Consider the following 72089-nt stretch of genomic DNA (forward strand, 5'->3'; position numbering starts at 1 on the left):
TGAGGATTAGCTGTCCACACTGAAACATCCACCATGAATCATGGCTTTAGTTAGCGGCCCAATGTTCTTCTCTAACAGTATGCATACTCAAACCATTTGATTGTGAAAACCGCCCTTACTTCAGACAAGACGAACATGCATAGCAACTCACATGATATTCAACAAAGGTAAAAGAGTTGATGGCGTCCCCAGAAAACATGGTTACCGCTCAACAAGCAACTTACTAAGAAATAAGACACATAAGTACATATTCTTCACCACGATAGTTTTTAAGCTATTTTGTCCCATGAGCTATATATTGTAAAGGTAAAGAATAGAAATTTTAAAGGTAGCACTCAAGTAATGTACTTTGGAATGGCGGAGAAATACCATTTAGTAGGTAGGTATGGTGGACACAAATGGCATGGTTATTGGCTCAAGGATTTGGATGCATGAGAAGAATTCCTCTCAATACAAGGCTAGGCTAGCAAGGTTGTTTGAAGCAAACTCAAGTATAAAAGGTGCAGCAAAGCTTACATATGAACATATTGTAGCTATTATAAGACTTTACATTGTCTCCTTGTTGTTCAAACACCTCAACCAGAAAATATCTAGACTTAGAGAGACCAATCATGCAAACCAAATTTTAACATGCTCTATGTAGTTCTTCATTAATGGGTGCAAGGTACATGATGCAAGAGCTTAAACAAGATCTATATGAGCACAACAATTGCCAAGTATCACATTATTCAAGACATTAACCCATTTACCACATGCGGCATTTTCCGTTTCCAACCATATATCAATGAATGAAATAGTTCAAATTTCGCAATGAACATTAAAGATAAAGCTAAGAACATATGTGTTCATACGAAACAGCGGAGCGTGTCTCTCTCCCAAACAAAGAATGCTAGGATCTGATTTATTCAAACAAAAACAAAAAAAAAAACAAACAGACGCTCCAAGTAAAGCACATAAGATGTGACGGAATAAAAATATAGTTTCACTAGAGGAACCTGATAAGTTGTCGATGAAGAAGGGATGCCTTGGGCATCCCCAAGCTTAGACGCTTGAGTCTTCTTAAAATATGCAGGGATGAACCACGGGGGCATCCCCAAGCTTTGACTTTTCACTCTTCTTGATCATATTGTATCATCCTCCTCTCTTGACCCTTGAAAACTTCCTCCACACCAAACTCGAAACAAACTCATTAGAGGGTCAGTGCATAATTCATATATTCAGAGGTGACATAATCATTCTTAATACTTCTGAACATTGCACAAAGCTACTGAAAGTTAATGGAACAAAGAAATCCATCGAACATAGCAAAACAGGCAATGCGAAATAAAAGGCAGAATCTGTCAAAACAGAATAGTCCGTAAAGACGAATTTTAAAGTGGCACCAGACTTGCTCAGATGAAAATGCTCAAATTTAATGAAAGTTGCGTACATATCTGAGGATGACGCACGTAAATTTGCAGATTTTTCTGAGTTACCTACAGAGAATTCTGCCCTGATTCGTGACAGCAAGAAATCTGTTTCTGCGCAGTAATCCAAATCTAGTATTGGCTTTACTATCAAAGACTTTACTTGGCACAACAATGCAATAAAATAAAGATAAGGAGAGGTTGCTACAGTAGTAAACAACTTCCAAGACTCAAATATAAAATAAAGTGCAGAAGTAAAATAATGGGTTGTCTCCCATAAGCGCTTTTCTTTAACGCCTTTCAGCTAGGCGCAGAAAGTGTGTATCAAGTAACATCAAGAGACGAAGCATCAACAACATAACTTGTTCTAATAATAGAATCATAAGGTAACTTCATTCTCTTTCTAGGGAAGTGTTCCATACCTTTCTTGAGAGGAAATTGATATTTAATATTACCTTCCTTCATATCAATGGTAGCACCAACAGTTCGAAGAAAAGGTCTTCCCAATATAATGGGACAAGATGCATTGCATTCAATATCCAAGACAAAAAAATCAACGGGGACAAGGTTATTGTTAACCATAATACGAACATTATCAATCCTCCCCAAAGGTTTCTTTATAGCATTATCAACAAGATTAACATCCAAATAACAATTTTTCAATGGTGGCAAGTCAAGCATATCATAAATTTTCTTAGACAAAACAGAAATACTTGCACCAAGATCACATAAAGCATTACAATCAAAATCATTGACCCTCATCTTAATGATAGGCTCCCAACCATCTTCTAACTTTCTAGGAATAGAGGTTTCAAGTTTTAGTTTCTCCTCTCTAGCTTTTATGAGAGCATTTGTAATATGTTTTGTAAAGGCCAAGTTTATAGCACTAGCATTGGGACTTTTAGCAAGCTTTTGTAAAAACTTTATAACTTCATAGATGTGACAATCATCAAAGTCTAAACCATCATGATCTACAGCAATGGGATCATTGTCCCCAATATTTTGAAAAATTTCAGCAGTTTTATCAATTTCAGTAGTTTTAGCAGTTTCAGGTAATTTTGCACGCTTTGCACTAGGAGTAGTAACATTGCCAACACCAATTATTTTACCATTGATAGTAGGAGGTGTAGCAACATGTGAATCATTAACATTACTAGTGGTGGTAATAGTCCAAACTTTAGCTACATTATTATCTTTAGCTAGTTTTTCATTTTCTTCTCTTTCCCACCTAGCATGCAATTCAGCCATCAATCTTATATTCTCATTAATTCTAACTTGGATGGCATTTGCTGTAGAAACAATCTTATTATCAATATCTTTATTAGGCATAACTTTCAATTTTAAAAGATCAACATCAGAGGCAAGTCTATCAACTCTAGAGGCAAGAATATCGATTTTATCAAGCTTTTCCTCAACAGATTTGTTAAAAGCAGTTTGTGTACTAATAAATTCTTTAAGCATGGCTTCAAGATGAGAGGGTACATTACTATTATTGTTGTAAGAATTCCCATAAGAATTACCATAACCATTACCATTAGCAGAAGGATATGGCCTATAGTTGTTACCAGAATTATTCCTATAAGCATTGTTGTTGAAATTATTGTTTTTAATGAAGTTCACATCAACATTTTCTTCTTGAGCAACCAATGAAGCTAAATGAACATTATTTGGATCAACATTAGATCTACCATTCACAAGCATAGACATAATCACATCAATCTTATCACTCAAGGAGGAGGTTTCTTCAACAGAATTTACCTTCTTACCTTGTGGAGCCCTTTCCGTGTGCCATTCAGAGTAATTTATCATCATATCATCAAGAAGCTTTGTAGCCGCCCCCAAAGTAATGGACATAAAGGTACCTCCAGCAGCTGAATCCAATAGGTTCCGCGAAGAAAAATTCAATCCTGCATAAAAGGTTTGGATGATCATCCAAGTAGTCAGTCCATGGGTTGGGCAATTATTTACCAAAGATTTCATTCTCTCCCATGCTTGAGCAACATGTTCATTATATAATTGCTTGAAATTCATTATGCTACTTCTCAAAGATATAATTTTAGCGGGAGGATAATATCTACCAATAAAAGCATCTTTACATTTAGTCCAAGAATCAATACTATTCTTAGGCAGAGATAGCAACCAATCTTTAGCTCTTCCTCTTAAGGAGAAAGGAAACAATTTCAATTTTATAATATCACCATCTACATCCTTATACTTTTGCATTTCACATAGTTCAACAAAATTATTAAGATGGGCAGCAGCATCATCAGAACTAACACCAGAAAATTGCTCTCTCATAACAAGATTCAGTAAAGCAGGTTTAACTTCAAAGAATTCTGCTGTGGTAGCAGGTGGAGCAATAGGTGTGCATAGGAAATCATTATTACTTGTGCTAGTGAAGTCACACAACTTAGTATTCTCAACAGTACCCATTTTAGCAGTAGTAAATAAAGCAAACTAAATAAAGTAAATGCAAGTAACTAATTTTTTGTGTGTTTTTGATATGGAGAACAAGACAGTAAATAAAGTAAAGCTAGCAACTAATTTTTTGTGTTTTGATATAATGCAGCAAACAAAGTAGTAAATAAAATAAAGCAAGACAAAAACAAAGTAAAGAGATTGGAAGTGGAAGACTCCCCTTGCAGCGTGTCTTGATCTCCCCGGCAACGGCGCCAGAAATTTGCTTGATGCGTGTAGTTGACACGTCCGTTGGGAACCCCAAGAGGAAGGTGTGATGCGCACCGTAGCAAGTTTCCCTCATTAAGAAACCAAGGTTTAATCGAACCAGTAGGAGTCAAGAAGCACGTTGAAGGTTGATGGCGGAGGAGTGTAGTGCGGCGCAACACCAGGGATTCCGGCGCCAACGTGGAACCTGCACAATGATGTCTACGGGTGCTTCTATTCTTGTAGACAGTGTTGGGCCTCCAAGAGCAGAGGTTTGTAGAACAGCAGCAAGTTTCCCTTAAGTGGATCACCCAAGGTTTATCGAACTCAGGGAGGAAGAGGTCAAAGGTATCCCTCTCAAGCAACCCTGCAACCACAAAGCAAGAAGTCTCTTGTGTCCCCAACACACCTAATAGGTGCACTAGTTCGGCGAAGAGATAGTGAAATATAAGTGGTATGAATGAATATGAGCAGTAGTACGGCGCCAGAAAAGTGCTTGCTGGCGTGCAGTTGATGGTAGTAATATTGCAGGCAGTATAAATGCAGTAAAACAGTAAACAAGCAGCGATAGCAGTATTTAGGAACAAGGCCTAGGGATCATACTTTCACTAGTGGACACTCTCAACATTGATCACATAACAGAATAAATAGATAGATGCTAGACTCTACACCCTCTTGTTGGATGATGAACACCACTAACTGTGTAGGATTACATGAACCCTCAATGCCAGAGTTAACAAGCTCCACAATATTCAATGTTCATATTTAAATAACCTTAGAGTGCATAACAGATCAACATAACCAAACCAAGTACTAACATAGCATGCACACTGTCACCATCACACTATGAAGGAGGCATAGATCACATCAATACTATCATAGTAATAATTAACTCCATAACCTACAAGAGATTATGATCATAGACTATGCCAAGTACTACACGATGCACACACTGTCACCATTACACCGTGCAGGAGGAATAAACTACTTTAATAACATCACTAGAGTAGCACATAGATAATATTCAACTAGATCACATGAAGAGAGAGATGAACCACATAGCTACAGCGGAGCCCTCAGCCCCGGGGGTGGATTACTCCCTCCTCATCATGGAGACAGCGATGGCGGTGAAGATGGCGGTGGAGACGGCGGTGGAGATGACTCCGGGGGCAATTCCCGTCCCGGCGGCGTGCCGGAACAGAGACTTCTGTCCCCCGAATTGGAGTTTCGCGATGGCGGCGGCTCTGGAAGGTTTTCTGGTGTTTCGTCGAACGGGATAGGGTTTTCGCGACGGAGACCTTAAGTAGGCGGAAGGGCAGCCTCGGAGGGGGCCTGGTGGGCCCACCCACTAGGGGGGCGCGCCGCCCTGTGGGGTGGGGCCCCCCTGGCTCCTCTCCGGTACTTCTACGATGCTCTGGAACCTTCCGGGAAAAATAGGATGTTGGGCGTTGATTTCGTCCGATTCCGAGAATATTTCCTTACTAGAATTTCTGAAACCAAAAACAGCAGAAAACAGCAACTGGCCCTTCGGCATCTCGTCAAGAGGTTAGTTCCGGAAAACGCATAATAATGACATAAAGTATGCATAAAACATGTAGATATCATCAATAATGTGGCATGGAACATAAGAAATTATCGATACGTCGGAGACGTATCAGCATCCCCAAGCTTAGTTCCTGCTCGTTGATGCGTGCAATTGACACACGTCCGTTGGGAACCCCAAGAGGAAGGTGTGATGCAGACAGTAGCAAGTTTTCCCTCAAAAAGAAACCAAGGTTTATCGAACCAGGAGGAGCCAAGAAGCACGTTGAAGGTTGATGGCGGAGGGATGTAGTACGGCGCAACACCAGGGATTCCGGCGCCAACGTGGAACCTGCACAACACAACCAAAGTACTTTGCCCCAACGAAACAGTGAGGTTGTCAATCTCACCGGCTTGCTGTAACAAAGGATTAACCGTATTGTGTGGAAGATGATTGTTTGCAAAGAACAGTAAAGAACAATTGCAGTAGATTGTTTGCGATGTAAAGAATAGGACCGGGGTCCACAGTTCACTAGAGGTGTCTCTCCCATAAGATAAATAGCATGTTGGGTGAACAAATTACAGTCGGGCAATTGACAAATAGAGAGGGCATGACAATGCACATACATGATATGATAAATATAGTGAGATTTAATTGGGCATTACGACAAAGTACATAGACCGCTATCCAGCATGCATCTATGCCTAAAAAGTCCACCTTCAGGTTATCATCCGAACCCCTTCCGGTATTAAGTTGCAAACAACAGACAATTGCATTAAGTATGGTGCGTAATGTAATAGATAGATGCTAGACTCTACACCCTCTTGTTGGATGATGAACACCACTAACTGTGTAGGATTACACGAACCCTCAATGCCGAAGTTAACAAGCTCCACAATATTCAATGTTCATATTTAAATAACCTTAGAGTGCATGACAGATCAACATAACAAACCAAGTACTAACATAGCATGCACACTGTCACCTTCACACTACGAAAGGAGGAATAGATCACATCAATACTATCATAGCAATAGTTAACTTCATAATCTACAAGAGATCACAATCATAGCCTACGCTAAGTACTACACGATGCACACACTGTCACCATTACACCGTGCAGGAGGAATAAACTACTTTAATAACATCACTAGAGTAGCACACAGATAAATTGTGATACAAAACACATTGCAATCATAAAGAGATATAAATAAGCACTTCACTATGCCATTCATAACAGTGAATAAGTATTCTGTGAAATATAGCCTAAGAGACCCACACGGTGCACACACTGTCACCTTTACACACGTGGGACAAGGGGTCTCCGGAGATCACATAAGTAAAACCCACTTGACTAGCATAATGACATCTAGATTACAAGCATCATCATATGAATCTCAATCATGTAAGGCAGCTCATGAGATTATTGTATTGAAGTACATATGAGAGAGATGAACCACATAGCTACCGGTACAGCCCCGAGCCTCGATGGAGAACTACTCCCTCCTCATGGGAGACAACAGCGTTGATGAAGATGGCGGTGGTGTTGATGGAGGAGCCTTCCGGGGGCACTTCCCCGTCCCGGCGGCGTGCCGGAACAGAGACTCCTATCCCCCAGATCTTGGCTTCGCGATGGCGGCGGCTCTGGAAGGTTTTCTCTGGTTTCGTCGAACGTAATAGGGTTTTCGCGACGGAGACCTTAAGTAGGCGGAAGGGCAGGTCAGGGGGCCACACGAGGGCCCCACACGACAGGCCGGCGCGGCCAAGGCCCAGGCCGCGCCGCCCTGGTGTCTGGCCACCTCGTGGCCCCACTTCGTAAGTCCTCCGGTCTTCTGGAAGCTTCGTGTAAAAATAGGCCCCTGGGCGTTGATTTCGTCCAATTCCGAGAATATTTCCTTACTAGGATTTCTGAAACCAAAAACAGCAGAAAACAGGAACTGGCCCTTCGGCATCTCGTCAATAGGTTAGTTCCGGAAAATGCATAAATATGACATATAATGTGTATAAAACATGTAGGTATCATCAATAAAGTAGCATGGAACATAAGAAATTATAGATACGTTTGAGACGTATCAGCATCCCCAAGCTTAGTTCCTGCTCGTCCCGAGCAGGTAAACGATAACAAAGATAATTTCTGGAGTGACATGCCATCATAACCTTGATCATACTATTGTAAGCATATGTAATGAATGAAGCGACAAAACAATGGTAATGACATGAGTAAACAACTGAATCATAAAGCAAAGACTTTTCATGAATAGTACTTCAAGACAAGCATCAATAAGTCTTGCATAAGAGTTAACTCATAAAGCAATAAATCAAAGTAAAGGTATTGAAGCAACACAAAGGAAGATTAAGTTTCAGCGGTTGCTTTCAACTTGTAACATGTATATCTCATGGATATTGTCAACACAGAGTAATATAACAAGTGCAATATGCAAGTATGTAGGAATCAATGCACAGTTCACACAAGTGTTTGCTTCTTGAGGTGGAGAGAAATAGGTGAACTGACTCAACATAAAAGTAAAAGAAAGGCCCTTCGTAGAGGGAAGCAGGGATTAAATCATGTGCCAGAGCTTTTCAAGTTTTGAAATCATATAGAGAGCATAAAAGTAAAGTTTTGAGAGGTGTTTGTTGTTGTCAACGAATGGTAGCGGGTACTCTAACTACCTTATCAACCAGACTTTCAAGAGCGGCTCCCATGAAGGACGTTATCTCTACCAGCAAGGTAGATCATCCCTCTTCTCTTTTGTTTACACATGTACTTTAGTTTTTCTTTATTTATTTTATGGATGACACTCCTCCCAACCTTTTGCTTACACAAGCCATGGCTAACCGAATCCTCGGGTGCCTTCCAACAATCACATACCATGAAGGAGTGTCTATTTGCAAAATTAAGTTGCTTACTGATGAATCAGAGAAAAACATGTGAAGAGAATTATTAATGCAAGTTAATTAATCGGGGCTGGGAACCCCATTGCCAGCTCTTTTTGCAAAATTATTGGATAAGCGGATGAAGCCACTAGTCCATTGTGAAAGTCTGTCAGTAGTAAATAACAAGATCGAAAGATAAAACACCACATACTTCCTCATGAGCTATAAAACATTGACACAAATAAGAGATAATAGCTTTTGAATTGTTTAAAGGTAGCACATGAGCAATTTACTTTGGAATGGCGGAGAAATACCATGTAGTAGGTAGGTATGGTGGACACAAATGGCATAGTGGTTGGCTCAAGGATTTTGGATGCATGAGAAGTATTCCCTCTCGATACAAGGTTTAGGCTAGCAAGGTTATTTGAAACAAACACAAGGATGAACCGGTGCAGCAAAACTCACATAAAAGACATATTGTAAACATTATAAGACTCTACACCGTCTTCCTTGTTGTTCAAACTCTTTACTAGAAATTATCTAGACCTTAGAGAGACCAATTATGCAAACCAAATTTTAGCAAGCTCTATGTATTTCTTCATTAATAGGTGCAAAGTATATGATGCAAGAGCTTAAACATGAGCACAACAATTGCCAAGTATCAAATTATCCAACACATTTTAGAATTACTACATGCAGCATTTCCCGATTCCAACCATATAACAATTTAACGAAGAAGATTCAACCTTCGCCATGAATACTATGAGTAAAGCCTAAGGACATATTTGTCCATATGCAACAGCGGAGCGTGTCTCTCTCCCGCACAATGAATGCTAGGATCCATTTTATTCAAACAAAACAAAAACAAAAACAAACCGACGCTCCAAGCAAAGCACATAAGATGTGACTGAATAAAAATATAGTTTCAGGGGAGGAACCTGATGATGTTGTCGATGAAGAAGGGGATGCCTTGGGCATCCCCAAGCTTAGACGCTTGAGTCTTCTTAAAATATGCAGGGGTGAACCACCGGGGCATCCCCAAGCTTAGAGCTTTCACTCCTCTTGATCATACTATATCATACTCCTCTCTTGACCCTTGAAAACTTCCTCCACACCAAACTCGAAACAAACTCATTAGAGGGTTAGTGCATAATCAAAAATTCACATGTTCAGAGATAACACAATCATTCTTAACACTTCTGGACATTGCCCAAAGCTACTGGAAGTTAATGGAACAAAGAAATCCATCCCACATAGCAAAAGAGGCAATGCGAAATAAAAGGCAGAATCTGTCAAAACAGAACAGTCCGTAAAGACGAATTTTAAAATGGCACCATACTTGCTCAGATGAAAATGCCCAAATTGAATGGAAGTTGCGTACATATCCGAGGATCACTCACGTAAATTGGCATAATTTTCTGAGTTACCTACAGAGAATTAGGCCCAGATTCGTGACAGCAAGAAATCTGTTTCTGCGCAGTAATCCAAATCTAGTATGAACCTTACGATCAAAGACTTTACTTGGCACAACAATGCAACAAAATAAAGATAAGGAGAGGTTGCTACAGTAGTAACAACTTCCATGACACAAATATAAAACAAAATTGCTGTAGTAAAATAAATACATGGGTTATCTCCCAAGAAGTGCTTTCTTTATAGCCATTAAGATGGGCTCAGCAGTTTTAATGATGCACTCGTAAGAAATAGTAGTTGAAGCAAAAGAGAGCATCAAGAGGCAAATTCAAAACAAATTTAAGTCTAACATTCTTCCTATGCATAGGAATCTTGTAAATAAACAAGTTCATGAAGAGCAAAGTAACAAGCATAGGAAGATAAAACCAGTGTAACTTCAAAAATTTCAGCATATAGAGAGGTGTTTTAGTAACATGAAAATTTCTACAACCATATTTTCCTCTCTCATAATAATTTTCAGAGGCATCATGAAAAAACTCAACAATATAAGTATCACATAAAGCATTCTTATTCACATTCATAAAAGTATCATTACTCTCCACATAAGCATAATCAATTTTATTAGTTGTAGTGGGAGCAAATTCAACAAAGTAGCTATCATTATTATTCTCATTATCAAATATAGGAGGCATATTGTAATCATAATCAAATTTATCCTCCATAACAGGCGGTACTAAAAGACTACTATCATCATCATAAATAGGAGGCAAAGTATCATCAAAGTAAATTTTCTCCTCAATGCTTGGGGGACTAAAAATATCATGCTCATCAGAACCAGCTTCCCCAAGCTTAGAATTTTCTATATCATTAGCAACAATGGTGTTCAAAGCGTTCATACTAATATGTTCCATAGGTTTTTTAATTTTCGCATCAAACCATCCATGTCTTAAATCAGGAAATAGAATAAGAAGCTCACTGTTGTCCATTATGCCAAACTAGTGTAAACAAGAAACAAAAAGATGCAATTGCAGGATCTAAAGGAAATAGCTTCGAGCACACACACAACGGCAACAGAAAAGTACTTTACCTGGGACCGGAGTATGAGTGCCTTTTACCTTTCCTCCCCGGCAACGGCGCCAGAAAAGTGCTTGATGTCTACGGGTGCTTCTATTCTTGTAGACAGTGTTGGGCCTCCAAGAGCAGAGGTTTGTAGAACAGCAGCAAGTTTCCCTTAAGTGGATCACCCAAGGTTTATCGAACTCAGCGAGGAAGAGGTCAAAGATATCCCTCTCAAGCAACCCTGCAACCACAAAGCAAGAAGTCTCTTGTGTCCCCAACACACCTAATAGGTGCACTAGTTCGGCGAAGAGATAGTGAAATACAAGTGGTATGAATGAATATGAGCAGTAGTACGGCTCCAGAAAAGTGCTTGCTGGCGTGCAGTTGATGGTAGTAATATTGCAGGAAGTATAAATGCAGTAAAACAGTAAACAAGCAGCGATAGCAGTATTTAGGAACAAGGCCTAGGGATCATACTTTCACTAGTGGACACTCTCAACATTGATCACATAACAGAATAAATAGATAGATGCTAGACTCTACACCCTCTTGTTGGATGATGAACACCACTAACTGTGTAGGATTACACGAACCCTCAATGCCGGAGTTAACAAGCTCCACAATATTCAATGTTCATATTTAAATAACCTTAGAGTGCATAACAGATCAACATAACCAAACCAAGTACTAACATAGCATGCACACTGTCACCTTCACACTACGAAAGGAGGAATAGATCACATCAATACTATCATAGCAATAGTTAACTTCATAATATACAAGAGATCACAATCATAGCCTACGCCAAGTACTACACGATGCACACACTGTCACCATTACACCGTGCAGGAGGAATAAACTACTTTAATAACATCACTAGAGTAGCACACAGATAAATTGTGATACAAAACACATTGCAATCATAAAGAGATATAAATAAGCACTTCACTATGCCATTCATAACAGTGAATAAGTATTCTGTGAAATATAGCCTAAGAGACCCACACGGTGCACACACTGTCACCTTTACACACGTGGGACAAGGGGTCTCCGGAGATCACATAAGTAAAACCCACTTGACTAGCATAATGACATCTAGATTACAAGCATCATCATATGAATCTCAATCATGTAAGGCAGCTCATGAGATTATTGTATTGAAGTACATATGAGAGAGATGAACCACATAGCTACCGGTACAGCCCCGAGCCTCGATGGAGAACTACTCCCTCCTCATGGGAGACAACAGCGTTGATGAAGATGGCGGTGGTGTTGATGGAGGAGCCTTCCGGGGGCACTTCCCCGTCCCGGCGGCGTGCCGGAACAGAGACTCCTGTCCCCCAGATCTTGGCTTCGCGATGGCGGCGGCTCTGGAAGGTTTTCTCTGGTTTCGTCGAACGTAATAGGGTTTTCGCGACGGAGACCTTAAGTAGGCGGAAGGGCAGGTCAGGGGGCCACACGAGGGCCCCACACGACAGGCCGGCGCGGCCAAGGCCCAGGTCGCGCCGCCCTGGTGTCTGGCCACCTCGTGGCCCCACTTCGTAAGTCCTCCGGTCTTCTGGAAGCTTCGTGTAAAAATAGGCCCCTGGGCGTTGATTTCGTCCAATTCCGAGAATATTTCCTTACTAGGATTTCTGAAACCAAAAACAGCAGAAAACAGGAACTGGCCCTTCGGCATCTCGTCAATAGTTTAGTTCCGGAAAATGCATAAATATGACATATAATGTGTATAAAACATGTAGGTATCATCAATAAAGTAGCATGGAACATAAGAAATTATAGATACGTTTGAGACGTATCAGCAACAAAAAAGAAGATTAAGTTTCAACGGTTGCTTTCAACTTATAACATGTATATCTCATGGATATTGTCAATGTAAAGTAATATAACAAGTGCAATATGCAAGTATGTAGGAATCAATGCACAGTTCACACAAGTGTTTGCTTCTTGAGGTGGAAAGAGATAGGTGAACTGACTCAACATAAAAGTAAAAGAAAGGTCCTTCAAAGAGGAAAGCATCGATTGCTATATTTGTGCTAGAGCTTTTATTTTGAAAACATGAAACAATTTTGTCAACGGTAGTAATAAAGCATATGTATCATGTAAATTATATCTTACAAGTTGCAAGCCTCATGCATAGTATACTGATAGTGCCCGCACCTTGTCCTAATTAGCTTGGACTACCGGGATCATCGCAATACACATGTTTTAACCAAGTGTCACAAAGGGGTACCTCCATGCCGCCTGTACAAAGGTCTAAGGAGAAAGCTCGCATTTTGGATTTCTCGCTTTTGATTATTCTCAACTTAGACATCCATACCGGGACAACATGGACAACAGATAATGGACTCCTCTTTAATGCATAAGCATGTAGCAATAATTAGTGTTCTCATATGAGATTGAGGATATATGTCCAAAACTGAAACTTCCACCATGATTCATGGCTTTAGTTAGCGGCCCAATGTTCTTCTCTAACAATATGCATGCTCTAACCATTAAGTGGTAGATCTCCCTTACTTCAGACAAGACGGACATGCATAGCAACTCACATGATATTCAACAAAGAGTAGTTGATGGCGTCCCCAAGAACATGGTTATCGCACAACAAGCAACTTAATAAGAGATAAAGTGCATAAGTACATATTCAATACTGATGCGTGTGGTTGGCACGTCCGTTGGGAACCCCAAGAGGAAGGTGTGATGCGCACAGCGGCAAGTTTCCCTCAGTAAGAAACCAAGGTTTAATCGGACCAGTAGGAGTCAAGAAGCACGTTGAAGGTTGATGGCGGCGGGATGTAGTGCGGCGCAACACCAGTGATTCCGGCGCCAACGTGGAACCTGCACAACACAACCAAAGTACTTTGCCCCAACGAAACAGTGAGGTTGTCAATCTCACCGGCTTGCTGTAACAAAGAGTTAACCGTATTGTGTGGAAGATGATTGTTTGCAGAAAACAGTAGAACAAGTATTGCAGTAGATTGTATTTCAGTAAAGAGAATTGGACCGGGGTCCACAGTTCACTAGAGGTGTCTCTCCCATAAGATGAACAGCATGTTGGGTGAACAAATTACAGTTGGGCAATTGACAAATAAAGAGAGCATGACCATGCACATACATATCATGATGAGTATAGTGAGATTTAATTGGGCATTACGACAAAGTACATAGACCGTCATCCAACTGCATCTATGCCTAAAAAGTCCACCTTCAGGTTATCATCCGAACCCCCTCCAGTATTAAGTTGCTAACAACAGACAATTGCATTAAGTATTGCGCGTAATGTAACTAGTGACTACATCCTTGAACATAGCACTAATGTTTTATCCCTAGTGGCAACAGCACATCCATAACCTTAGAGGTTCTTGTCACCCCTCGCATTCACGGAGACATGAACCCACTATCGAGCATAAATACTCCCTCTTGGAGTTACTAGCATCAACTTGGCCAGAGCATCCACTAATAACGGAGAGCATGCAAGATCATAAACAACACATAGACATAGCTTTGATAATCAACATAACAAGTATTCTCTATTCATCGGATCCCAACAAACGCAACATATAGAATTACAGATAGATGATCTTGATCATGTTAGGCAGCTCACAAGATCCGACAATGATAGCACAATGGGGAGAAGACAACCATCTAGCTACTGCTATGGACCCATAGTCCAGGGGTAGACTACTCACACATCACACCGAGGAGGCGACCATGGCGGCGTAGAGTCCTCCGGGAGATGATTCCCCTCTCCGGCAGGTGCCGGAGGCGATCTCTGGATCCCCCGAGATGGGATCTGCGGTGGCGGCATCTCTGCAATGTTTTCCGTATCGTGGCTCTCGGTGCGGGGGTTTCGTCACGGAGACTTTTATAGGCGGAAGGGCAGGTCAAGAGGCGGCACGGGGCCCCACACCACAGGCCGGCGCGGCCAAGGGGGGCCGCGCCGCCTATGGTGTGGCCCTCCGTGGCCCCTCTTCGTCTCTCCTTCGGACTTGGAAGCTTCGTGAGAAAATAGGCCCCTGGGCTTTGATTTCGTCCAATTCGAGAATATTTCCTTACTAGGATTTCTGAAACCAAAAACAGCAGAAACAAGAATCGGCACTTCGGCATCTTGTTAATAGGTTAGTTCCAGAAAATGCACGAATATGACATAAAGTGTGCATAAAACATGTAGATAACATCAATAATGTGGCATGGAACATAAGAAATTATCGATACGTCGGAGACGTATCAGCATCCCCAAGCTTAGTTCTGCTCGTCCCGAGCAGGTAAAACGATAACACAGATAATTTCTGGAGTGACATGCCATCATAATCTTGATCATACTATTTGTAAAGCATATGTAGTGAATGCAGCGATCGAAACAATGTATATGACATGAGTAAACAAGTGAATCATATAGCAAAGACTTTTCATGAATAGCACTTCAAGACAAGCATCAATAAGTCTTGCATAAGAGTTAACTCATAAAGCAATAATTCAAAGTAAAGGCATTGAAGCAACACAAAAGAAGATTAAGTTTCAGCAGTTGCTTTCAACTTGTAACATGTATATCTCATGGATATTGTCAACATAGAGTAATATAATAGATGCAATAAGCAAGTATGTAGGAATCAATGCACAGTTCACACAAGTGTTTGCTTCTTGAGGTGGAGAGAGATAGGTGAACTGACTCAACATTGAAAGTAAAAGAATGGTCCTCCATAGAGGAAAAGCATCGATTGCTATATTTGTGCTAGAGCTTTGATTTTGAAAACATGAAACAATTTTGTCAACGGTAGTAATAAAGCATAAGCATCATGTAAATTATATCTTATAAGTTGCAAGCCTCATGCATAGTGTACTAATAGTGCCCGCACCTTGTCCTAATTAGCTTGGACTACCGGATCATCACAATGCATTGTTTTTACCAAGTGTCACAAAGGGGTACCTCTATGCCGCCTGTACAAAGGTCTAAGGAGAAAGCTCGCATTGGATTTCTCGCTATTGATTATTCTTCAACTTAGACATCCATACCGGGACAACATAGACAACAGATAATGGACTCCTCTTTTATGCATAAGCATATACCAACAATTAATAATTTTCTCATTTGAGATTTGAGGATTGTTGTCCAAAACTGAAACTTCCACCATGGAGCATGGCTTTAGTTAGCGGCCCAATGTTCTTCTCTAACATATGCATGCTTAACCATATGGTGGTAGATCTCTCTTACTTCAGACAAGACGGACATGCATAGCAACTCACATGAAATTCAACAATGAAAAGTTGATGGCGTCCCCAGTGAACATGGTTATCGCACAACAAGCAACTTAATAAGAGATAAAGTGCATAATTACATATTCAATACCACAATAGTTTTTAAGCTATTTGTCCCATGAGCTATATATTGCAAAGGTGAATGATGGAATTTTAAAGGTAGCACTCAAGCAATTTACTTTGGAATGGCGGAAAATACCATGTAGTATAGGTAGGTATGGTGGACACAAATGGCATAGTGGTTGGCTCAAGTATTTTGGATGCATGAGAAGTATTCCCTCTCGATACAAGGTTTAGGCTAGCAAGGCTTATTTGAAACAAACACAAGGATGAACCGGTGCAGCAAAACTCACATAAAAGACATATTGAAAACATTATAAGACTCTACACCGTCTTCCTTGTTGTTCAAACTCAATACTAGAAATTATCTAGACCTTAGAGAAACCAAATATGCAAACCAAATTTTAGCATGCTCTATGTATTTCTTCATTAATGGGTGCAAAGCATATGATGCAAGAGCTTAATCATGAGCACAACAATTGCCAAGTATCACATTACCCAAGACATTAATAGCAATTACTACATGTATCATTTTCTAATTCCAACCATATAACAATTTAACGAAGGAGAAACTTCGCCATGAATACTATGAGTAGAAACCAAGGACATACTTGTCCATATGCTACAGCGGAGCGTGTCTCTCTCCCATAAAGTGAATGCTAGGATCCATTTTATTCAAACAAAACAAAAAACAAAAACAAACCGACGCTCCAAGAAAAAGCACATAAGATGTGATGGAATAAAAATATAGTTTCGGGGAGGAACTCGATAATGTTGTCGATGAAGAAGGGGATGCCTTGGGCATCCCCAAGCTTAGACGCTTGAGTCTTCTTGATATATGCAGGGGTGAACCACCGGGTGCATCCCCAAGCTTAGAGCTTTCACTCTCCTTGATCATGTTGCATCATACTCCTCTCTTGATCCTTGAAAACTTCCTCCACACCAAACTCGAAACAACTCATTAGAGGGTTAGTGCACAATATAAATTGACATATTCAGAGGTGACACAATCATTCTTAACACTTCTGGACATTGCATAATGCTACTGGACATTAATGGATCAAAGAAATTCATCCAACATAGCGAAAGAGGCAATGCGAAATAAAAGGCAGAATCTGTCAAAACAGAACAGTTCGTATTGACGAATTTTAAAATGGCACCAGACTTGCTCATATGAAAATGCTCAAATTGAATGAAAGTTGCGTACATATCTGAGGATCATGCACGTAAATTGGCTTAATTTTCTGAGCTACCTACAGGGAGGTGGACTCAGATTCGTGACAGCAAAGAAATCTGGAACTGTGCAGTAATCCAAATCTAGTACTTACTTTTCTATCAACGGCTTAACTTGGCACAACAAAACACAAAACTAAGATAAGGAGAGGTTGCTACAGTAGTAAACAACTTTCAAGACACAAAATAAAAACAAAGTACTGTAGGTAAAAACATGGGTTGTCTCCCATAAGCGCTTTTCTTTAACGCCTTTCAGCTAGGCGCAGAAAGTGTGTATCAAGTATTATCAATAGACGAAGTGTCAACATCATAATTTGTTCTCATAATGGAATCAAAAGGTACCTTCATTCTCTTTCTAGGGAAGTGTTCCATACCTTTCTTGAGAGGAAATTGATATTTTATATTACCTTCCTTCATATCAATAACAGCACCAACAGTTCGAAGAAAAGGTCTTCCCAATATAATGGGACAAGATGCATTGCATTCAATATCCAAGACAACAAAATCAACGGGAACAAGGTTATTGTTAACGGTAATGCGAACATTATCAACTTTACCCAAAGGTTTCTTTGTAGAATGATCAGCAAGATTAACATCCAAATAACAATTTTTCAGCGGTGGCAAGTCAAGCATATTATAAATTTTCTTAGGCATAACAGAAGTACTTGCACCAAGATCACATAAAGCATTACAATCAAAATCTTTAACCTTCATCTTAATGATGGGCTCCCAACCATCCTCTAGCTTTTTAGGAATAGAGGCTTCGCGCTCTAGTTTCTCTTCTCTAGCTTTTATAAGAGCATTTGTAATATGATGTGTAAAAGCCAAATTTATAGCACTAGCATTGGGACTTTTAGCAAGTTTTTGCAAGAACTTTATAACTTCAGAGATGTGGCAATCATCAAAATTCAAACCATTATAATCTAAAGCAATGGGATCATCATCCCCAATGTTGGAAAAAATTTCAGCAGCTTTATCACGAGCAGTTTCAGTGGTTTTAGCGATTTCAGCAGTTTTTCGCGCTTTGCATTAGAAGTGGAAACATTGCTAACACCAATTCTTTTATTAGTATGAGTAGGAGGTGCAGCAACATGTGTAGCATTAGCATTACTAGTGGTGGTAATAGTCCAAACTTTAACTATATTCTTTTCTTTAGCTAGTTTTTCATTTTCTTCTCTATCCCACCTAGCACGCAGTTCAGCCATTAATCTTATATTCTCATTAATTCTAACTTGAATGGCATTTGCTGTAGTAACAATTTTATTATGATGATTCTCATTAGGCAAAACTTTTGATTTTAAAAGATCAACATCAGCAGCAAGACTATCGACTTTAGAAGCAAGTATATCAATTTTCCCAAGCTTTTCTTCAACAGATTTGTTAAAAGCAGTTTGTGTACTAATAAATTCTTTAAGCATGGCTTCAAGTCCAGGGGTGAACTCCTATTATTGTTGTAAGAATTCCCATAAGAATTACCATAGCCGTTGCCATTATTATAAGGATATGGTCTATAGTTGTTACTAGAATTGTTCCGGTAAGCGTTGTTGTTGAAATTATTATTTTTAATGAAGTTTACATCAACATGTTCTTCTTGTGCAACCAATGAAGCTAACGGAACATTATTAGGATCAATATTAGTCCTATCATTCACAAGCATAGACATAATAGCATCAATCTTATCACTCAAGGAAGAGGTTTCTTCGACAGAATTTACCTTCTTACCTTGTGGAGCTCTTTCCGTGTGCCATTCAGAGTAATTGATCATCATATTATCAAGAAGCTTTGTTGCTTCACCAAGAGTGATGGACATAAAGGTACCTCCAGCAGCTGAATCCAATAAATTCCGTGAAGAAAAATTTAGTCCTGCATAGAAGGTTTGGATGATCATCCAAGTAGTCAGTCCATGGGTTGGGCAATTTTTAACAAAAGATTTCATTCTTTCCCAAGCTTGAGCAACATGTTCAGTATCTAATTGTTTAAAATTCATTATGCTACTCCTCAAAGATATAATTTTAGCAGAGGGATAATATCTACCAATAAAAGCATCCTTGCATTTAGTCCATGAATCAATACTATTCTTAGGCAGAGATAGCAACCAATCTTTAGCTCTTCCTCTTAATGAGAAAGGGAACAATTTTAGTTTAATAATATCACCATCTACATCTTTATATTTTTGCATTTCACATAATTCAACAAAATTATTAAGATGGGCAGCAGCATCATCAGAACTAACACCAGAAAATTGCTCTCGCATAACAAGATTCAGTAAAGCAGGTTTAATTTCAAAGAATTCTGCTGTAGTAGCAGGTGGAGCAATAGGTGTGCATAAGAAATCATTATTATTTGTGGTTGTGAAGTCACACAACTTAGTGTTTTCAGCGTTGGCCATTTTAGCAACAGTAAATAAAACAAACTAGATAAAGTAAATGCAAGTAAACTAATTTTTTTGTGTTTTTGATATAGCAAACAAGATAGCAAATAAAGTAAAACTAGCAACTAATTTTTTTGTATTTTGATTTAGTGCAGCAAACAAAGTAGTAAATAAAACTAAGCAAGACAAAAACAAAGTAAAGAGATTGAGAAGTGGAGACTCCCCTTGCAGCGTGTCTTGATCTCCCCGGCAACGGCGCCAGAAATTTGCTGCTGGCGCAAAGTTGACGTGGGAGTTAGAGATCTCTGTGGTGTAAATTTTCTTCAGGTCCCCGGCAACGGCGCCAGAAATTTGCTTGATGCGTGTGGTTGGCACGTCCGTTGGGAACCCCAAGAGGAAGGTGTGATGCGCACAGCGGCAAGTTTCCTCGATAAGAAACCAAGGTTTAATCGGACCAGTAGGAGTCAAGAAGCACGTTGAAGGTTGATGGCGGCGGGATGTAGTGCGGCGCAACACCAGTGATTCCGGCGCCAACGTGGAACCTGCACAACACAACCAAAGTACTTTGCCCCAACGAAACAGTGAGGTTGTCAATCTCACCGGCTTGCTGTAACAAAGAGTTAACCGTATTGTGTGGAAGATGATTGTTTGCAGAAAACAGTAGAACAAGTATTGCAGTAGATTGTATTTCAGTAAAGAGAATTGGACCGGGGTCCACAGTTCACTAGAGGTGTCTCTCCCATAAGACGAACAGCATGTTGGGTGAACAAATTACAGTTGGGCAATTGACAAATAAAGAGAGCATGACCATGCACATACATATCATGATGAGTATAGTGAGATTTAATTGGGCATTACGACAAAGTACATAGACCGTCATCCAACTGCATCTATGCCTAAAAAGTCCACCTTCAGGTTATCATCCGAACCCCCTCCAGTATTAAGTTGCTAACAACAGACAATTGCATTAAGTATTGCAGTAATGTAACTAGTGACTACATCCATGAACATAGCACTAATGTATTATCCCTAGTGGCAACAGCACATCCATAACCTTAGAGGTTCTTGTCACCCCTCCAGATTCACGGAGACATGAACCCACTATCGAGCATAAATACTCCCTCTTGGAGTTACTAGCATCAACTTGGCCAGAGCATCCACTAATAACGGAGAGCATGCAAGATCATAAACAACACATAGACATAGCTTTGATAATCAACATAACAAGTATTCTCTATTCATCGGATCCCAACAAACGCAACATATAGAATTACAGATAGATGATCTTGATCATGTTAGGCAGCTCACAAGATCCGACAATGATAGCACAATGGGGAGAAGACAACCATCTAGCTACTGCTATGGACCCATAGTCCAGTGGTAGATTACTCACACATCACACCGGAGGCGACCATGGCGGCGTAGAGTCCTCCGGGAGATGATTCCCCTCTCCGGCAGGGTGCCGGAGGCGATCTCCTGGATCCCCCGAGATGGGATCGGCGGCGGCGGCGTCTCTGGAAGGTTTTCCGTATCGTGGCTCTCGGTGCGGGGGTTTCGTCACGGAGACTTTTTATAGGCGGAAGGGCAGGTCAAGAGGCGGCACGGGGCCCCACACCACAGGCCGGCGCGGCCAAGGGGGCGCGCCGCCTATGGTGTGGCCCCTCCGTGGCCCCTCTTCGTCTCTCCTTCGGACTTACGGAAGCTTCGTGAGAAAATAGGCCCCTGGGCTTTGATTTCGTCCAATTCCGAGAATATTTCCTTACTAGGATTTCTGAAACCAAAAACAGCAGAAAACAAAGAAGCGGCACTTCGGCATCTTGTTAATAGGTTAGTTCCAGAAAATGCACGAATATGACATAAAGTGTGCATAAAACATGTAGATAACATCAATAATGTGGCATGGAACATAAGAAATTATCGATACGTCGGAGACGTATCAAATACCACAATAGTTTTTAAGGCTATTTTGTCCCATGAGCTATATATTGCAAGGCGAATGATGGAAATTTAAAGGTAGCACTCAAGCAATTTACTTTGGAATGGCGGAGAAATACCATGTAGTAGGTAGGTATGGTGGACACAAATGGCATAGTGGTTGGCTCAAGGATTTTGGATGCATGAGAAGTATTCCCTCTCGATACAAGGTTTAGGCTAGCAAGGTTTATTTGAAACAAACACAAGGATGAACCGGTGCAGCAAAACTCGCATCAAAGACATATTGTAAACATTATAAGACTCTACACCGTCTTCCTTGTTGTTCAAAACTCAATACTAGAAATTATCTAGACTTTAGAGAGACCAATTATGCAAACCAAATTTTAGCAAGCTCTATGTATTTCTTCATTAATAGGTGCAAAGTATATGATGCAAGAGCTTAAACATGAGCACAACAATTGGCAAGTATCAAATTATTCAAGACATTTTATAATTACTACATGTAGCATTTCCCGATTCCAACCATATAACAATTTAACGAAGAAGATTCAACCTTCGCCATGAATACTATGAGTAAAGCCTAAGGACATATTTGTCCATATGCAACAGCGGAGCGTGTCTCTCTCCCACACAATGAATGCTAGGATCCATTTTATTCAAACAAAAACAAAAACAAAAACAAACAGACGCTCCAAGCAAAGCACATAAGATGTGACTGAATAAAAATATAGTTTCAGGGGAGGAACCTGATAATATTGTCGATGAAGAAGGGGATGCCTTGGGCATCCCCAAGCTTAGATGCTTGAGTCTTCTTAAAATATGCAGGGGTGAACCACCGGGGCATCCCCAAGCTTAGAGCTTTCACTCCTCTTGATCTTAGTATATCATACTCCTCTCTTGACCCTTGAAAACTTCCTTCACACCAAACTTCAAGCAAACTCATTAGAGGGTTAGTGCATAATCAAAAATTCACATGTTCAGAGGTGAAACAATCATTATTAATAATTCTGGACATTGCACAAAGCTACTGGACATTAATGGATCAAAGAAATTCATCCAACATAGCAAAAGAGGCAATGCGAAATAAAAGGCAGAATCTGTCAAAAACAGAACAGTCCGTAAAGACGAACCTGGAAGGGGCACTTAACTTGCTCAAACGGAAAAACTCAAAACTAATGAAAGTTGCGTACATATCTGAGGATCACGCACGTAAATTTGCAGATTTTTTTGATTTTTTTACAGAGACTTCTGTGCGAATTCGTGACAGACAGCAATGCTATTTCTGTGCAGCAATCCAAATCTAGCATCAACTTTACCATAGAGACTTTACTTGGCACAAAAACATGATAAGGAGAGGTTGCTACAGTAGTAAACAACTTCCAAGACGCAAATATAAAACAAAGTACTGTAGTAAAAACATGGGTTGTCTCCCATAAGCGCTTTTCTTTAACGCCTTTCAGCTAGGCGCAGAAAGTGTATATCAAGTGTTATCAAGAGATGAAGCATCGACATCATAATTTGTTCTAATAATAGAATTATAAGGTAACTTCATTCTTTTTCTAGGGAAGTGTTCCATACCTTTCTTGAGAGGAAATTGATATTTAATATTACCTTCCTTCATATCAATAGTAGCACCAACGGTTCGAAGAAAAGGTCTTCCCAATATAATGGGACAAGATGCATTGCATTCAATATCCAAGACAACAAAATCAACGGGGACAAGGTTATTGTTAACCATAATGAGAACATTATCAACTCTCCCCAAAGGTTTCTTTTTTAGCATTATCAACAAGATTAACATCCAAATAACAATTTTTCAATGGTGGCAAGTCAAGCATATCATAGACTTTCTTAGGCATAACAGAAATACTTGCACCAAGATCACATAAAGCATTACAATCAAAATCATTGACCCTCATCTTAATGATAGGCTCCCAACCATCTTCTAACTTTCTAGGAATAGAGGTTTCAAGTTTTAGTTTCTCTTCTCTAGCTTTTATGAGAGCATTTGTAATATGTTTTGTAAAGGCCAAATTTATAGCACTAGCATTGGGACTTTTAGCAAGTTTTTGTAAGAACTTTATAACTTCAGAGATGTGACAATCATCAAAATCTAAATCATTATGAGCTACAGCAATGGGATCATCATCCCCAATGTTGGAAAAAAATTCAGCAGTTTTATCACAGGCAGTTTCAGCAGTTTTAGCAATTTCAGGCAGTTTTGTACGCTTTGCACTAGGAGTAGAAACATTGCCAACACACATTATTTTACCATTGATAGTAGGAGGTGTAGCAACATGTGAATCATTATCATTACTAGTGGTGGTAATAGTCCAAACTTTAGCTACATTATTCTCTTTAGCTAGTTTTTCATTTTCTTCTCTATCCCACCTAGCACGCAATTCAGCCATTAATCTTATATTCTCATTAATTCTAACTTGGATGGCATTTTCTGTAGTAGTAATCTTATTATCAATATCCTTATTAGGCATAACTTTCAATTTTACAAGATCAACATCAGAGGCAAGTCTATCAACCTTAGAAGCAAGAATATCAATTTTATCAAGCTTTTCCTCAACAGATTTGTTAAAAGCAGTTTGTGTACTAATCAATTCTTTAAGCATGGCTTCAAGACCAGGGGGTACACTCCTATTATTGTTGTAAGAATTCCCATAACCATTACCATTAGCAGAAGGATATGGCCTATAGTTATTACTAGAATTGTTCCTATAAGCATTGTTGTTGAGATTATTATTTTTAATGAAATTCACATCAACATTTTCTTCTTGAGCAACCAATGAAGCTAAAGGAACATTATTAGGATCAACATTAGATCTACCATTCAAAAGCATAGACATAATCACATCAATCTTATCACTCAAGGAGGAGGTTTCTTCAACAGAATTTACCTTCTTACCTTGTGGTGCTCTTTCCGTGTGCCATTCAGAGTAATTTATCATCATATCATCAAGAAGCTTTGTAGCCGCCCCCAAAGTGATGGACATAAAGGTACCTCCAGCAGCTGAATCCAATAGGTTCCGCGAAGAAAAATTTAGTCCTGCATAGAAGGTTTGGATGATCATCCAAGTAGTCAGTCCATGGGTTGGGCAATTCTTTACCAAAGATTTCATTCTCTCCCATGCTTGAGCAACATGTTCATTATCTAATTGCTTCAAATTCATTATGCTACTTCTCAAAGATATAATTTTAGCGGGAGGATAATATCTACCAACAAAAGCATCCTTACATTTTGTCCATGAATCAATACTATTCTTAGGCAAAGATAGCAACCAATCTTTAGCTCTTCCTCTTAATGAGAAGGGAAACAATTTCAATTTTATAATATCACCATCTACATCCTTATACTTTTGCATTTCACATAGTTCAACAAAATTATTAAAATGGGCAGCAGCATCATCAGAACTAACACCAGAAAATTGTTCTCTCATGACAAGATTCAGTAAAGCAGGTTTAATTTCAAAGAATTCTGCTATAGTAACAGGCGGAGCAATAGGTGTGCATAGGAAATCATTATTATTTGTGTTTGTGAAGTCACACAACTTAGTATTTTCAGGGGTATTCATTTTAGCAGTAGTAAATAAAACAAACTAGATAAAGTAAATGCAAGTAACTAATTTTTTTTGTGTTTTTGATATAGAGTGCAAGACAGTAAATAAAGTAAAGCTAGCAACTAATTTTTTTGTGTTTTGTTTAAGTGCAGCAAACAAAGTAGTAAATAAAATAAAGCAAGACAAAAACAAAGTAAAGAGATTGGATTGTGGAGACTCCCCTTGCAGCGTGTCTTGATCTCCCCGGCAACGGCGCCAGAAAAAGTTTTGCTGGCGTGTAGTTGACGTGGGAGATAGAAATCTTTGTGGTGTAACTTTTCTTCAGGTCCCCGGCAACGGCGCCAGAAAAAGTGCTTGATGCGTGCAGTTGACACACGTCCGTTGGGAACCCCAAGAGGAAGGTGTGATGCAGACAGTAGCAAGTTTTCCCTCAGAAAAAAACCAAGGTTTATCGAACCAGGAGGAGCCAAGAAGCACGTTGAAGGTTGATGGCGGAGGGATGTAGTGCGGCGCAACACCAGGGATTCCGGCGCCAACGTGGAACCTGCACAACACAACCAAAGTACTTTGCCCCAACGAAACAGTGAGGTTGTAAATCTCACCGGCTTGCTGTAACAAAGGATTAACCGTATTGTGTGGAAGATGATTGTTTGCAAAGAACAGTAAAGAACAAATGCAGTAGATTGTATGCGATGTAAAGAATAGGACCGGGGTCCACAGTTCACTAGAGGTGTCTCTCCCATAAGATAAATAGCATGTTGGGTGAACAAATTACAGTCGGGCAATTGACAAATAGAGAGGGCATGACAATGCACATACATGATATGATAAATATAGTGAGATTTAATTGGGCATTACGACAAAGTACATAGACCGCTATCCAGCATGCATCTATGTCTAAAAAGTCCACCTTCAGGTTATCATCCGAACCCCTTCCGGTATTAAGTTGCAAACAACAGACAATTGCATTAAGTATGGTGCGTAATGTAATCAATAACTACATCCTTGGACATAGCATCAATGTTTTATCCCTAGTGGCAACAACACATCCACAACCTTAGAACTTTTACATCCTTGTCCCAGATTTAATGGAGGCATGAACCCACTATCGAGCATAAATACTCCCTCTTGGAGTTAAGAGCAAAAACTTGGCCAGAGCCTCTACTAATAACGGAGAGCATGCAAGATCATAAACAACACATAGGTAATAGATTGATAATTAACATAACATAGTATTCTCTATCCATCGGATCCCGACAAACACAACATATAGCATTACAGATAGATGATCTTGATCATGTTAGGCAGCTCACAAGATCCAACAATGAAGCACATAAGGAGAAGACGACCATCTAGCTACTGCTATGGACCCATAGTCCAGGGGTGAACTACTCACTCATCACTCCGGAGGCGATCATGGCGGTGAAGAGTCCTCCGGGAGATGATTCCCCTCTCCGGCAGGGTGCCGGAGGTGATCTCCTGAATCCCCCGAGATGGGATTGGCGGCGGCGTCTCAGTAAGGTTTTCCGTATCGTGGCTCTCGGTACTGGGGATTTCGCGACGAAGGCTTTAAGTAGGCGGAAGGGCAACGCGGGGGGCCACACGAGGGCCCCACACGCTAGGGCCGCGCGGCCAAGACCTGGGCCGCGCCGCCCTAGTGTGGCGGCGCCTCGTGGCCCCACTTCCTTTCCCCCTCGGTCTTCTGGAAGCTTCGTGCAAAAATAGGACCCTGGGCGTTGATTTCGTCCAATTCCGAGAATATTTCCTTTGTAGGATTTCTGAAACCAAAAACAGCAGAAAACAACAACTGGCTCTTCGGCATCTTGTTAATAGGTTAGTGCCGGAAGATGCATAAATACGACATATAATGTGTATAAAACATGTATATATCATCAATAATGTGGCATGGAACATAAGAAATTATAGATACGTTTGAGACGTATCACTCGTCTCGAGCAGGTAAACGATAACAAAGATAATTTCTGGAGTGACATGCCATCATAACCTTGGTCATACTATTGTAAGCATATGTAATGAATGCAGCGATCAAAACAATGGTAATGTCATGAGTAAACAAATGAATCATAAAGCAAAGACTTTTCATGAATAGTACTTCAAGACAAGCATCAATAAGTCTTGCATAAGAGTTAACTCATAAAGCAATAAATCAAAGTAAAGGTATTGAAGCAACACAAAGGAAGATTAAGTTTCAGCGGTTGCTTTCAACTTATAACATGTATATCTCATGGATAGTTGTCAATGCAAAGTAATATAACAAGTGCAATACGCAAGTATGTAGGAATCAATGCACAGTTCACACAAGTGTTTGCTTCTTGAGATGGAGAGAAATAGGTGAACTGACTCAACATTAAAGGTAAAAGAAAGGTCCTTCAAAGAGGAAAGCATCGATTGCTATATTTGTGCTAGAGCTTTTATTTTGAAAACATGAAACAATTTTGTCAACGGTAGTAATAAAGCATATTATCATGTAAATTATATCTTACAAGTTGCAAGCCTCATGCATAGTATACTAGTAGTGCCCGCACCTTGTCCTAATTAGCTTGGATTAACACGGATTATCATTGCATAACATATGTTTCAACCAAGTGTCACAAAGGGGTACCTCTATGCCGCCTGTACAAGGGTCTAAGGAGAAAGTTCGCATTGGATTTCTCGCTTTTGATCATTCTTCAACTTAGACACCCATACCGGGACAACATAGGCAACAGATAATGGACTCCTCTTTTAATGCTTAAGCATTCAACAGTTAATATTCTCATAAGAGATTGAGGTTTTATGTCCAAACTGAAACTTCCACCATGATTCATGGTTTTAGTTAGCGGCCCAATGTTCTTCTCTAACAGTATGCATACTCAAACCATTTGATTGTGAAAACCGCCCTTACTTCAGACAAGACGAACATGCATAGCAACTCACATGATATTCAACAAAGTGTTGATGGCGTCCCCAGGAGCATGGTTATCGCACAACAAGCAACTTAATAAGACATAAAGTGCATAAGTACATATTCAATACCACAATAGTTTTTAAGGCTATTTTGTCCCATGAGCTATATATTGCAAAGGCGAATGATGGAAATTTAAAGGTAGCACTCAAGCAATTTACTTTGGAATGGCGGAGAAATACCATGTAGTAGGTAGGTATGGTGGACACAAATGGCATAGTAGTTGGCTCAAGGATTTTGGATGCATGAGAAGTATTTCCTCTCGATACAAGGTTTAGGCTAGCAAGGTTATTTGAAACAAACACAAGGATGAACTGGTGCAGCAAAACTCACATAAAAGACATATTGTAAACATTATAAGACTCTACACCGTCTTCCTTGTTGTTCAAACTCAATACTAGAAATTATCTAGACCTTAGAGAGACCAATTATGCAAACCAAATTTTAGCAAGCTCTATGTATTTCTTCATTAATGGGTGCAAAGTATATGATGCAAGAGCTTAAACATGAGCACAACAATTTCCAAGTATCAAATTATTCAAGACATTTTACCAATTACTGCATGTAGCATTTTCCGTTTCCAACCATATAACAATGAACGAAGCAGTTTCAACCTTCGCCATGAACATTAAAAGCTAAGAACACATGTGTTCATACGAACCAGTGGAGCGTGTCTCTCTCCCACACAAGCATTTATTCAAACAAAAACACAAACAAAAGCACACAGACGCTCCAAGTAAAGTACATATGATGTGACTGAATAAAAATATAGTTTCAAGAAAAGAAACCTGATAAGTTGTCGATGAAGAAGGGGATGCCTTGTGCATCCCCAAGCTTAGATGCTTGAGTCTTCTTGAAATATTCAGGGATGAACCACCGGGGCATCCCCAAGCTTAGACTCTTCACTCTTCTTGATCATAGTATATCATCCTCCTCTCTTGACCCTTGAAAACTTCCTCCACACCAAACTCGAAACAAACTCATTAGAGGGTTAGTGCATAATCAAAAATTCACATGTTCAGAGGTGACACAATCATTCTTAACACTTCTGGACATTGCCCAAAGCTACTGGAAGTCAATGGAACAAAGGAATCCATCCCACATAACAAAAGAGACAATGCGAAATAAAAGGCAGAATCTGTCAAAACAGAACAGTCAGTAAAGACGAATTTTAAAATGGCACAAGACTTGCTCAGATGAAAATGCTCAAATTGAATGAAAGTTGCGTACATATCTGAGGATCACTCACGTAAATTGGCATAATTTTCTGAGTTACCTACAGAGAATTAGGCCCAGATTCGTGACAGCAAGAAATCTGTTTCTACGCAGTAATCCAAATCTAGTATGAACCTTACTATCAAAGACTTTACTTGGCACAACAATGCAACAAAATTAAGATAAGGAGAGGTTGATACAGTAGTAACAACTTCCAAGACACAAATACAAAATAAAAGTACTGTAACAAAATAAACACATGGGTTATCTCCCAAGAAGTTCTTTCTTTATAGCCATTAAGATGGGCTCAGCAGTTTTAATGATGCAATCGCAAGAAATAGTATTTGAAGCAAAAGAGATCATCAAGAGGCAAATTCAAAACAAATTTAAGCCTAACATGCTTCCTATGAAAAGGAATCTTGTACACAAATGAATTCATGAAGAACAAAGTGACAAGCATAAGAGGATAAAACACGAGTAACTTCAAGATTCTCAACATAAAGAGGGGAAACTTAATATTATTAAGATGCATATACCCATGTTTCCCTCTCTCATAATAACTTTCAGTAGCATCATTGATGAATTCCACAATATACCCATCACTTAAAACATTCTTATCATGGTTCATATGCATAGAAGTATCATTAATTTTGGCATAAGAAGAATTCTTCTCATTAATAGTAATTGGAGCAGGATTATTATCAAGAATTTGAACATGGTAAACAAGTTGCATATTAAGGGAATTGTTTTTGGCAATCCAATCATAACTATGACAAGTTTCATAAGGATAGTTATAACCTATATCATAGCATTCTTTATAATAATCATCAAAGGTCGGAGGCACAGTGTCATCATAAGAAATAGAATAGTTATCTTTCACAGTCGGTTTATCTGTAACCATACCATCATTGTTATTAGAAGGAGATGTATCAAACACATAATGATCAGTAGCAAAAGGATTTTCAAACACCTCTTCCCCAAGCTTAGAGCTTTCTATATCATTATGGGAGGAAGCATGGATAGCACTGATACTATGGCAATTATTATCATCATCATTTTCAGAATTAGTTTCCCAGAGATTTGCAATATCAAAAGTAGTGTGCTCATTCGAATCATGATCACTAATGTATGTAAAGGGCATAGGAAGATCATTGTATTCAGATTCATTATCATAATAATCATTAGGAGCAACATACTTACGGTTACCTAGCGTTATCTCATTCACGCGGGGATATGCCGTTACCTCTTTCTCTTTATTCTCCTTCTTGTTCTTGTTCTTCTTCTTCGTTCCCTTCTTCTTCTTCTTCTTCTCCTCCTTCTCCTCGTTCCCTTCTTTAGGAGGAAGAGGCTTGAAGGGTGGCTTGTCCGCATAACCTGATTTACTTTCAGAAACAATAGAAGAAACTTGGGAGGATTCCTCCTTTTCATTAATTAGTTCAAAACACACAGCGGTCCTATCATATTTTGGCAAGGTGTCATCTTCTAAAATATTTTGTATGTAAGTATTTGTATGGCTATTATCAATGCAATCAGAAAAACACCCATGCAGGACATCATCAATATCGAGACCATTAATATCTAACAAAGAAATTTTCCTTGATAACTCTTCACACCACAAAAATAAAGTGAGTTCATCATGCTGATTAGGGGTAATTTCATCATCACAATACAAATTTGCAGCATTCATTGGGTTCAAATTATCATTGGTGGAGCATTGAAAATTAAAATGACCCACTTCATGGCAAACTTCACAAATAAAAGGATAGAGGGCACAAACTTTTTTACCAAGATCATCTAGAGCCCTAGCCCACTTTCTAGTTTTTTCATTAATATGATGGATACAATATTCATCTTTGATTTGATTAATTCCACAAGGTCTATGCATTCCACAAAAATTAACATGCTTATAGGAAATAGTATTCTTAGGAGTTTGAGCATGCTTATTGCAATCATCAACAACAATTTCATCCTTCATGCAAGCCTCTTTAAAAGGTTCATGATACTTGTCAAAATTCTTTTTAGGCAATTCAAAATGAGAAGCAAAGGCTTTATAAAGATTTGCAGCAACTTGAGAGTCAAGACCATAAGTAGCACTCATATCTCGAAATTTATCAGTATCCATAAAAGCTTCAATGCATTCATAATCATAATTTATACCTGACTCTTCACCTTTGTTGTTCTCCCATCCTTCAGCATTCTCCTCAATCCGATCAAGAAGATCCCACCTAGCTTCAACCTCCTTGCTTGTGAAAGATCCCTCTGAACAGGCATCCAGATAGTCCTTGTGTTGTCCTGAAAGCCTCGCATAAAAATTGTTAACAATAACATTACGGGGGAGCTCATGAATGGGACATTTGAGCATTAGTGACTTCAATCTCCCCCATGCTTGAGAAATACTCTCTCCATCACGAGGATAAAAGTTATAAATATAATTCCTATCAATATGCACTTCATGAGGAGGACAAAATTTAGAATAAAAGAGAGGACAATTTCCTCCCAGCCAAGAGAATGACTATTCTTCAACAATTTATACCAATGCGCCGCTTTACCAGACAGCGAAAAAGAGAATAGCTTCTTCCTCACTTCATCCATAGAGATACCTGCACACTTGAATAACCCGCATAATCCATGCAAAAACAGTAAATGATCTCCAGGATGGACAGTTCCATCCCCTTCATAGCGGTTATCAATAACACGTTCAATAGTTTTCATGGGTATCTTGAAAGCAGTACTTGCAGTTGGTGAACAAGCATCATTAGAGTTATCGCATATGGGAGATAAAGCATTATCAGAACAAATTTTCTCCCCTAAAGATGGGAAACTAAAAAGATCACAAAAACTAGCTTCCCCAAGCTTAGACTTATCCATAGCATTAGCAGTGATTGCGTTCATACTAATAACATTGCTACTAGCATGCAATTGAGGCTCCATAGGTTCTTTAATTTTCGCATCACACAATTCATGTCTTAACTTAGGAAATAAATTAAAAAGCTCATAGTTGTATTCCATTATGCCTTACTAGTGTAAAACAAGAAACAAAAAGATGCAATTGCAGGATCTAAAGGAAATAGCTTCGAGTACTTACAACGGCGAAAATAGCTTAGTAGCCGAGATCCGGAGTGTGAGTACCTTTTACCTTTCCTCCCCGGCAACGGCGCCAGAAAAGTGCTTGATGTCTACGGGTGCTTCTATTCTTGTAGACAGTGTTGGGCCTCCAAGAGCAGAGGTTTGTAGAACAGCAGCAAGTTTCCCTTAAGTGGATCACCCAAGGTTTATCGAACTCAGGGAGGAAGAGGTCAAAGGTATCCATCTCAAGCAACCCTGCAACCACAAAGCAAGAAGTCTCTTGTGTCCCCAACACACCTAATAGGTGCACTAGTTCGGCGAAGAGATAGTGAAATACAAGTGGTATGAATGAATATGAGCAGTAGTACGGCGCCAGAAAAGTGCTTGCTGGCGTGCAATTGATGGTAGTAATATTGCAGGCAGTATAAATGCAGTAAAACAGTAAACAAGCAGCGATAGCAGTATTTAGGAACAAGGCCTAGGGATCATACTTTCACTAGTGGACACTCTCAACATTGATCACATAACAGAATAAATAGATAGATGCTAGACTCTACACCCTCTTGTTGGATGATGAACACCACTAACTGTGTAGGATTACACGAACCCTCAATGCCGGAGTTAACAAGCTCCACAATATTCAATGTTCATATTTAAATAACCTTAGAGTGCATAACAGATCAACATAACCAAACCAAGTACTAACATAGCATGCACACTGTCACCATCACACTATGAAGGAGGCATAGATCACATCAATACTATCATAGTAATAATTAACTCCATAACCTACAAGAGATTATGATCATAGACTACGCCAAGTACTACACGATGCACACACTGTCACCATTACACCGTGCAGGAGGAATAAACTACTTTAATAACATCACTAGAGTAGCACATAGATAATATTCAACTAGATCACATGAAGAGAGAGATGAACCACATAGCTACAGCGGAGCCCTCAGCCCCGGGGGTGGATTACTCCCTCCTCATCATGGAGACAGCGATGGCGGTGAAGATGGCGGTGGAGACGGCGGTGGAGATGACTCCGGGGGCAATTCCCCGTCCCGGCGGCGTGCCGGAACAGAGACTTCTGTCCCCCGAATTGGAGTTTCGCGATGGCGGCGGCTCTGGAAGGTTTTCTGGTGTTTCGTCGAACGGGATAGGGTTTTCGCGACGGAGACCTTAAGTAGGTGGAAGGGCAGCCTCAGAGGGGGCCTGGTGGGCCCACACACTAGGGGGGCGCGCCCCCCTGGGCCGCGCCTCCCTGTGGGGTGGGACCCCCCTGGCTCCTCTCCGGTACTTCTTCGATGCTCTGGAACCTTCCGGGAAAAATAGGATGTTGGGCGTTGATTTCGTCCGATTCCGAGAATATTTCCTTACTAGGATTTCTGAAACCAAAAACAGCAGAAAACAGCAACTGGCCCTTCGGCATCTCATCAATAGGTTAGTTCCGGAAAACGCATAATAATGACATAAAGTATGCATAAAACATGTAGATATCATCAATAATGTGGCATGGAACATAAGAAATTATCGATACGTCGGAGACGTATCACACAATACAATCACAGAACTTTGCCCCAATGTAACAGCGAGGTTGTCAATCTCATCGGCTTGCTGTAAACAAAGGATTAGATGTATAGTGTGGATGATGATGTTTGTTTGCGAAGAACAGTAAAGAACAATTGCAGTAGATTGTATTTCAGATGTAAAGAATAGGACCGGGGTCCATAGTTCACTAGTGGTGTCTCTCCCATAAGATAGCAGATGTTGGGTGAACAAATTACAGTTGGGCAATTGACAAATAAAGAAGGCATAACAATGCACATACATATATCATGATGAGTACTATGAGATTTAATCAGGGCATTACGACAAAGTACATAGACCGCCATCCAGCATGCATCTATGCCTAAAAAGTCCACCTTCAGGTTATCATCCGAACCCCCTCCAGTATTAAGTTGTAAACAACAGACAATTGCATTAAGTATGGTGCGTAATGTAATCAACACAAATATCCTTAGACAAAGCATCGATGTTTTATCCCTAGTGGCAACAGCACATCCACAACCTTAGAACTTTCTGTCACTGTCCCAGATTTAATGGAGGCATGAACCCACTATCGAGCATAAATACTCCTTCTTGGAGTCACAAGTATCAACTTGGCCAGAGCCTCTACTAGCAACGGAGAGCATGCAAGAACATAAACAACATATATGATAGATTGATAATCAACTTGACATAGTATTCAATATCCATCGGATCCCAACAAACACAACATGTAGGATTACAAATAAACGATCTTGATCATGATAGGCAGCTCACAAGATCGAACATGATAGCACAATTAGGAGAAGACGACCATCTAGCTACTGCTATGGACCCATAGTCCAGGGGTGAACTACTCACACATCGATCCGGAGGCGATCATGGCGATGAAGAGACCTCCGGGAGATGATTCCCCTCTCCGGCAGGGTGCCGGAGGCGATCTCCTGAATCCCCCGAGATGGGATTGGCGGCGGCGGCGTCTCTGGAAGGTTTTCCGTATCGTGGCTCTCGGTACTGGGGGTTTCGCGACAAAGACTATATGTAGGCGGAAGGGTAGGTCAGGGGGCGTCACGAGGGGCCCACACAACAGGGCTACGCGGCCAGCACCTGGGCCGCGCCGCCCTAGTGTGTCGCCGCCTCGTGGCCCCACTTCGTTTCCTCTTCGGACTTCTGGAAGCTTCGTGCAAAAATAGGCCCCTGGGCGTTGATTTCGTCCAATTCCGAGAATATTTCCTTACTAGGATTTCTGAAACCAAAAATAGCAGAAAACATCAACTGGCTCTTCGGCATCTCGTCAATAGGTTAGTGCCGGAAAATGCATAAATATGACATATAATGTGTATAAAACATGTGAGTATCATCATAAAAGTAGCATGGAACATAAGAAATTATAGATACGTTTGGGACGTATCAGTGCACTAGTTCGGCGAAGAGATAGTGAAATACAAGTGGTATGAATGAATATGAGCAGTAGTAACGGTGCCAGAAAAGTGCTTGCTGGCGTGCAGTTGATGGTAGTAATATTGCAGGAAGTAAAGATGCAGTAAAACGGTAAACAAGCGATGATTGCAGTATTTGGAAACAAGGCCTAGGGATCATACTTTCACTAGTGGACACTCTCAACATTGATCACATAAATAAATAAGTTCTCTTCCTTTGTGCTACATATACTCTTGTTTGATAATGAACACCATTCGTTGTGTAGGGCTACAAGAGCACCTCAATGCCGGAGTTACAAGCTTCACAACATTCGATGTTCATATTTAAGTAACCTTTAGAGCATAATAGATCTTTGCAATTTAAACCGAGTACTAACATAGCATACACACTGTCACCTTTACACTATGAAGGGGGAATAAATCACATCAATACTATCATAGTAATAATTAACTCCATAACCTACAAGAGATTATGATCATAACCTACGCCAAGTACGACACGATGCACACACTGTCACCATTACACCGTGAAGGAGGAATAGACTACTTTAATAACATCACAAGAGTAACACATAGATGAATAGTGATACAAAACTCATATGAATCTCAATCATGTAAGGCAGCTCATGAGATCATTGTATTGAAGTACATAGGAGAGAGATTAACCACATAGCTACCGGTACAGCCCTTAGCCTCGATGGAGAACTACTCCCTCCTCATGGGAGACATCAGCGGTGATGAAGATGGCGATGGTGTCGATGGAGATGCCTTCCGGGGCACTTCCCCGTCCCGGCGGCGTGCCGGAACAGAGACTCCTGTCCCCTAGATCTTGGCTTCGCGATGGCGGCGACTCTGGAAGGTTTCTCGTATCGTGGCTTTTCCGTATCGAAGATTTAGGTCAGGGGGCTTCTTATAGGCGAAGAGGCGGAGTCGGAGGGGGTTTGGAGGTTCTACACAACAGGGGGGCGCCCCCCCCTGGGCCGCGCCGCCACCATGTGTGGTGGGCCTGTGGCTCTCCTCTGGCCCCTCTCTGGTGTTCTGGAAGCTTCGTGGAATTATAAGATGCTGGGCGTTGATTTCGTCCAATTCCGAGAATATTTCCTTACTAGGATTTCTGAAACCAAAAACAGCAGAAAACAGGAACTGGCACTTCGGCATCTCGTTAATAGGTTAGTTCCGGAAAAAGCATAATAATGACATAAAGTGTGTATAAAACATGTGTGTATCATCATAAAAGTAGCATGGAACATAAGAAATTGTAGATACGTTTGAGACGTATCAGAAGGCCCGTTCATCATCACTAAAGTGATACCAGGAGGAGCTTATCGGCTCAAGAATCCAACTTCGGGAAAAGATGTTGAAAATCCATGGAACGTTGCACATTTGCGACGCTTCTACACATAGGATATAGCCATCCCCCTTTTGTTATTCAACAGCTTTTAAGGCCTGTCTTATGTTATGAATAAAATTCTAATCAGGTTTTCTACCTTTATTGTTCCAGGCCTCATCATCCGAACAAATTGTTCGGGGCCCCTGTTATTGGCTCTTACTCCCATCGGGAGCTCTGGCCAGAAACATGTGCGCACATTGTCATTAACTAAATACTCCCATCGGGAGTTAAGGTTAATGACACACGACAAACCATCTAGGCCTCGAGAAAATACGCGAGCGCTGCAGACGATGGACCTACTATACCATAAAAAAGAGGCTCAAACCGGTGCACCGCGTGACGAAGCCAAGCGTCTAAATCCCTCGATTACTCGACGGTGTCGCTCTTACAGAACTTACATATCGACTCCGCAATAAATTTGCGATTACAACGGAGTTGTCGGGTGAGCAGGTTGACTTGATCACTCAGCCGCTCCCGACAGAAAATTATTAATCGAACTAACAAGTTCACCAAAAGTACATGGTGTACAAAACGTACATTAAATTTATATGAGATTATCCCATGCAGGTACAAGGTTATTACATATGTTCATGATAGGCCTCTGTGATCCTCTCGGGTCCTCAGATCCCTTTCAATACCTGCTTCCATCCTAGAGTCGGAGGAGGAGGAGGAGGAGGAAGAAGAAGAGGAGGAGGCGGAGCTGGCTGTCGTCGCGCAGACGACGGCCACGGTCGTGTCCTGCGAGGACTACGTCCACGAGGAGGAGGAAGAGGCGGTCGTCGCTCAGGTGGCGGCCGTGTCCGCCGCGGAGGCCCGTCGACGCTGGCGCCGCGAGGAGGCCGACGCCGTCCGGCAAGTCCAGGAATACGAGGCGGCGCGCCGTGAAGAATGCGCCCGCCGCTTCCAGCTGGAGATCGTCGAGCTCGACGACGACTAGGAGCTCCAAGCGTCCGCCGCCTCGCCTTCCACCGCCACCACCGCCGTCGTCGTGCGTAGAGGCCGCTTGGCCGATTTTTGGGCAAAATTAGATCGCGCTGCTGCGGATATTAGTTAATTTAGGTTATTAGTTTGAATTATGTAAAGTTTGGTGCTCAATCAGAGCAACAACTATCGTCTATATGTGTTCATCGATAAATTCTCCCGCGAGATTTCTAATTTCATGTTTTCAGTTCGTCTTTACGGTTTCTGTTCTGCGCCACCGGCAAAAACAGACTAACTCTCGTTTTCGGGAGACTGGATCCTTTCTTTTCGGTTTGCGTTTTTTCGGGCTCTGTTAGAGATGCTCTTAAGATGCTTAACTAAAATAGAGGTCACGCCACTTTGGTAGGCAAGTTTCTTCAAAAAAATTGGTAAAAATGACAAAGTCGTTTGACCAAATGGCATGATCTACATGTTTTTTTTATTACCTAGAAGGTCCACAAATATTCTCACGGGGTCTAAGATCTCTCTAATTAGCCAACCAAAATAGCGTGATCTAGCTATTTTGGGATAAAAAAAGATGAAGTCATTTAAGTCTAGCCAACCCAACTTACAATGTGCTTGAGTTAAGCCGCGTGGCCAAAAGGGTTTTAAAGTTGGCAAAGGGCCATTTAGATCGAAGAACTCTATACATGATTGATACTTCCAGTTTTTTTTTTTTTTTTTTTTTTTTTTTTTTGGCAAACTGTGGGACTCTCACTTTTCCCCCTTTCCTCTCTCAGTCGTCTACAGTAACTCCAAAAGCTCTCATAGAGGACCGGGCTCTCCGATGCCCTCTCCGCCGGAATAGCCGGCCGGAGTTGGACGAGGAGCGGCGCCGGAGTAAATAGGAGTAGTTTAGGTGTAGTTTCTTGTGTTTTGTTCTTGTCCTTTATGGCGTCTGGCGTCTTGCCGTTGTTGGGGATCTTGTCGCCGGCGCACTCGAGCTGCGCCCGGTGGCTGGCGGTTGTTCCTCTCCTGCTCATGATGCTCTGGTGGTCGGAGCTGGAGGTGAGTGGAGGCGGTCTCCTCGCCGTCCCGAAGAATAAGCTCGAGGTCAGGCCTCCTTTCTTGGAGGTCACAGGTGCTCCTCTTTCCGATTTTCTTCCAGGTCTCAGAGGTAGAGGAGGGGAGGAAGTGGAAGAGGAGAAGTTGAGGGCTGGGTCTACATCATCTTCTTCCTGGCCCTGGAGCGCATCACCAGCAGCTCAGCTGTCGGAGCGACGACGACCTCCTCCAGATGGTCGATGGTCGGCCTCTGCCTGTCTGCTGGATCCTCTGACTGAATGGCAGTCAATTCGAGCTACGGTGTGCAACCGGCTCATCTCGTTCCTCCAAGCCGTTGTGCCATTCGGAGGCAGATCTTCTTCCTTGGAGTGGTCGTTCCACCGTCCGGCGAGGCTTCACCTCGCGACGGCCGCGGTGTGGCGGCAATCGTTGCGTCCCAAGTGGTCCGTCCCCGGTGGCGCTGCGGTCAAGCTCTCGAGGAAGATTTTAGGGGCAGGATCGCGTTTCTTTTCGTGGGCTTGGGGTCCTCTTTGCAGTTTGCCAGGTCTGAATTGTATTTTCTTCTTTGTTTTGTGCCTGGATGTAAACTGTACTTGGCCTTATCATAATATAATCTGAGTCAGGGTCCTTCGGGACCCTTCCTGTGTTCAAAAAAAAAAAAAGATACTTCCAGTTTGATACTCGCTTAGATAGCAGGCTGCGTTGTCCAGGATCGTCGGAGCCTCACACGGGCGAGATCACATCAGCTGATGCCGATGTGTGGTTCGTTTTGGTTCGAGAGCCATCGATCCCTATTGGTTCCACAGTTTACCCAACGCGCTACAGTTTTGCTACGTGCAGCGACGTCAGATAAACAGGGCGTGTACCTGGACGGACTTGGCTGCCGCGATCGGTCGATGCTTTCGTTCATTGTAGGACGAAGCAGCATACATAACCAACGGCAGTGCCGCTTATGGGCTGGCTGGGCCTCGTCGTAACATGAAACGGAGTCCTGAAATGATCGGAGGAGACGACGACGTCCTGTAAGAGCATCCTAGCCGTTCGACCACCGGGCGAAAATTCGGATTTAACAAACGCCGGATTAGATGTAAAAAAGGGCGTGGGGGGCAACATTTTCCTAGTCGCACCTCCGGCTTTCGCCCATTCAGCGGCGATAGATTCAAAATATTGTCTTCCCGCTACACAAAAGAATCGTCAATGTCCAGCGATCGGATCAGCCACATTCCGGCGATCGAAACTAGACGACTACAGGCTCATCGGCGGTCCCGTCCTGAGCAACGGCGTCTGGCGCAGCATCGGGCGTTGCATCGGCGTCTGGCGTGACATCGTCAGGTGCAGCATAGGCGTCTGCAGTTGTCGAAGCGGCGGGAGTAGACGTCGAAGCGGAGGACGAAGGAGCCGACAGTGGCCGGAGGATGTCTTGGCGATGGGCGTCGTACCCGCCTATCAGGAATGCCAGGTCGGTGTTCCTCTTCTTCGCCGCGGCTGTTTCCTTGAGCAAGGCAATCCGGACGCCCTGGTTGGCGAGCATCGCCTTCCACCGCACGTTGTGCTTGTCGTCCCTCCCGGCGGCGTGCGCCCTCGCGTCGGCCCAACACTTGTCGAAGGACGCCTGCAACCTGTCGGCTGGATGGCCGGCCTTCTTCTGCTCTTTCAGCTTCTTCTGGCCTTGCTCGGGGCGGCCCGCCGACGCAGCAGGGGCTGGATCGTCGGGGTTGTACTGCTCGCCCTTGTTGTTGGAGAGAATCTTGCGCACCGCCTTCTACTTGTCGCACTCCGAGATGCGGGCGAACACGTTGAGGTACTTGAACATCTGGCCGTCGTTGTCTTCCGCGTACAAGTCGAGCGTCCGCCGCATCTGCAAAAACAAGCCGGCAAACAGGCCCCCGATTCAAGATTAAACCTCGGCGATGTAGGGTCGACGGAGGATCCACGGCGAGTGAGTGTACCTTTGCTTCAAAGTCCTCGCCGCTCACAACATGTTTGACGATCTCATCCTGTACGCCGTGCCACTTGCTGCACGCCGCCTGGACGATCCCCCAATGGGTGCCCATTGCCTTGTCGCCGCGTTCCATCAACGTCTTGTTGAAGTATGGATCGACGAGTTTGCGCTCGTCGAACGCCACCTTGACCCGCTGCCAGTACGTGTCGTAGTTCTGATTCGCGCCGGTGATGCCGTTCATAGACACATCATCCAAGCTTCGGCGAGGCACTCCGCTTCTTTGCCCTTCCATTTGATCCGCGGCTCGGCTGGCGGCGAGTTCTTCTTCCTTCTCTTCTTCTTCCCCTTGGACGGCGCCTCCGGGGCTTCGGGTGCTTCCTCTTCGTCGACGTCTTGGTCGACGTACGTCTGCTCATCTTCTTCATCGACGTATTGGGTACCGCCGTTCTCATCAGCGTGGTGATCGGCCTGGTCGAGGTTGTAGTTGAAGCAGCCCCGCGACACGACGACTTCCGTCGCCCTTGCCTCCTCTTGTGTGAAGCTCGGGCTCGCCGCGGCGGCCATGGAGCCCGACGTGATCACCTCGTGCATCACAGGCTTATTTGGCGGCGGCATCCCGGGGTTGGAGAAGGGGAGCGGCCCACGTCTCAGGGCAGGCAAGATGCCCTCGTACATCACACCGTCGTACGTCGGTGGTGACGGCGTAAACCCGGCCATGCCGGCGGCGGCGTAGGTGTCATGGAACATGGCCGTGGCCGGCGACGCCGGCGAGAAGGAAGGAGATCCAACCATACCTTGGGTAGGCCATGGCCCGGGGAATTGGGCGATGCGCGGGCGGCCGAAGTTGATGGAGATCAGCCTCGCATGTTCCTCCACCGCCGCCGCCACCCTCTTCGCGTTGCACTTCTTCTCCCTCTCCGCCCGGTCGCGAGTTTCGTTCCGCCGCCGCTCCTGATCCGCCGCCCACTCCGCGTTTGACATGCCCGGCGGCCTCTGTTTTGGCGCCCGCGGCTTCCTCGCCTTCGGCGCGCCATCGGCGGCGAGCTTCTTCGGCGGCATGGTGGTGGAAGGGAAGAGGAGGAGCTGCAACTGTGGGGCAAAATGGCGGTAGCTCCGAATTTCGGCGGGGAAATGGTTCTATGCGGCGCAATTTGGAGGGAAAACGAAATTAATGGAGGGAACTACCAGCGGTGTCATCGACAACGCGGGCCCGCTCGACGTTTCGCGCGTTTTTGTTTCGTCCGGAGTCCCCGGCTGGGCATCGGGAATCCGGGGATGGTCTAGGCTCTCCGGACGGATGAAAGGCCTAATCCGGACGAAAACGAGGAGTCGGGGGTACGGCTGGACCCTTTACGTCCATCCGAATGAAAAAAAAACGTTATGGTCCTCGTCCGGAAGACGGCTGGAGATGCTCTAAGTACATGCGGCCAGCCAAACCGATCGGTACACGTGGATCGTGGGGAAGGGCCTACGGTCGACATGACGCATCCGATGACCACCTCGATCCACGGATCGATCCTGCGACTGTGGAGCTTGATCGGCCGCATGTGAGGTGGTCCACCGATGAAAAACGCCAAAAGAAACGCCCCCGAATCAAGCTTGCGTCCGTAGTCGCCGCAATGGAGCTGAGAGAGACGGCATGACACGTACGCACGTACGGGTCTGGCCAAGGTTAGTTACGTTACTTACGTGATACTGTAATAAATAATGATCACAAGTTCACAATACAAGCCTTGCTTTAGCATATGTTGCTTCTGTTAGTGCTGGAGATGATCCAGTGAACGCCTCAAACTTTTAATTTACAGCGGTATGAACTCCGGCCACTTCCGGTGCACAAAGGTACCGCAACAAAATAATGAGGCAGAGAAACGATCGATCGATACAAGCTGAAAATATCATGCGAGAGGCGGAAGACAATGAAAGCGATGGCCGCGCGGCACGGCAATCATATCAGATCAATTGATGTTTTTTTTTCCAGTCGACCCGACCTTGCAACCGAGGCTGAGAGACTCAGTGCTGGAATGCCGCCCTAGATGTCGATCCACACGACAATCCGATGCGGATGGAAGTGTAAATGTGTAATGAGCTTCTGGAAAACAGCAAACACACGGTATAATAACCAGAATAATCTCAAAAAGAAAAGAAAAAGAAATGAAGACAGAGGCGGATAAACTAAACGAAAGTGGCCCGCAACCCCTACACCCTCCAGAGAAATACCACCATGCTCTCGGCAACGGAGCGTCAAGTACCAAACAACACCTTCAGGAAGGAAAGCGACAACGCTTCTATCCGGACCAAATGGTCCTAGGGTTTTCCCGACACATTGGGGGAAGTGGACGAAGGGTAGCCACGACGCCCTCCGAGAAGGAATGGAGCCACCCTCACGCGGTATCGCGTCGGTGTCGAGCAAGTAGACTGATTTCTCCCAAAAAAAACCCCTATCCACGACCCACGGACGATTCGTTGGAGAAGAACCCAGCGATTGCGAGGCTTCGACAACACCAAGCTCGCCATCCACAAATATGCACCACCACGGCCAAGAAGCCACCATCATCGTCTCACCGAGGTTACTGTCACGAGGTCTGCAAGGTGGAGGCAAATATAAGCTTACTTCGGATCAGTTAGCATAATTGTGTCCGCGCGCGAGGGGACTACCTCCACCACACCTCCACCACAACAGCAGTAGTCAAACGAACAAGGCGACAATCATACCAGACTCAGTTGGGTCTAGCCGAGCCTAGCAGGCCCGTCAAGCCCCCCGCAGAGGCACACCGGTCCGAAGAGAGTTTGGCCAGGACGAGATCAAGCTCGTAAAGTCCGCCACTATGCTGCAACAAGTTGGTCCTCACCGTCGCCGCCAACCCCTGCACGGCTCCATCACTTCCGCCTGTCGAACATGATGTGCACAAGGCAGGACCACCCGCCCCCCAGGCAAGATGGGGCCCTAAGGGCCCATATCTGGGCCGAATGGGCTCAACCGCCACCACCCTGCCGCTAGTCGACCCGCGCTGCCCCGCGGAGCCACATCCTGCTGCCTCCATCCTTCCTCCAAGCGAGGGGGAGGTAACTACGGCGCCACCGGAGCCACCCGAGCTTCGCCCAACGGCCCCTGCCGATGGCAGCGGCGGGGGAGGAGGTGGAGGGGGGGGGGGGGGGGGACTAGGCCGGGGTTGGAGGATGCGCCCTCGTCTCCCTCTTGGGAGCGAGAGGGGCGAGACGGGGGAGGTTATTTTTTTGCTAGTCTAATATTTTCGTTTTCAAATGTGTAATGAGCCGTGCACAGCCCGTGCCCTCCATGGCAAAGCTAAGCTCAAGCGGTGGTGGTCTGCGCCGGCTTTGCGAGAAAAATGGGGGCGCGTGGTAGCGACTCACATCGTGTGCGGACGACAAAATGAAACATACTACTTCCTCCGTCCATAAAAATTGTATAAGATTTATTTAAATTCGTATATATCTAGACACTAAATAGTATTTAGATTTATCTAAATTTTAACAAATCTCAAAAAGCTTTATGGGACGGCATGTGCTCCTATTCCTTGATTTCTGCTCGCTCGATCCGAACGGAAACGGGGAGTTCGTAAAGCATGCACGGAGTGCAATCAAAGCCCGTTCGCGGTGCATATGCTGTGTGGGTGAGGCGAACAATGAAGCATTGAAACTCGAATCGATCAGACGCCGACGTGTGCCCCAGCACCGTCGGCAGCGGTTGCGGGGGCCGCCCAGTACGTGCGAGCTCCGTGACGCCAACCTCACGTCATGATCACGTCGACGATTTGATCGGCGCCAAAAACAACAAAATGAAAACGGAAGCCCCAGCAGCACATGCTGGCTAGCGAGCGGTGGCAACAGAAGCACCAGCGCATGCATCGCCAATTTTTTCCCCAGACGTGCCCACGTGAGTCAGTGTGTAGTGAAAGAGTCATGTTGTGAGAGTAGGTTCTTAGTTTTTATGGGCGATGTGCGTGGGTTGGCCAATGGCAGATGTTCGCATCCCTTTCTGGTCTCTTGTAAATTTTGTTGCTCTCTTCTGTAAAGACTAGGACAAAGCCCGTGCGTTGCTACGGTAAAACAAAGTACCCGTGCGTTGCTACGGATTGATTCTTGTAGGCTGTAGTGTACTGGCTTTTATTTTCACCCAATTTTCAGCTAATTGACTGGGCATTTTTTTCAGAATCAATGGATAAGATAAAACTTTTGCCTTCATTTTAACATTTTTTTTGCAAAGTTGTTTGTTTCCACATTATGTACATATTATTTCCGGGTAATCTACTAATCCAGTCTATAAAAGTAAGATTCGCGGTGCAAGTTTGGTATCAGATGAAAGAATAATGCTCCTGGTAGTGGTGTTTTGGAACATGGGAGCATATGCTCCCTCTATTTTGGAATGCATATTACACATATTTTGAATTAAAAAAAAAATAAAAAGTCGCATGTAAATCTTTTCGTGCTACACGCTTACAAAGTTGTTTCTAAAAAATCGACTTATCATGTAACGTGTGTAAAAAAGACAAAACTCAGTGCTAAAAATAATGTTTTTCACAAGATAAGTTTTCTCTTTTTTATATAGACCACAAAAAATATTGGTTTTTCGTGAAACTTGACGAATGAACATATATTATGAAGATGTACATGTAAAAAAAATTATTAAAATTTTCGACATTTTAAAATATGATTTTTTGGTAGAGGGTGCATACACACCCGGGAGCCGAATTGAATTTCCGAATGCTCCTACTCTATATTCTAATATACAAAGACCAGCTAACTTGGAAGAATCGTGCTAGAGGAAGACACAATCTGAGCGTCATTTGGCACTTACATAACCACATATCCGTGGGCATCCATAATGCAGCAACTACTACAACAGCATCTGTTTTTTTTTCCATAGCCATAATCAAAGGTCCATTGGTAAACTGAAATTGGGAGATGCATAAACTTCATCATGTTTTTTTTTTTTTTTTTTTTGCCATTATCAATGGAACCTAGCTGAACATGAAGTTATGAGTAGAATTGTGCAACTAAGAAACTGGATATTTCCTGCTACAAGAGAATCTGCAATACCATTGTCCTTGGCCAGAGCCTCGCACTCCCTTCCGTGGCAAGCTGCCCGAGCAAGGCGCATGCTTATATCCCCATGTTGCCAACGTTATCGTTGTCGATCATAAGGCTCTGCAGGTGACTATGCGGTGAAGGTCATTGTTTCAAAACAACGAAGTAGTTAACTGAATATGCATTTGAATTTGAATAAAACGTCGATAGGTTTCAGAACCATGAAAGTGTACTGAATATTCCATTGAAAAAGAATTAGTTAGTTCAGTTCAGAAAATTTTAGTTGAATTAAGTTCAGATGCAAGCCTGGTACCAATCATGCAAACAAAAATTATTTCATGGCCCAAAGCAAAGGCAACGAAGTACTTATTTTCAGTTCATTAAGTTTAGATGCAAGCTTGATACCAATCCTGCAAAAGAAAATTATTTCACGGAGCAACGCAAATGTTTGCTCGGTTCAGAAGGTGTAGAAATTGTGGTCCAAGTTCTAGAGCTGCTCCAACACCTCGTCACTGTCTCCTCCTCTTCAGACTCCCAACTTTGAATCAGCCTCCTCAAGTGAAACCGATGGGTAGATCAACCCACAGCTATACATAGATTAAAATTGTATTACCTTTGGTCCTGATGATCTAAAGGTAGATAGGGAATTCGGAAGAATACAACAGAGATGCCGATGCCTTCTGAATCCTTCCAATCCTCAATATCTACTCCATGTTTCGCTTGAATCCCTCCTCCTCCCGTAGACGGCCACCTCTTCTACCTCCGGAATGGACCCGGCTGCCGGCGCCCTGTAAATCTCACTCTGATGTTGCCGTACCAAAAAGGAACCGAGATTGAGGCAGTTTGTTTTTCTTTCTGCGAGATCGATTCGGTCCATGGAGATTTTTGCGAACCCCCAAGCGAAAGCTCCATCAATTCGGTCTGTAGATTGTGCTTCGGAAAGATAGTGCCCAGGGAACACGCCTCTGGCTCGAAGCAGTACCTGGCCAATGGCGGTGTAGATGCAACGGTCACGTTGGCCGCCCTTGTCGTCAATGCTTTTCCAGATAATCCAAATAGTCCTTCAGCGCGACTCCGAGCTGCCGCTCGCCGAGCTATCTTCCGTCGAGGAGACCAGCATCTTCCAGGAATCAGGCGTGAGGGAGCAGGGAGGGCAGGGATGCCTGCTAGGTGTAGCGGCGGGGCGTGTAATGTCCTCGGAGAAGAAAAGGATTCGATGGACTCTGCCAGGGAGGAGGCGACCTTGCCCCTGTGTGTGCTGCCGTGCGTGCTCGCGCTCTTCAGAACGCCAGCTTGGACCTCCAGTGATCACCACCCCGACGTCCTCCGCCGTCTCGCACCACGCCCGTGCCCCTCCCCCTCAGCCAAATCTCAGATCTACAGCTTTCTCTTCGTTCCATGGACGGGTATACGAGAGGAAAAATAGACCAACCGCAACCGGTACCGTGGCAAGTCTAGTATTATGTGATTTGGTGGGAGGGTAAAATGGTCCAAATAAAAGTTGGACGAAAATTTTGGCAGAAACCTTAGCTCCTTTATTATTAGGTATAGACTAGTAAATTTGCCCGTGCGTTGCGACGGGTTGTTTCAATGTGACTAACGCTTCGCTCATGACCCTAAATTTGTGTACTAAGAATTTTGATATTACTTTATTCTTTTCTGAAAATCGAGGGAGCACCATATATTTACTTGCATTAGGGATGTACAAATACATTTCCTCATATGAATGCATTAGGAACCACATATTTACTTGCATTAGGAGGCAAATCTTTTCACCATTTAATAAAATGTAGGAAATGTATCACATTGGTATTAATATGATCCCTTTATCAAAAATAAAATAGGAAATGTCCAACAATAGAATTGCAATCCATGAATAGAAAAACATCTCCTGGTTCTAATTAGATAACTTGTTCAAAGTCCACACGTTAAGATTAAAGAAAACCCACTGAATCTAGCATTTTCCAATTACTCACGGCTGAAGCAACATACAATCATCGTTTCTAGGTCGCAGCATATCTAAGCTCAGATCTGAGAAGAGAGCAGCACAAATTATGTACCAGACAAAGTGAACACTGAATCAGTACTAAAGCTAAACTTGCAATACCAGTATGTACGTGTCTGCTTTGGGAAACTACATTTCCATGCCCACGGTAGGGAGATGGTATAGCTGTGTGGCCAAATGCTTCCTTTGCTCAGTCTCGGTTCTGGCGATTGACATTCTTTGACTGGACTGATTGTTTTTTTGTTTCTCCTGTGTTAATTCATGCCCACAAAATGGTTCTTGGCTTCAAGCCCACAACCTGTGTGTTAAAACTTGCGTTTTTGTACGGGAAACAATTGGAAAATCGCAATCTCTTGTTTCTTTTGATGGATTTCCGTATCTGGTGGTGAGAAGAGGCAGCCAGTCAAGCAGAGGCTGGCAGGCTGCAATCCGCGGTTCTTCATACTCGGCCGAGCACCGAGTCTGGAGGCCCTCAGCCCCTCACCGGGTTCTGCTCCATCCATAGCAGTTGATCTGGTCCTCAAATCCTCTCTAGAAGTATCTGAACTGAACCAAGCATACAGATCCAAGGCGCATCTCCCTATCATCAAGTTCAGCCCCAAACCAGCAAAGAAAATCAATCCGTGAAGAGTTCGTCTCTAACCTGTAGTATGCCACATAGGGCGCTCGAGAAGCACGCATCCAGCGCCGGCGCAGCTAGCGTGCGTCTGTCGAGCCTCGGCCACGTACCGCGCGGAAGGATTAGGGGGAGGTGAGCGGTGGAGCATGGAGGATTCTGACGGCGACAGGTGGAGGTTGAGTTTTCCAGCGGCGGACGACGGGAGGTTCACGGTGGAGCAGGGGCCTTCCACCAGCAGCGCGCGGTGGAGCATCGAAGCTTCCGCTGGCGGCGCGCAGCGGCCCAAAATAGGCCGACGGCAGGAAAGCCGTAGGTAACTTACCGGTGGTGGCAGTGCTTGTAATTTACACTGAAACCTAGGGGCAATGCTAAAACGGACGAAAAAAGTGGGGAGAAACCTTACTTCCTTTATTAGTAGGTATAGATATGGCACGACTTTCGCGTGCCCGCGAAAAAGGAAAAAAAGACACACGCAGGACCTCTAACCATGTCTAACCATGCAGACTGACTCAACCGCCCAATCGATCACCCCGTGTGACCTTGGTTAATCGCAACGATTCCGAAGAGAGTTCATAGGCGCCGGCGGCATGGCCGGAGGCGCAGTCTTCCGCGCGGATCTTGGCGCATCCGGGGCAGGCTGGCCGGCGAGGTTCGTGCGTCTCGAGGCGGCCTGGGGTGCGATGCGGACGCCGTCTCCGTGGGCGCGGGGACCGGCGGCTCGTGTGCCTCCCCCGACGTGGTCTGACCCGGCGGCGGTCGGCTCTCCTGGCGATGGTGACTGGAGATGATGACGTGGACGCCTTGGCGCAACAGGCTGATATGGACATATGGTGGGGCGCGAGGGTGCGGTTGGGCGGCCGCGCCACCCGGATCTAGGACAAGGGGCCCGATCTGGTTCTGGCTGCCCTGCTCCGCTCCGCACCTTCCCAGAGGTTGCCATGCCATCCCAGGGGGGATCTGCTGGCACGCTGGGCCGGCGGCACGGAGGGCTGTGTCTGTCGGAGTGCCGTTCCCCTGCTGTCTACTGGCCTCGCCCATCTTCGGCTGTGTCTCAAGTCCTGTCAAGGTGGTGCCTTTCTCTGCGCGGTTGCAAGATCATGGATGCCGGGGCGGCGACCTGATACGTCCAATTTGCATCACTATTTTATATCATAATTTGCTGTTATTCATTGATATATTTCATATTTGGAGATGATACTTATGTTATTTCATCTATTTTGCATGATTCATGATTATTGGAGGATCGCGCACCGGAGTCAGGATTCTGCTGGAAAAAACGCCGTCAGAATGCAATATTTCGGAAGATCAACAATTGACGAAAGTTATATGAAAAATCCTATTTTTCCAGAAGATGACGAGAGCCAGAAGGAGGAGCCGAGGAGGGCCACCATGGGTCCCCCTCACAGGCCGGCGCGGGCCCTGCCCTAGCCGCGCCGCCTTGTGGGGAGGGGGCCCACAGCCCCCTCTGGCCTCCTCTCCTTCACGTATTTCTTCGTCCCGAAAATCTAAGCTCCAGGGAGTAAGTCGCGAAGAGTCACAGCCGCCTCTGCGGGGCGGAGAACACCAGAGAGAAAAGAGCTCTCCGGCAGGCTGAGATCCGCCGGGGAAATTCCCTCCCGGAGGGGGAAATCGACGCCATCGTCATCGCCATCGAGCTGGACATCATCTCCATCACCATCATCATCATATCCATCATCATCACCGCCGTCTCCACCGCTGCACATCGTCACCGCTGTAACAATTTGGGTTTGATCTTGATTGTTTGATAGGGGAAACTCTCCCGGTGTTGATTTCTACTTGTTATTGATGCTATTGAGTGAAACCGTTGAACCAAGGTTTATGTTCAGATTGTTATTCATCATCATATTACCTCTGATCATGTTCCATATGATGTCTCGTGAGTAGTTCGTTTAGTTCCTGAGGACATGGGTGAAGTCTAAATGTTAGTAGTGAAGTATGGTTGAGTAATATTCAATGTTATGATATTTAAGTTGTGGTGTTATTCATCTAGTGGTGTCGTGTGAACGTCGACTACACGACACTTCACCTTTATGGGCCTAGGGGAATGCATCTTGTACTCGTTTGCCAATTCCGGGGTTGCCGGAGTGACAGAAACCTAAACCCTCGTTGGTATATCGATGCAGGAGGGATAGCAGGATCTCAGAGTTTAAGGCTGTGGTTAGATTTATCTTAATTACTTTCTTGTAGTTGCGGATGCTTGCAAGGGGTATAATCACAAGTATGTATTAGTCCTAGGAAGGGCGGTACATTAGCATAGGTTCACCCACACAACACTTATCAAAACAATGAAGATTAATTAGCCGTATGTAGCGAAAGCACTAGACTAAAATCCCGTGTGTCCTCGAGAACGTTTGGTCATTATAAGTAAACAAACCGGCTTGTCCTTTGTGCTAAAAAGGATTGGGCCACTCGCTGCAATTATTACTCTCGCACTTTACTTACTCGTACCTTATTCATCTGCTACATCAAAACCCCCTGAATACTTGTCTGTGAGCATTTACAGTGAATCCTTCATCGAAACTGCTTGTCAACACCTTCTGCTCCTCGTTGGGATCGACATTCTTACTTATCGAAGATACTACGATACACCCCCTATACTTGTGGGTCATCAAGACTATTTTCTGGCGCCGTTGCCGGGGAGTGAAGCGCTATTGGTAAGTGGAATTGGTAAGGGAAATTTCTACTGTTTGTGCTGATTTTATTTACACTTTCTTGCCATAATTCATTATGGAGAGATCTTCTCTTGAGTTTTTATTTGGAAAATCTACTACTACTTCAAAGGTAGTGGATGAGGCGCCAGGTGAGGAAGAAATACCATACAAAATACCTATGAAAATTATTGAACGTGTAGTGGATAACCGTTATACAGGGGATGGAACTGTCCACCCTGGAGATCTTGTTCGGTTCTTACATGAATTATGCGGTTTATTCAAGTGTGCAGGTATTGCTATGGATGAAGTGAGGAAGAAACTATTCTCTATATCGCTGTCTGGTAAAGCGGCGCATTGGTATAAATTATTGGATAATGGGGATTCTCTTGAATGGAATGATATTGTGCCCCGGTTTTATTCTAAGTTCTATCCTCCAAGTGAAATTCACAAAGATCAGAACCGCATATATAATTTTTGGCCTCATGATGGAGAGAGTATTGCCCAAGCGTGGGGGAGATTGAAGTCTTTAATGCTCAAATGCCCCATTCATGAGCTTCCTGGTAATGTTATTATTGATAATTTCTATGCAAGACTTTCTTTTCAAGACAAGACCTTGGTGGATACTTCTTGTTCTGGATCATTTACGCGCAACAAAGAAGAATTTAAAAGGGACCTTCTTAATCGGATCCAGGAAAATACTGAAGGATGGGAGAACGACAAAGATAGAGAATCGGGTATAAATTATGATTACAAATGCATTGAAGCTTTTATGGATACTGATAAATTTCGTAATATGAGCGCTACTTATGGTCTTGATTCTCAAGTTGTTGCAAATCTTTATAAATCTTTTGTCTCTCATTATGACTTGCCTAAGAAGAATTTTGATAAGTATCATGAACCGTATAAAGATAAAATTGATTCATCTATAAATAAATGTGTTGTAGTTGAAACTGTTGATCATGTTATTCCTGAAGCTCATATTGAAAAAACTCCTTTCCCTGCTAAAATGAAGGAGTACTCTGTTATAAATAGTGCGGTTCATAAAAGTGAAAAGAAACCTATAGAACCTGAAGAATAAATAAAAGTTGAACCTGATGTTGCAATAGTTAAAGATCTTGTGACTGAAAGTGTGGAGGATGGTCATATTATTTTCTGTGAAGATGCTTCTAATATTGTTTCACATCCTAATAAGTCTTAGAAAGCTAGTGTTCCTATGTTATCTGTTAGAATTGGAGATCATTGTTATTATGGTTTATGTGATACTGGTGCAAGTATTAGTGTTATTCCTTATGAGCTTTACACGGAGATTATGCACGAAATTGGTTCTTGTGAACTTGAAGATATTGATGTGGTTATTCGGCTAGCTAATATAGAAACTATCTCTCCAATTGGTATTGTTCGAGATGTGGAAGTTCTGTGCGGTAAGATTAAATATCCTGCTGACTTTTTGGTACTTGGTTCTGCTGCTAGTAAATATTGTCCTATCATTTTTGGTAGACCTTTTCTAAATACTTGTGGAGCTGTTATAGATTGCAAGAAAGAGAAAATTTTGACTAAATTTGCTGGTGAATCTTATGAGTTTAACTTCTCTAAATTTACCAAAACTCCTTATGAAGCCGATTTGCCTAATAATGATTTTAGAGTTGAACAGTGTGCATCTATTGCTCTTGCTCCTAATAATCCTTTGCAGCAACATTTGGAAAATAGTGAGAGTGAAGTTTTTAGGGAAGAAAGAAATGAGCTTGATGAAATTTTCCTTTGTCATCCTATTCTTAAGCATGATTTACCGGTAGAAGATCTGGGTACAACACCACCACCAAAGGAAGATCCTGTCTTTGATTTAAAACCATTGCCTGATAATCTTAAATATGCTCATATTGATGATAAGAAAATATATCCTGTTATTATTAGTTCTAAGCTTACAGAGTTTGAAGAAGAAAGGTTATTAGAAGTATTGAAGAAACACCGAGGTGCTATTGGCTACACTCTTGATGACTTGAAGGGGATTTCTCCCTCTATTTGCCAACATGCCATTAATATGGAAGATGATGCGAAGCCTGTTGTTGAACATCAACGTCGTCTAATTCCTAAGATGAAGGATGTGGTAAGAAATGAGGTATTAAGACTTCTTGAAGCTGGTATTATATATCCTATTGCTGATAGTAGATGGGTTAGTCCTGTGCATTGTGTTCCTAAGAAAGGAGGAATGACTGTTGTGCCTAATGATAATGATGAGCTCATACCTCAAAGAGTAGTTGTAGGGTATAGAATGTGCATTGATTATCGAAAAGTTAATAAGGTTACTAAGAAAGATCATTACCCTTTGCCTTTTATTGATCAAATGTTAGAAAGGTTATCTAAAAATACTCATTTTTGCTTTCTTGATGGTTATTCTGGGTTTTCACAAATTGCTATTAAAACTAAGGATCAAGAGAAAACCACTTTCACTTGTCCTTATGGAACTTATGCTTATAGACGTATGCCTTTTGGTTTATGTAATGCCCCTGCTACTTTTCAAAGATGCATGTCTCCTATTTTTCATGGCTTTTGCGAGAGTATTGTAGAAGTATTCATGGACGATTTTTCTGTCTATGGGAATTCTTTTGATAATTGCTTGCGGAACCTTGATAAAGTTTTGCAGAGATGTGAAGAAACTAACCTTGTTCTTAATTGGGAGAAATGCCACTTTATGGTTAATGAAGGAATTGTATTGGGACATAAAATTTTCGAGAGAGGTATTGAAGTTGATAGAGCTAAAGTTGAAGCAATTGAGAAGATGCCCTATCCTAGGGATGTTAAAGGTATTCGTAGTGTTCTTGGTCATGCTTGGTTTTATAGGAGGTTTATTAAAGATTTCTCCAAGATTTCAAAGCCTCTTACTAATCTTCTTCAAAAAGATGTACCTTTTGTTTTTGATGATGATTGTAAGGAAGCTTTTGAAACTCTAAAGAAAGCCTTAACAACTGCTCCTATAGTTGAACCTCCTGATTGGAACTTACCATTTGAAATTATGTGTGATGCTAGTGATTTTGCTGTAGGCGCTGTTTTTGGACAGCGAGTAAATAAAAAATTGAATATTATTCATTATGCTAGTAAAACCCTTGATGCTGCTCAAAAAAATTATGCTACTACTGAAAAAGAATTGTTAGCTGTAGTCTTTGCTTGTGATAAGTTTAGATCCTATATTGTTGATTCAAAAGTTACTATACATACTGATCATGCTGCAATCAGATACCTAATGCAAAAGAAAGATGCTAAGCCAAGGCTTATTAGATGGGTACTTCTGTTGCAAGAATTTGATTTACATATTGTAGATAGGAAAGGTGCTGATAATCCTGTTGCTGATAATTTGTCTAGATTGGAAAATATTGCTTATGATCATGTTCCTGTTAATAATAGTTTTCCGAATGAACAATTTGCTGTAATAAAGGTGAGCTCGCGAGACAGTCCTTGGTATGCTGATTATGCTAACTTTATTGTTTCCAAGTACTTGCCTCCAACCTTTTCAGCCCAGCAAATGAGGAAATTCTTTTATGACTTGAGGCATTATTTCTGGGATGACCCACACTTATATAAAGAAGGAGTGGATGGTATTCTGCGAAGATGTGTTCCCGAATATGAACAGCAAGAGATATTGAGTAAATGTCATGGTAGTGCTTATGGAGGACATCACGCCGGAGATAGAACCGCGCAAAAGGTTCTACAATCAGGTTTTTATTGGCCAACTCTCTTCAAAGATGCAAGGAAGTTTATTTTATCTTGTGATGAATGCCAAAGGGTTGGTAATATCTCCAGAAGCAATGAAATGCCTATGAATTATACTCTTGTTATTGAACCGTTCGATTGGTTGGGATTTGACTTCATGGGACCTTTTCCCTCTTCAGAAGGTAACACTCATATACTTGTTGCTGTTGATTATGTTACTAAATGGGTGGAAGCCATACCTACAAAAAGTGCTGATGGTGAGACCTCTTTAAGAATGCTTTTAGATATTATTTTTCCTAGATTTGGAGTTCCTAGATATATTATGACTGATGGAGGTTCTCATTTTATTCATGGTGGTTTTAGAAAAACTCTTGCTAAATATTGTATTAATCATAGAATTGCTTCCGCTTATCATCCTCAAACTAGTGGGCAAGTAGAACTATCAAATAGAGAAATTAAATCTATCTTGCAAAAGACTGTTAATAAAACTAGAAAGAATTGGGCTAATAAATTAAAGGAAGCACTATGGGCTTATAGAACTGCTTATAAAAATCCCATGGGTATGTCACCTTATAAAATGGTTTATGGAAAAACTTGTCATTTACCTTTAGAACTAGAGCACAAAGCTTATTGGGCTGTAAGATAATTAAATAAAGATCCTAAACTAGCCGGTAAGAAGAGATTGCTACAATTGAGTTCTATAGATGAATGGAGAAGTGAAGCTTATGAAAATGCTGAACTCTTTAAAGAGAAAGTTAAGAAATGGCATGATAGAAGGATTATCAAAAGAGAATTTAATATTGGGGATAAAGTCCTATTGTATCGGTCTCGTCTCAGATTCTTTGTAGGGAAATTACTCTCGAAATGGGAAGGACCATATGTTGTTGAGGAGGTGTATCGTTCAGGAGCAATTAAAATTAGCTCTCTCCAAGGCAATGCCACACAAGTGGTGAATGGACAAAGACTCAAGCATTATATCTCAGGTGATTCTTATAATGTAGATGTTGATGTTATTCGAGTGGAAACACCGGAGGCTTTCATCAAAGGACAAATTGACAGTCCGCCAAAACTCAACTTTGAATAGGTAACAGTACTGGTAATAAAAAGTTCGTGATTTACTTTCCGAACAATGTTTTTGCTATTTTTGGAATATATAAGAAATTACGAGATCGAAACGGTGTGGAGGAGACGCACGAGGGCGTGCCCCCATAGGCCGGCGCGGGCCCCAGCCTGGCCTCGCCGCCCTATGAGGTGGCCACCTCGTCGCCCCTCTTCGACTCTGGTTCGACCTGGTACTTTCCTTATGTCGTGAAAATTCCTGCTATATAACCCCCCGGACCCCTGGAGGTCCGTATATCGTTTTCTCGACGTTTTTTGTTTCGAGCTGTTTCTGCCAGGATCTATTTTCAATCTAGGAGCACCATGGCCTCCAACAACAAGGGCAAGGGGCTTTCGGAGGAAGAAGTGAAGAGGGTGTCGACAAAACAAGAGCAACAAGCCGTTGGGAGTAAGCAAATCTTGGTGGGATCTGTTGACACTCGACGTTCTTTCTCTCATAACTTGCAGGGACCCTTACCACCTGCTCTTAGCCTCGACTCTTTTCCTGTGTTGGAAGAAGCTCTACGGGCTACCGATGAGTTTTGTGATCAATACCGTGCTCTAAGAAGAGAAGTGGAGATACTTCAGGAGGAGAATTACCGACTCCGTAGAATGCTGGAATATTACTCGATCCCCATCACAAGGCCGCCACCGCTAACTTCAGATAACAATGAATCTCTTCGAGTCTTAGTGCAGAACTGCCAAACTGAGAAGCTGAAGCTGAAGGAGATCTGTAAGAATCGCGGGAAGAACTCATCACCACCATCGCCGAAGGAGTAATTCATCATCGGTATTGGCATCCCCTTGGTTTATTCCAAGCTTGGGGGAGTGCCGCGGTATCACATCATCACTACCTTTTACTTTTTACTATCAAGTAGTGTCATATCATGAGTAGGGAAGTTATCATATAAGATGGGTTGCAGTGTGGAAATATCTCTCCTTTAGTTGGTTGTCTATGTATCCCTTGGTGTGAGTTATCGTTATGGAATATTAATGAGAAGTCTTATCATTTACATATTGCACATCTTATTTTAGTTTGCAATCCTTATTATATGATTGATCTTGTTATTAGTATTGGTATCACTTTGGGAGCATTGAATAAATCTATTTGGTTTTGGCAAACTTAGCATTGGTCAATAGCAATAACACTTTGAAGTTTAAGTAGAACAGAGAAATACATGTAGTTGTTTCATTGTCTTCCTTTCTTGTTAGCTCATAGCTTATTATTCTGAAGTTAAAATTGTTTGTGCTTACAAGGAAGATGCATGATTGTTTCTATCACATGTATATTTGTTTGTTTCCCTCAAATCTTGTGCTTGCTAATTAACCTTGCTAGCCAAAGACCTGTACCGAGAGGGAATACTTCTCGTGCATCCAAACCTCAACCCAAACCTATGCTATTTGTGTCCACCATAACTACCTCCTACATGGTATTTCCTGCCATTCCAAGTAAATACTTCGTGTGCTACCTTTAAATAATTCAAAATTTATTATCTCTTATTTGTGTCAATGTTTCATAGCTCATGAGGAAGTATGTGGTGTTTTATCTTTCAATCTTGTTGGGCAACTTTCATCAATGGACTAGTGGCTTCATCCGCTTATCCAATAATTTTGCAAAAAGAGCTGGCAATGGGATTCCCAGTCCGAAATTAATTAACCTAAATAGACACTCCTCCATGGTATGTGATTGTTGGACGGCACCCGAAGGATTCGGTTAGCCATGGCTTGAGAAAGCAAAGGAGGGGAGGAGTGTCATCATAATAAAACTAAAATAAAAAGGGCACTCCTTCATGGTATGAGATTGTTGGCAGGCACCCGATGATTCGGTTAGCCATGGTTTGTGAAAGCAAAGGTTGGAAGGAGTGCCAACCCAAAATAAAACTTTATGGGAGCCGCTCTTCGAGAGTTTGTCTAGCAAGGGGGTTAGAGTACCCGCTACCAGTCGTTGACAACAACAAACACCTCTCAAAATGTTACTTTTATTCTCTTTATATGATTTCAAAATTGAAAAAGCTCTAGCACATGATTTAATCCCTGCTTCCCTCTGCGAAGGGCCTGTCTTTTACTTTATGTTGAGTCAGTAAACCTATTTCCCTCCATCTTAAGCAAGCATTTGAGTTGTTGTGATCAAACCATTATATTGTGATTTACTTCATCATGTCTTTTACTCTTCCCTGTTTAGTATAAGTTTTATCTGAATGAATATAGCTTTGAAAGTTATCAATGATTATGAGGAGATTATTATGATTGAGTATGCAAGTTGTGCCATATAAACTTTAACATAAGAGCGCTGCTCGATAGATAAGTATAACCTGTTAACTGTTCTTTGACCAAGAACGAAGTTTGCCATCACCAACTATGATTTCTTATGCACCTTTATTTGTGATTACCTTATACTTGTTTCAAGTTCGATTATATGAGGAAGTTGTTTACTAGAATGTCTTGTGTGAATGAATATTATGCTTCTTGTCCGTATTTTATTTATCGACTCTTCACTCCATAAACATGTGGTCCTGTTTACCGAGTTCAGTTTCGCTTGGGGACAAGCGAAGTCTAAGCTTGGGGGGAGTTGATACGTCCAATTTGCATCACTATTTTATATCATAATTTGCTGTTATTCATTGATATATTTCATATTTGGAGATGATACTTATGTTATTTCATCTATTTTGCATGATTCATGATTATTGGAGGATCGCGCACCGGAATCAGGATTCTGCTGGAAAAAGCGCCGTCAGAATGCAATATTTCGGAAGATCAACAATTGACGAAAGTTATATGAAAAATCCTATTTTTCCAGAAGATGACGAGAGCCAGAAGGAGGAGCCGAGGAGGGCCACCATGGCCCCCCCTCACAAGCCGGCGCGGGCCCTGCCCTGGCCGCGCCGCCTTGTGGGGAGGGGGCCCACAGCCCCCACTGGCCTCCTCTCCTTCGCGTATTTGTTCGCCCCGAAAACCTAAGCTCCAGGGAGTAAGTCGCGAAGAGTCACAGCCGCCTCTGCGGGGCGGAGAACACCAGAGAGAAAAGAGCTCTCCGGCAGGCTGAGATCCGCCGGGGAAATTCCCTCCCAGAGGGGGAAATCGACGCCATCGTCATCGCCATCGAGCTGGACATCATCTCCATCACCATCATCATCATCTCCATCATCATCACCGCCGTCTCCACCGCTGCACATCGTCACCGCTGTAACAATTTGGGTTTGATCTTGATTGTTTGATAGGGGAAACTCTCCCGGTGTTGATTTCTACTTGTTATTGATGCTATTGAGTGAAACCGTTGAACCAAGGTTTATGTTCAGATTGTTATTCATCATCATATCACCTCTGATCATGTTCCATATGATGTCTCGTGAGTAGTTCGTTTAGTTCTTGAGGACATGGGTGAAGTCTAAATGTTAGTAGTGAAGTATGGTTGAGTAATATTCAATGTTATGATATTTAAGTTGTGGTGTTATTCTTCTAGTGGTGTCGTGTGAATGTCGACTACACGACACTTCACCTTTATGGGCCTAGGGGAATGCATCTTGTACTCATTTGCCAATTCCGGGGTTGCCGGAGTGACAGAAGCCTAAACCCCCGTTGGTATATCGATGCAGGAGGGATAGCAGGATCTCAGAGTTTAAGGCTGTGGTTAGATTTATCTTAATTACTTTCTTGTAGTTGCGGATGCTTGCAAGGGGTATAATCACAAGTATGTATTAGTCCTAGGAAGGGCGGTACATTAGCATAGGTTCACCCACACAACACTTATCAAAACAATGAAGATTAATTAGCCGTATGTAGCGAAAGCACTAGACTAAAATCCCGTGTGTCCTCGAGAACGTTTGGTCATTATAAGTAAACAAACCGGCTTGTCCTTTGTGCTAAAAAGGATTGGGCCACTCGCTGCAATTATTACTCTCGCACTTTACTTACTCGTACCTTATTCATCTGCTACATCAAAACCCCCTGAATACTTGTCTGTGAGCATTTACAGTGAATCCTTCATCGAAACTGCTTGTCAACACCTTCTGCTCCTCGTTGGGATCGACATTCTTACTTATCGAAGATACTACGATACACCCCCTATACTTGTGGGTCATCACGACCCTAGAAGGTGGGAACCTTGTGGGTTGGCGGGCGAGCCCGAGGTTCTGGTACTGGCTGGGGCCATGGACAGGGGCTGTCATGGTGCTTAGCGGGCTGCGTTTTGTGGGAGCGTGGTGGCTGCCACCTCGGTGGCGTCCCTTGCCGTGTTTGGGTGGTGGAGAGATCATGCCGAGAGGAAACTCTTGCCCTGGATCTTCTAGGGCCACGACGGTGGCGTCCATGGACGTCGCTTCCTTTTTGAAGGCGTCGTTGTGGCTTCTCCCTGCCCCTTTCGTGCTCCGGGTGAAAACCCAAGATCCTCGGATCGGGCGGTGGCGGCACTCCGGTGTCGTGCTCTTCTTGAAGACACCGTCTTGGAGCCCACAGCTCGAGGCTCTCCGATGGTTGTGACGGAGGTGATTCTTCGGCGATCTTCGGCAAGGCTTGCTCCGTACCCTTCCCTTGTCGAGCTTCCTTGGTGCTGATTCCCGTATGTGAGCAACGTGGGTTGGTCCCCGGTGGTGGTCGGCTTCCGGTTGCGTTTTTGGGACGGAGGGGTGTTGTCAACGGCACGCGTGAAAAATGGCTCGCTCTCGAGTGAGCTCCGGCCCGACAATGTAGCTTCCAGCTCCGCTCTGAGTCCTCGTAGGCGTTTTGGCTAAGCCTGTTGGTCGTGTTTCCGCTTGCAGCTTCTTTGGTAGTTCGTGTGGGTGTGTGATCTCGATGTGTAAGCTAGGTTCAGCACTTTGTATCATTTTCGCTATTGATGGTTTAGTTAATTTAAAGTTTGACACTTGTGCCTTTTATCAAAAGAAAAAAACGATTCAGAAGAGATACACGTACATCACTGGCTTAACTTGCAGCTATAAGAGCATCTCCACGGGGAAGTCTAATTGCACATCCAATAGCAATTTGCAGGCCAGCGACAAAATTAGGCTCACATCCGTGCGTCCAATAAAGCGCCGGCGCCATTTCGAGCACAATAAAACCGCCATCAACCCCGTGACGGCCTCTTCGCGTGGGTGCTGAACGGGCGCACTGGCCCCTTGGGCCACGTAGAAAAACGCGAGGGTCAGCTATGTCAGCGACTCAACGGCCGGCGTCTTCATAAATGTGATGCCTCGTATGCTTTGCCGCCGGTTGCCAATGAAGCCACTGGTTCTCCATGCGCAGCCCCCGTCGTAAATGTGACGCCTCGGATGCTCTGCGGCAAGTGGACTCCTCCTATTTATGCCACACTAGTCTCTCCTCTCCACCACCGACACTCTCCTCTCCACAACAATGCCGCGGCGGCTGGCGACCACATACTCGATGCTAGGCCGGAACGGCCGTACGCCACAACCACCGCAGCATGAGCCTATGGCGTCGTCGCAGCCCGACGCCGACTTCGAGCTACCGGACTTTAACTCCGACAACTCCTAGTTCGATGAGTGCAACGAGGCGTTCATAGCATACGCAGAAGCCGAGGCGGCTGAGGAGTTGGCGCAATGGGGAGAGAAGCAGAATGTCCACGTTGAATCGGAGCAGGCGGTGATCCTGGCCCCCTTCAACGCGCAACGCTTCCGGAGGCTGCAGGAGGAACAACTCGAGTCATCAACGACGCAAACTTCGAGCACGCCGTTGAGATCTTGCGCCAGCGGGTGTCCATGGAGGAGGTGTGTCGTCTCGTCATGGTGGCCGAGCGACAGAAACTGCTTGAGCTCAACGCTCAGCGCCAGTCCGAGACCGCCGCCCGCGACCAAGCGAGGCTCGCCCAGAACGAGGAGTCTCACCAGTGGTAGGCGGCGCTGAGGGGGCAGCACCGCCGACAAGCTCCAGTGTCGCCGACGGCCATGCTCCACCGCTAAATGCACGAAGCAAGGAACGAAGAGGTGGGACGGCTGCATGCAGCAAAGGGGAAGAACAGCGACGAGGCAGATCTGTCGCGCCCCAGCCGACGGCCAATAGATTAGGGTTCAGTCTAGTTTGAAGTTCAAGTTTCATTAAATTTTATGTAAATTTGAATGATATTCCGTCGATTGTTTAAAAATAATTTTCCGGGATTCTTTGGGGTTGCTGGTGTGTGCAACCGCTTCCCAGATTGGAGAGCAGACGCCTGTGATTCCCATAAAGCATTGTTGGCGCACGTACCGATGCTTATTTGGGGAGCGCCAGTGCGATGCTCTAATCCAAAACATGCCTTGCTTCAAAAATAAAACAAAACAAAAATGCAGAACTGGCCTTGTCTAACGTTATCCATATATTTGTGCGTGTATGCATCACGCTGATGCACATGTGAAGCTATGGGTGTGTTTGGTAGCCGGGCTACTCAGAATAACTATCTTCCACTGAGATTTTGTTGTTTATTTGGCAGCCTTGTATCAGTTAAGAGATGCTGAAGATATGCTGAGATTAGATGTTGTTTGAGTTTAGATGTTGTTTGGTATAGGTTGTATAGGGTGAGACGTGTTGGGTCTAGTTCTTTACACAAAGATCTTTAAGTAGAAAAATGAAAAGCAATTAGGTCCTTCAATAAAAAAATAAAAAGCAATCAAGTCCCTTGGTTGGTGAATCCTATGTAGCAATTGGGGTGTCGCCGCCGGGCGCCACACAAGTTGGCCACCGGTCGAGCATGGAGAAGCCGGCCGGACGTCGGTCGATATATTTCCGTCGGTCGTCGGTTGAGCTGTTCCGCCAGACGGAGGAGGAGCGGCTGGCGGACGAGGATGGAGGAGGAGCAGTGGGCGGACGCCGACCTTCCTGTCCACCATAGAGGCGGTGGGGTGGATGTGGGGCGTCCTGGCGACGCGTCCAGCCTGCGAGTCGCGGCGGCATCCCCTGGTCGATGCGGCGGTGGGCTTGATGCGGGGCGTCCTAGCGGCGGTTTGCGGCGCAAGGAGGCGGCCCTTGTTCTAGCTCTGCTCAGCCGACGGGAGAGAAGGACGGAAGGGAGGTGGCTACATGGTCCCTTGCTCCTGCTCGGCCGATGGGAGAGGAGGAGGCTGGCGGCCACGGCAATGCTGGTGGTGGCGATGCGATCACATGATAAGAGAGGGGGGACGCGGGCCGCGTGGGTGAAAATGCTTGTGGGATTAGCTCATCAGAGATGAGTAGCGAAGCTCGATTTGAGGTTTGATTGGCAACCCAGCTCTAGGGCATTTTCTGTCCCTCATCAATGCGGAGATGAGAACAGCCGGTTTAACAAACACCGGATCCCCTAAAAATTTCGGTTCGGAGGAGACTTTCTAAGTAGCCCCGAGGCCCGAGCTACCAAACACATCCTATATGTATGCATCGATCGTGCATGTATTCTTACATTTGGAATAAGCAAAGGTTAACCAATTCACATTCCAAGTGCTGTCTCCACAAAAATATCTGCGCGGATATGCCATTTCTGACTTGCCCTTCCACGGCCGTGGAGGAGAGTGTTAAGCTTCATGCACTAGCCACTTGAACCAAAAGTCCGAACTGATGGAAAAGGCTAGGCAATCCACATATACACTTCACAACACCCCCACTCGCGTGTGACGGGAGAAGAGAAAGTCAACATGTGAAAGAAGAAGAGCACATCGAAACAGGGCATCAGCGGTGGCTAAAGAGGGGGGCAACATCAATTTTTAGGCTTAATTGCGAAAACCAGGATTTGAACTCGAGACCTGGGGCTCTGATACCATGTTAAGCTTCATGCACTAGCCACTAACCAAAAGTCCGAACTGATGGAAAAAGCTAGGCAATCCACATATGCACTTCACAACAGAGAGATTGAATAGCCGGCTCGTCTCCATGATCGACCTCTCCTATATGATACTGCTAGTAGACCCAACGTAGATCTAAGAGCATCTCCAACAGGCGTCGCAAATTCCCCGCGCGGTAAAGAAACCGCCAATTTGGCGCACACGGGAGCCCGCGAGAACCTCCAGTGGGCGCATGAAAACGCCACGCGCGCTAATTTTTTTTGCCGCGCCCACACTTTTGTGCCACCCCACGCGGGAAAGTTGCCGCGTCGGCAGCCGCGCGCGCACGCCATCTGTCCAAAACATTCATCGCCACGTGTCGCTTCACCGCCTCCACATCGCTCTGCCTCCCACGTCGCGCCCGCGCCGCCTCTCCGCCTCCGACGATGCGATGCCGCCCCGCCGTCGCTCGTCCTCCGGCTACCGCGGCGTCCGCATGCAGCCCAGCGGCAACTTCAACGCCGAGAGCTCCGGCGACAAGCGCATCCGGCTCGGCACATCCGAGACGGCGCACGAGGCGGCGCACGCCTACGACGCGGTCGCCTAGCGCCTCGGCCGCTCCCGGCGCAGCATGAACTTCCACGACGTGTGGACGCGGGAGCAGGCGGAGGCGCTCGTGCCACCGTCGCCGGCCGTCACGCGCGAACAGCGGCGGCGCCCAGCGCGAGCTTGAGCAGCGGCTCGTCATCGCGGAGCGCAACGAGCGCCTCCGCCTCGAGTGGGCGCGGCAGTTCCCGGAGGACGTCGCAGCGATGGAGGCCTTCTACGCGCAGAAGGAGGAGGAGAAGGCGGCGGCGGCGAAGAAGAAGGCGGAGCACGACGAACGCCGGGTGAAGTCGGCGGCAAGGAGGGCGGAGAAGGCCGCATGGAAGGCGGAGGAGAAGAAAAACGGCGCCGGCCCATCGACGATCGTCCTCTCCTCCTCATCCTTCTTCGAGTGGACATCCACTCCGGTATCCGACACCACCCATTCGTCGGATTTCGACTGGGACTCCGAGTAGTTAGGCTAGTTTCCAAATAAATGTCGTTGTACAGTCGAAGTTTCTAATATATTTCGTATTTTTAGTTATTTTTCGTGTTTTGTTTGATCTAGATTTCGTAGAAAAAATGATCAAAATAGTTGCTTGCGCCGCGCTGCGCGCTGCATAATACAGCGTCCGGTGAAGAAATTTTTTAAGCATCCGAGCTCGCGCTGCATAATACAGTGTCCGGTGGGGGAAAATAAGCGCACCGCATGGCAAATGTTTACAGCGCGTTCGGAGCGATCTATAGCGCACCGATTTTTAATGCGTCTATTGGAGATGCTCTAATGATCGATGAGATACGTACACATACTCTCCTAGAAGAGTAGAAAGGCAAATCTTTCATGAACGCTAGCTAGCTCATTGGTACTTCTTTGTTTGAACAAAAGTACTTATGAAAACGCCATAGCTCATTGGTACTCATGCATCGATCCGTTCCGTGGTGTTAGCGACATCGCTTGTAGTGCATGCACAGCGCCAACGCAGCTGTGCTTTCCCTGCACATGTCCTGAACACAATAAATCAATAATGCTTCATTAGAAAATCCAACAGCAAACCTGCAATTTTCTGTACAGTATATACTTTAGCTAGCATACTACTAGGATTCTAGGAAGTACCGACTACCGAGCAGTGCTAGAACTTCTCTAACCGCATGCTGCCATATATACGTATGTCCAATCTTTAAAGCTACCATCACTAGTAGAAAAAGGGGTCTTTCGTCCAACCCTTTAGTACCGGTTTCCTTACGAACCGGTACTAAAGGGTGCATTAGTACCGGTTGCACTGCACAGACCTTTAATACCGGTTCGTGACAGGAACCGGTACTAAAGGTACCCTTTAGTACCGGTTCGTGTCACGAACCGGTACTAAAGGTTTTTCCTGCTCCCCACCCACCACCACCCCCCCCCCCCCCCCGTGGATCGCCTTTTTTTGCTTTGTAAAATACAAATGAAAATGATAGAAAATTCAAAAAAATAAAATGTTTTCAGATTCTTGTATGTTATGCAACCTAGTATTGGGGAAAATTAACAAATTTGAATTTTCACTTTTTTTGCAAAAAAGTTTTGGAAAATGGTAAAACCGCAAGAACTTTTGCGTACGACGTCGAAAAAAAACGTATAATATATCAAAATCATCGTGGGAAAAATATGAAAGCAGGAAGATTTTAGGTTTACCCGGTTAGCCAAATTTTAGATTCTCAAAATTCCAAATCAAAATATGAAAGCAGGAAGATTTTAGGTTTTTTCCAAAACTTTAGAATTTTATATATTTTTTATTTTTTAAAAATTAAAATTAATAATTATAAGATTTTTTGATTCCCAGAATAACTATTACTTTTATCAAATTATAAGATTTTCAAATTTTCAGGTTTAAAGTTTGGCAAAAAATATTAAAAGTTTAAAAAATATATAAAAATAATACAAATTAAAAAGTTAATTTTATTTATTTATTCAACATTATTATTACATCATTACTTTTATTTATTAAAGAAATTATTTGCAATACAAATAATAAAGAAGTGTCACATTGACCAACATGTTAATAGGATTGATATGATACTACTATCAACAACATGCGCGCGAAGCACTTGGAAGTGGGACGGAAAGGAACCCGGAAGTTAAGCGTGCTAGTGTTGGAGTAGTGTGAGGATGGGTGACCGACCGGGAAGTTTGACCAAGGGTAAGTAATTGACTAGAGATTAAGTGTAGTTAGAGACTAACGGAAATATTAGAAATTATGAAAAAAAGGGAGTGAAAAATAATTAGAAAAAAAATGGATAAAAAAAATTAAACGAAATAGCCTTTTTGTGAAAAAAAAATAAAAAAAAAATCTCCAGCCCCGCGGGCACCTTTAGTACCGGTTCGTAAGGAACCGGTACTAAAGGGTGGAGGCCTTTAGTGCCGGATCTTTAGTACCGGTTCCAAAACCGGTACTAAAGGCCCTTTCAAACCGGTACAAAAGGGGGGTTTCTCTACTAGTGCATGGACAAATGGCTCCCTAGCTCCATCGAGCTCATATTTTGAAAATTTTAAAAATGGCATCTAATTTTTTTAAAAAATTCTGAACAAAAAATCGAGGAGAAAGAGCATATTCATACTCCTTGTGCTTTGTGTGTTTGTTGACAACACGGAAACAAATATTAGAGTTTTAAATCAAGCACGAGACGGTTGATGAACCACCAAAATTACAAGATCGTTGATGCATGTAAAATGCATGCCTGGACTTGGTAGTTTGTTGACACATATTTGCAACATATACGATATTATATCCATGTTTTATATTGATTTTTTGGGATTTACCAATGATCCCCTTTATTTTGATTATAACCCTGCATGATAAGAAATCATGTTTTGTGTATTTTTAGCTTTCGGTGACCTAAACAAAGTCAAATGGAGCTAGGACTTTGGGGATGTCAATATTTCATCAAGAGAAGCATCTTGAGCACTTGAACCTCACGAGATGGGTTGTCCGATGATTCTTTCACCCATGGACTCCGTCTGGCCTAAAAACCTCTATATAAAGGACTTCCCGAGGCTTCCTCGAAGAGAGCACCGCAGAAACACCAAAACACCAAAACACCAAAATGGAGCCTGAACTAGCGAAGATTAGAGGGGGGGGAGGGGACTCCACCGGAGCCACCGCTGGAGGGATCTCTACCTTCTCCAACATCTCCAGAATCATCACCATGATGAAGATGGCGTAGTCCACCTCTGGACTATATATTTGTGGCAGTAGGTTGATCTATTTCTCTATTGTTCTTCATAAATAAAGTACCATATGAGCTGCCCAACATGATTATGGTCATATATGTAATTTCTTTGTGGTTCTTTATTCTATGATTTTATATATGAGATTGGAACCTATTATGTGTAAGATGTATTGATAGATGCATATCATTTACCCCGTTCTTAAGAACTTGTTTTGATCCAACTTGTATGCAAGAGCATGTGTGGGGAGAAGTGTGAATTAGATGGAGTATCATGATTGTAGTAATTGAATAGTGACAACAAATTGAAGATCTACAATGAATTTATCTTTGTTTTGCTGACTCACTTGGGATAAAATGAATTTATGTGCTATAATTATCATGTGACAGCTTGATAATCTTGTTTGGTCAAGGTAGCATATTTGTGATTCAAACATTATGTCAAATTACTTAAGGCTATACTCTGTTGATTTTTAATTCAAGATTGCTTGGAGTTTTCCCTGTCTTGAGGAATAGAAGAGAGATGTCTTTCACCATCTCTATGTTAGGACGTAATGCCCATATGAATGCTTATCAAATACATGTTGAAGTTCCACCAATATTATGTCTTTGAAAAACTATTTGTGTCCACTACAACTTGAAAACATAGTAGACAAGTAAACCCATGAACCCCGGGCCATTTTAAACCGTAAGAAACACCTTTCCAACACAATTATCACACTTTATATTTTTAGCAATTTATTAATCTAAAAAAAAACTTTCTTCACTTGCAAACACACACAAGAACCCCAAAAAACTATCATTTTATTGCTTTTGTCGTGCTTGAATAGTTTACTTTCTTTACTTTACTTTATATTTATATTTCATATTACTAATACGAAACCTTGTGCTTGAAAACCACACGGTAAAGTTAGGGACAGGGGACAATTTTTTTGATTTCCATGTTGCTTGAAGAGGAGAATAAGAAAATCAGCTTCTAGCCAATTCCCTTGAGAGTTCGATATAGAACCTCGAGTCACTCTGGTGGGGAAAAGACGCTTGCTACAACATTCTGCACTTGGAGTCCCAACGAGTTGGTACACACGAAGTTGTTGCCATCAATCCTCATCAAGGTTTTAGTCTTCGCTAAGACCTACGTGTTATGTGCTTTGAGTTTGGTGTGTGTGTGTTTGTAACTTTGGCCAAGGAGAAAGAAATAGATAAGGCAAAGAGAAGAAGACTGATACGAGTACAGCACGCGTCCGTTGGGAACCCCAAGAGGAAGGTGTGATGCGTACATCAGCAAGTTTTCCCTCAGTATGAAACCAAGGTTTAATCGAACCAGTAGGAGTCAAGAAGCACGTTGAAAGTTGATGGCGGCGAGATGTAGTGCGGCGCAACACCAGGGATTCCGACGCCAACGTGGAACCTGCACAACACAAACCAAGTACTTTGCCCCAACGAAACAGTGAGGTTGTCAATCTCACCGGCTTGCTGTAACAAAGGATTAGATGTATAGTGTGGATGATGATTGTTTGCAGAAAACAGTAGAACAATTGCAGTAGATTGTATTTCAGATGTAAAGAATTAGACCGGGGTCCACAGTTCACTAGAGGTGTCTCTCCCATAAGATAAATAGCATGTTGGGTGAACAAATTACAGTTGGGCAATTGACAAATAAAGAGGGCATGACCATGCACATACATATTGTGATGAGTATAGTGAGATTTAATTGGGCATTACGACAAAGTACATAGACCGCTATCCAGCATGCATCTATGCCTAAAAAGTCCACCTTCAGGTTATCATCCGAACCCCCTCCAGTATTAAAGTTGCTAACAACAGACAATTGCATTAAGTATTGCGCGTAATGTAATCAATAACTACATCCTCGGACATAGCATCAATGTTTTATCCCTAGTGGCAACAGCACATCCATAACCTTAGGGGTTCTTGTCACTCCCCCAGATTCACGGAGACATGAACCCACTATCGAGCATAAATACTCCCTCTTGGAGTTACTAGCATCAACTTGGCCAGAGCATCTACCAATAACGGAGAGCATGCAAGATCATAAACAACACATAGATATAAATTGATAATCAACATAACATAGTATTCTCTATTCATCGGATCCCAACAAACACAACATATAGCATTACAGATAGATGATCTTGATCATGTTCGGCAGCTCACAAGACCCGACAATGAAGCACAATGAGGAGAAGACAACCATCTAGCTACTGCTATGGACCCATAGTCCAGGGGTGAACTACTCACTCATCACTCCGGAGGCGACCATGGCGGTGTAGAGTCCTCCGGGAGATGAATCCCCTCTCCGGCAGGGTGCCGGAGGCGATCTCCTGAATCCCCCGAGATGGGATTGGCGGCGGCGGCGTCTCTGGAAGGTTTTCCGTATCGTGGCTCTCGGTACTGGGGGTTTCGCGATGAAGGCTATTTGTAGGCGGAAGGGCGGGTCAAGGGGCGTCACGAGGGGCCCAGGAGACAGGCCGGCGCGACCAAGACCTGGGCCGCGCCGCCCTACCTCCTGGCCGCCTCGTGGCCCCACTTCGTTGACTCTTCGGTCTTCTGGAAGCTTCGTGTGAAAATAGGCCCCTGGGCGTTGATTTTGTCCAATTCCGAGAATATTTCCTTACTAGGATTTCTGAAACCAAAAACAGCAGAAAAGAGCAACTGGCTCTTCGGCATCTCGTTAATAGGTTAGTGCCAGAAAATGCATAAATATGACATAAAGTATGCATAAAACATGTAGATATCATCAATAATGTGACATGGAACATAAGAAATTATCGATACGTCGGAGACGTATCAGCATCCCCAAGCTTAGTTTTTGCTCGTCCAGAAGCGGTGTAAACGATAACAAAGATAATTTCTGGAGTGACATGCCATCATAACCTTGATCATACTAGTGTAAGCATATGTAATGAATGCAGCGATCCAAACAATGTAAATGACATGAGTAAACAAATGAATCATATAGCAAAGACTTTTCATGAATAGTACTTTCAAGACAAACATCAATAAGTCTTGCATAAGAGTTAACTCATAAAGCAATAATTCAAAGTAAATGTATTGAAGCAACACAAAGGAAGATGAAGTTTCAGCGGTTGCTTTCAACTTATAACATGTATATCTCATGGATATTGTCAATGTAAAGTAGTATAACAAGTGCAATATGCAAGTATGTAGGAATCAATGCACAGTTCACACAAGTGTTTGCTTCTTGAGGTGGAGAGAAATAGGTGAACTGACTCAACAATAAAATTAAAAGAAAGGTCCTTCAAAGAGGAAAGCATCGATTGCTATATTTGTGCTAGAGCTTTGGTTTTGAAAACAAGAAACAATTTTGTCAACGGTAGTAATAAAGCATATATGTTATGTAAATTATATCTTACAAGTTGCAAGCCTCATGCATAGTATACTAATAGTGCCCGCACCTTGTCCTAATTACCTCGGATTACCTGGATTATCATCGCAATGCATATGTTTTAACCAAGTGTCACAAAGGGGTACCTCTATGCCGCCTGTACAAAGGTCTAAGGAGAAAGCTCGCATCGGATTTCTCGCTATTGATTATTCTCAACTTAGACATCCATACCGGGACAACATAGACAACAGATAATGGACTCCTCTTTTATGCATAAGCATTCAACAACAATTAATTTCTCATATGAGATTGAGGATGTTTGTCCAAAACTGAAACTTCCACCATGGATCATGGCTTTAGTTAGCGGCCCAATGTTCTTCTCTAACATTATGCAATGCTCTAACCATTTTGGCGGTAAATCTCCCTTACTTCAGACAAGATGAACATGCATAGCAACTCACATGATATTCAACAAAGAGTAGTTGATGGCGTCCCCAGGAACATGGTTATCGCACAACAAGCAACTTAATAAGAGATAAAGTGCATAAGTACATATTCAATACCACAATAGTTTTTAAGCTATTTGTCCCATGAGCTATATATTGTAAAGGTAGAGGATAGAAATTTAAAGGTAGCACTCAAGCAATTTACTTTGGAATGGCGGAGAAATACCATGTAGTAGGTAGGTATGGTGGACACAAATGGCATAGTGGTTGGCTCAAGTATTTTGGATGCATGAGAAGTATTCTCTCTCGATACAAGGTTTTAGGCTAGCAAGGCTTATTTGAAACAAACACAAGGATGAAGCGGTGCAGCAAAACTCACATAAAAGACATATTGTAAACATTATAAGACTCTAGACCGTCTTCCTTGTTGTTCAAACTCAATACTAGAAATTATCTAGACTTTAGAGAGACCAAATATGCAAACCAAATTTTAGCATGCTCTATGTATTTCTTCATTAATAGGTGCAAAGTATATGATGCAAGAGCTTAAACATGAGCACAACAATTGCCAAGTATCACATTATCCAAGAAATTATAGCAAATTACTACATGTATCATTTTCCAATTCCAACCATATAACAATTTAACGAAGAAGAAACTTCGCCATGAATACTATGAGTAAAGCCTAAGGACATATTTGTCAATATGCAACAACGGAGCGTG

At 43.1% G+C, this 72089-nt stretch overlaps 1 long non-coding RNA gene across 1 annotated transcript; it reads right to left on the reverse strand.

Annotated features, from left to right (window-relative positions):
- Positions 1–47878: 47878 nt before the first annotated feature.
- Positions 47879–48862, reverse strand: LOC127344756 (uncharacterized). The gene is made up of 2 exons (XR_007878177.1): positions 48593–48862; positions 47879–48495 (listed from the first exon to the last, which is right to left on the reverse strand). It is a non-coding gene; the product is annotated as an uncharacterized lncRNA (long non-coding RNA).
- Between the last annotated feature and the right edge of the window lie 23227 nt (positions 48863–72089).

The sequence above is a fragment of the Lolium perenne genome, chromosome 3 (assembly GCF_019359855.2).
Source record: "Lolium perenne isolate Kyuss_39 chromosome 3, Kyuss_2.0, whole genome shotgun sequence".
Taxonomy (NCBI): domain Eukaryota; kingdom Viridiplantae; phylum Streptophyta; class Magnoliopsida; order Poales; family Poaceae; genus Lolium; species Lolium perenne.